Source organism: Nicotiana sylvestris, chromosome 3 (genome assembly GCF_000393655.2).
Source record: "Nicotiana sylvestris chromosome 3, ASM39365v2, whole genome shotgun sequence".
Classification (NCBI taxonomy): domain Eukaryota; kingdom Viridiplantae; phylum Streptophyta; class Magnoliopsida; order Solanales; family Solanaceae; genus Nicotiana; species Nicotiana sylvestris.
This window is the reverse complement of record NC_091059.1, coordinates 197,486,961-197,559,049: the sequence shown is the minus strand read 5'-3', so window position 1 is coordinate 197,559,049 and position 72,089 is coordinate 197,486,961. Positions and strand designations below refer to the sequence as shown.

At 42.0% G+C, this 72,089-nt stretch overlaps 1 protein-coding gene across 1 annotated transcript; it reads right to left on the bottom strand.

The window, feature by feature from the left end:
• Positions 1–16,125: 16,125 nt before the first annotated feature.
• On the bottom strand, positions 16,126–43,977 carry LOC104236583 (ruvB-like protein 1). The gene is given in 8 exon segments (XM_070170434.1): positions 16,126–16,242; positions 16,351–16,581; positions 16,936–17,169; positions 31,097–31,248; positions 31,521–31,670; positions 42,714–42,849; positions 43,170–43,358; positions 43,897–43,977. Coding segments are annotated over 8 exon segments (1,290 nt in total).
• Positions 43,978–72,089: the final 28,112 nt, after the last annotated feature.

Below are 72,089 nucleotides of genomic sequence, written 5' to 3'. Positions count from 1 at the left end.
TAGCCATAGTTCACGCATTGAAGATTTGGAGGCATTACTTGTATGGTGTATCTTGTGAGGTGTTCACTGATCGTCGCAATCTTCAGCATTTGTTCAAGAAAAAGGATCTTAATTTGAGGTAGCAGAGATGGTTGGAGTTGCTTAAGGATTATGATATCACTATATTGTACCATCCGGGAAAGGCCAATGTGGTGGCCGATGCTTTAAGCCGAAAGGCAGTGAGTATGGGGAGTTTGGCGTATATTCTAGTTGGACAAAGACCTCTTGCAGTTGATGTTCAGGCCTTGGCCAATCAGTTTGTGAGATTAGACATTTTAGAGCCCAGTCGGGTATTGGCTTGTGTGGTATCTCAGTCTTCCTTATATGATCGCATTAGAGAGCGCCAGTACGATGATCCGCATTTACTAGTCCTTGAGGACAGAGTTCAGCATGATGATGCCAGAGATGTGACCATCGGCGATGATGGGGTATTGAGGATGCAGAGCCGGATTTATGTGCCCAATGTGGAGGGGCTTCGGGAGTTGATTCTGGAGGAGGCCCATAGCTCGCGGTATTCCATTCATCCGGGTGCTACGAAGATGTATCAGGAGTTAAGGCAGCACTATTGGTGGATAAGAATGAAGAAAGATATTGTGGGATTTGTAGCTCGGTATCTCAATTGTCAGCAGGTGAAATATGAGCATCAGAGACCGGGTGGCTTGCTACAACAGATGGATATTCCTGAGTGAAAGTGGGAGAGAATCACTATGGACTTTGTTGTTGGACTTCCACGGACTTTGAGGAAGTTTCATGCTATTTGGGTGATTGTGGATCGACTGACCAAGTCTGCGCACTTCATTCTTGTGCGTACTACCTATTCTTCAGAGCGGTTGGAGGGGATTTATATCCGAGAGATTGTTCGGTTGTATGGTGTTTCGGTTTCCATCATTTCAGATAGAAGTACGCAGTTTACTTCATAGTTTTGGAGAGCCGTGCAGATAGAGTTGGGTATTCAGGTTTAGTTGAGCATAACTTTTCATCCTCAGACGGACGGGCAGTCCGAGCGTACTATTCAAATATTGGAGGACATGTTGCGTGCTTGTGTCATTGATTTCGGAGGATCATGGGATGAGTTTCTACCGCTTGCAGAGTTTGCTTATAACAACAACTACCAATCGAGTAATCAGATGGCTCCATATGAGGCTTTTTATGAGAGGCGGTGTAGATCTCCAGTTGGTTGGTTCGAGCCCGGCGAGGCTAGGCTATTGGGGACTGATTTGGTGCAGGATGCATTGGAGAAGTTGAAGGTGATTCAGGAGAGGCTTCATACAGTGCAGTCGAGACAAAAGAGTTATGCTGATAGAAAGGTTCGAGATGTGTCCTATATGGTTGGCGAGAAGGTTCTATTGAAGGTTTAACCCATGAAGGGTGTTATGAGATTTGGGAAGAAAGGGAAATTGAGTCCTTAGTTCATTGGGCCTTTTGAGGTGCTTCGGAGGATTGGGGAGGTGGCTTACGAGCTTGCTTTACCACCCAGCTTGTCGAGTGTGCATCCAGTATTTCATGTTTCTATGCTTTAGAAGTATATTGGGGACCCGTCTTATATTTTGGATTTCAGCACGGTTTAGTTGGATGATGATTTGACCTATGATGTGGAGCCAGTAGCTATTTTGGGTCGTCAGGTTCGAAAGTTGAGGTCAAAGGATATAGCTTCAGTGAAAGTGCGGGGGAGAGGTCGGCCTGTGGAGGACGCTACCTGGGAGACCGATCAGGAGATGCGGAGCAAATATCCTCACCTATTTGAGGCTTCCGGTATTTTTGTTGACTCGTTCGAGGACGAACGTTTGTTTAAGTTGGGGAGGATGTGACGACCCGGCCACTCGTCTCATGATTTATTGCTCCATTACCCCATTTCTGCTTCTTTAAGCTTGGTTATCCGTGTTTTATGTGATCGGGTTGATTATTTTGAGTTCGGAGAGGATTTGGTAAGAAATGAGACACTTGGTCTTTTTTAAGAAGGTTTAAGTTGGAAAAGTCAACTGGATGTTGACTTATGTGTTAGAGGACTTGGATGTCAGTTCCGATGGTTCGGTTAGCTTCAGGAGGTGATTTATGACTTGGGAGTATGATCAGAATTGGTTTTGGAGGTTCGGAGTAGAATTAGGCTTGAATTGGCGAAGTTGATATTTTTGGCGATTTCCGGTTGTTTGGCGAGATTTTGATATAGGGGTTGGAGTGGAATTCCGAGAGTTGTAGTAGCTTCGTTATGTCATTTGGGATGTTTGTGCAATTTTAGGTCATTCAGACGTGGTTTGGTTGGGTTTTTGATCAAAAGTGTATTTCGGAAGATTTTAGAAACTTAGGCTTGAATCCAATGTATTTTGGGTGATTTTATGTTGTTTGAGGTGTTCTGATGATTGTAACAAGTTTGAATAAGGTTTTAGGATATGTTGGCGCTTTTGGTTGAGGTCCCGGGGGCCTCGGGGTGATTTCGGATGGCTAACGGAAGAGTTGGAAGGTTGTTACAGCTGCTGAAGATTTGCTGCTTCTGGTGTTTTCGCACCTGCGGTTTGGGGACCGCAGGTGCATTGGGGAAGTCGCAGAAGCGAGAAAGGCTGAGGGAGCAATAATCGCAAAAGCGGAGTGTTGGACCGCATCTGCGAAAATGCAGATGCAGAAGGGAGACCGCAGGAGCAATTTTGGGATGGTTAAGTGAGTTCCGCAGAAGCGGACGTGTGACCGCAAATGCAGTACCGCAGAAGCGGTTGGTGAGTCGCAGATGCGGGAAGGCCTGGGCAGTATGTTTTTTAGTCGTCTTGTCCGCGATTTTGGGTCTATTTTCACCCATAGCTGCTCATTTTTGGAGGTTCTTGAAGGAGATTAAAGAAGGACTCAAGGGAAATCGATTGGAGGTAAGAATTTCGGACTTAAAACTCGATTCTATTGTGAAATCCACCTAGAAAATTATGGAAACTTAAGCTAAAAATGGAAGAACTAGGGCTTGGAATTTTGGACTTTTGATTGGGGATTTGGAGGACCATTTGAGGTCGGATTTGAGAACTTTTGATATGTATGAACTCATGGCGAGATAAAGAACCTGTTGATGTGAAAATTTCTGAGTTTTGAGAAGTGATCTCGAGGCTCGGGTTTTGCTAATTTCGGGATTTTTGGTATTTTCGATTTTTTTCGCTTGGGCTTTGTCCCCTTAGCATATTGTGATGTATTCATTCTGATTTTGGATAGATTCGACGCGCGTGGAGGCCGATTCGAGAGGCAAAGGCGTCGCGAGCTAGAGATTTAGCTAGTTCGAGGTGAGTAATGATTGTAAATGATGCTCTGAGGGTTTGAAACCCAGGATTGCATATCATAGTGTTATATTGAGGTGAGACACACGCTTGATGGCGAGCGTGGGGTCGTGCACTATTGGGGATTGTGACTTGGTCCGTCCCGATTGATGATTTTGTCGTGTATTTGATTGAAACTTATTTGCTGTCATCATGATTTGGGCTGATTGCCATATTTGGGCTTCGTGCCAACTACTTGACCCCTTCGGGGATTTTTATTACTATTTCCTCACTATTTTGACCTATTACTTGAACTTAGACATGTTATTTTCCAATGTTTTACTACTCATCCATTTTTACTCAGTTTTGAGATTTAAATGATATTTTAAATGATGATTTGGGCTGAGAAAGACTATTTTACTATTGCCTGAGGGGCTTGTGATGATTTTCGGACTGAGTAAGGCTGAGGGCCTAGTTGTGAGGATACACTGGTATCGATATGAGGCCGAGGGCCTTAGATACATATATACGCCACGAGGTGGTTCGATTGATATGAGGCTGAGGGCCTAGATTTGATGCCATGAGATGGCTTGATATTGCGCTTGGGCCGTAAGGGGCCCCTCCCGGAGTCTGTACACCCCCAGTGAGCGCGGGTACCCATTGTGATGTGAGATTGAGCTCGAGGGGCTAGTATTGTTGTGAGGTTTGAGCCATAGGGGTTGGTACTGTTCTGAGATGTTGCTCGAGGGGAGGATTTGTTGATACTATGCCCGAGGGGCAAATTTCTGTTTGTTTACTTACCTGTCAATTACTTGTTTTACTTGTTGAGAAAGGGATTTTCACTGTTTTACTATTTTAAGTGATTTTTCTGCTTCAGTATGGAATGCCTTATGTTTTACGTGATTTCTTACTTTCAGTCATTATTTATATTTGTTAATCACTGAGTTGGAGTACTCACTTTACTCCCTGTACCCTATGTGCAGATTCAAGCGTAGCTAGTACCACTCCTGAGTGCTGATTCCTCCAGTTCCAGGTGGTTTTGAGAGACTACGAGGTAGCTGTTAATGTCCGCAGCCTCGTGTCTCCACTTCTCTATCATTTCTATTTCCTTTCAAACACTTGTATTAGTTTATGACTTTAGCAGTCTAGTATTATAGTTTAGAGATGCTCGTGACTCGTGACACCCCAGTTAGGGTTGTGTCGGGTTGGACTTTCCACATTGTTATCGATATTTCCGCTATTTAGTATTGTTTAAATCATGTTTAGACTATTTTTATGTTGATTAACTGCCTTAAAAATTGAGTTGGGTTGAACTGGCTGGCTTTGTCTTCACGAGAGGCGCCATCACGATCGGGTTCGGGGTTAGGGTCGTGACAAGTTGGTATCAGAGCCTAGGTTACATAGGTCTCATGAGTCATGAGTAGGTTTAGTAGAGTCTCGCGGATCAGTACAAAGACGTTTGTATTTATACTTGAGAGGCTGCAGAACCTTTAGGAAAAACTTCATATTCTTGAAATTCTTGTCGTGTGAACTTGTTGGTTCGAGTACTAAACTTCTATTATTCTATTCTCTCACAGATGGTGAGAATATGAGCTACTGGACGAGGTGGATGACCACCAGTGCCACCAGCCGAGACCACCAGAGGCCATGGACATGGTCGTGGCAGAGGCAGAGCAACGAGGGAAGCACCTATAGATCCACCAGCTGCCCTAGCTCAGGATCAAACTCTAGCTATGGATGCTATAACAACACCAGTTCAGGCACCAGCTGTGCCCATCGTGATCCCGGGTCTTCAGGAGGCCTTGGCGCAGATCTTATCAGTTTGCACTAGCCTGGCTCAGGCAGCTTTAGCCACTATATCCACAACTACTTCATAGGCTGGGGGAGGCAATCAGACAGTACCGCTCGCACGCTGAGCAGGTTATGCAGGGACTTCAGACACCGGGGGCACCTCCAGCCCAGCCGGTTGCACCAGCTCAAGAGTTTGTAGTACCAGTTATGCCGGATGATGAGTAGCGTTGACTTGAGAGGTTTGGTAGACTCCAGCCTCCAACATTCAGTGGTGCGGAGGGCGAGGATGCCTAGGGTTTCTTAGATAAGTGCCAGCAGATGCTTCGTACAGCAGGGATTCTTGAGACTAGTGGTGTGGCATTTACTACCTTTCAGTTTTCTGAGGTTGCCTTCACTTGGTGGGAGGCATATGAGAGGCGTAGGCCTGTTGGTTCAGCGCCCCTTACTTGGCAGTAGTTCTTTGTTCTCTTCCTGGAAAAGTATGTGCCATAGTCCCGCAGAGAAGAGTTGCGTAGACAATTTGAGTGGTTGCGACAGGGGGATATGGCTGTGTCACAGTATGAGTTGAGGTTTTCGGTGTTGGCTCGTCATGCCATCTGGATGGTTCCGACGGATCGGGAGAGGATCGGGAGATTTGTTGATGGTCTTACTTATCATCTCCGTATTCTTATGACCAGAGAGAGGGTGACTGGAGCTACTGATCACTCCCTACTCCGGACTACTAAAGAGTAGGAAGCGAGGGTCGCAAAAGCTTTTACCCGATTTGTGGGTCGAGATCGATTTCCACAGAGACCTAGGAATGGAGTCGAGTATCTATTTAGGTTGGAATTGCGTAATTGTTCCAAATATCACTTCTAATCATTTTTGGGTTTTCTTTATATTCTACTATTATCAAACTACAAATTACAATTGCTACTAGATTAACTACGAGTAAATAGCTAAAAGTTGTATCTAATAGTTTAAAAGGCACTAGGGTAGTGACATCCTCCTAGGTGGCCAATTTACGGGTAATTGAACCTAAGGCATGATTGACATGATTGGGGAATATGTTATAACCATTGCAAAATTTTACCCACTCTCACACCTCTCGGTAAAGAGAGTGATTTTGCCCAATTGGCTTCCTCAAGGCCAATAGGGTAGGCAAATTTGCTCAAGCAATTGGGGTTCAAGTCGGGTATTACTCTCTCGATGTTTAACCCTTTAATTGGGACTATCAATTCTCTTGAGTCTATCCCAATTCCTTGTTGGGTCAATTTCGGAGACTTAGGTTCTCTTTCTCAAGAAAAACCCAAGTCAACTTAGCATAAACTAGTGTTTGCAACCACTAATTCATAGATTAAACCAAGAGATTGACCTAAATAACAAACACCCATAGTCAATCTAACCTTAAATCACAACACCCATCAATTACCCACACCAGGGTTGAGCCACAATCCTAGCTAATGGGTCTAACTACTCATACTTGAAGATAAAAATAGAGAAGTAAATGAAGATAAATACATATTAATTAATTGCTAAGGTAAATACAAAGATTAAATGATAAAAACTAAGTAAAAATGCCCAAAATGGCTTAAAGAAGCCTTCTCACGAGCGCAGCTAACGTCTGATAATATCTGATACCCTAAAAATGGAAAAAGGTTCTATTTATACTAAGCTAGAAAAACTAGACAAAAATGCCCCTGCGGGGTCAGTGCAGACTGCACAAAATGGTGTGTGGCCACACTAGGCTCTTGACTCTGCAAATTCAACTCTCTGAACCTAGGCTCCGCGGACTGCACATAATGGACTGCGGCCGCAGAGGCATCTAGTGCGGTCCGCACAAACATGACTGCGGACTGCACAAGCTTTATCTTCAGAACTTGGCATCTCTCTGAACTTTGGTTTTGCGGACCGCACAGATTGGTAGTGCAGCCACGATGCCTTCAGTGTGGGTCTCACTATATCTACTGCGGCCGCAGTGCTTTAATGATTGAAAAACCAACTCTCTGAATCTCCTTAGTATGGACTGCACAAAGTGTAGTGCGGCCGCATTAGGCCTGTTTCTCCTGAGTTTTGTCTTGTCTTTGGTACTTGTTCCAGTTTCACTCTTTTTGAGCCGATCTTTGACATCTCGTCACTTTGTTGATCAAACCTGCAATCAAGAACAACTTATGAGCCTTTTGGGACTATTTTGTATGAATTTATAATCAAAGCGTATGCAAGAACGAGCATAAAATGCGTCAAAATCCCTAGTTATCAACTCCCCCAAACTTAAGCTTTTGCTTGTCCTCAAGCAAACAAAATAAGACCCACCCCTTAAGGGAAAATTCAAGAAATTTTCAGCTGTCCTAAAGCAACCTCAGCTATCATCAATTGGGACTAACAATTGCCCTCAATACAAATGAATCATTAACATCATTTAACCTTTGAAAAACCATAGATCAAGTGCGACACAAGAGCATAGAGAGTTGACTCAACACATCAAAGAACTCTTTAAATTACTTTGGTCATTGTGGAACCCAAACTCACATATCCTCAACTCTCCCTAAGCAAACCTCACCTTTTAGAATATTGGCACACAAGCCGAGGTTTATGAAAATTCACTCATCTCTCTCAAGAAAAAGTCGCAAGTCCGGCTCTAAGTACCATATGCTTTCCCCTTATGTAAGTATCCACTAATGTAAGCTTCATTCAACTCAAGATCCTATAGGGCTTTTGTGGAGTCATTGTGAAGGCTTTTGGTTCAGGGTAGGAAATGTTTTGATCTAAGTGAGTTCCATCTTCCTTTAAACACTTCTTTTGATTCATTTGGAACACATTTTCTTGACTCTTTGAGTCATCTCACTTCTTTCTAAGGGGTTAGAGAGACACGTTGTCACTCTTTCTTATGCAATTCAAACCGTTTCTCCTTTTTCACCTTCCACACCTTTCATTCTTTTGCTTTTCTTGAATCCCTTTTTATTTTTTTTTCACATTGAGCATTCTTTTTGTCTTTTGCTTTTCTTTTTTTTCATTGCCTTTCCTTTTCTTCATTTTTGTGCCTTTTACCATTTTGTTGCCATCCTCATCTCTCCCCCCAAACTTATACTTTTTCCATGTGCTCAAGGAAAGATTGGGTGCCAAGAGAGGGTATCTTTTAGAACGGGTATGGGCTTGTATCATGGTTCTTGAAAGAAAATGGTCTAAGGCTCAAAAGGGTAAACTAGGGATCATATCATTGGTAGGCTATGGAATTTGTTCAAACTATCATTTGGATCAAGGAGAGCCTATAATCACGTCTCAAGTCAAAATTCACTTAGGATTTCGCATCAACAAATATTCGGGGCAAGTTCTAGACCAATGGCTCGTGACTTGGATTTGCAATTCAATTTCTTACCACATAAGCTAAAGGATCGCTAAAAACATAGAGTCGGGAGCCCACAACAACCTTATATACGATTTGAGCACACAATGGTCCCGAAAAACCACTTGATGATTATCGGTCAACACAATAGTCTCAAGGTCACGACTTTCACCATCCTAAACATAACATTTTGTCTTTGACCATGGGATCAAGGCAAATGTGCTAGTCCCAAGTAGAGCTTTGCTTGAGGTGTCCTTAGCTACAAACTACTAAAAAAAAAAATCAAAAACGGACTCAAACATTTAAGAAGGTTTTCACGCCATCCATCATTGGGAAGAGCCACCCGGTTCACACAACACTCCACCTTTAAAAAGAATCGTGGCATTAAGAAAACCAAATGCTTATTAAAAATGTCCAAAACAAAACAAAAAGCTACGAACATAAATAAGAAGCTAAAAATGATTTTTTTTTTGCGGAAAATAGAATGAATATATACAATAGGGAGTTTGAATATACAACGGGGGATGGATATACACAATATGATGTAACTTTATATACAGACCCAAGGAAAGATAAAAAATGCGATAAAAGTAACTAAATATAAAATTATATACAGACCAAATGAAAAATTTAGAAAGCATAAAGATATCAATATATAAAGTCACCCATAAATGTGTAGGGCTCACCCCCTCAAATAAAAGCTGGCATTGTCCCCAATGCCAACTAGTCTAAATAAGCACCAAAAACAATAGAAAAATTATATAGAAGACTCCCTAAGCCGTGTCTGTCTGCATAGGATCATGGGTGGTCCTTGGGTCTTCTTGTGTGCTCGGGAACCTTAGACTGGTTCCGGTGGTCTGGTCTACTGCTACTGGGACCTAGGCCTGGACCTCGACAGGCTGTGGAACTGGTACATCCTGTGGCTTACTGGAGGAAGCGCCTGGTGGGTCCACCAACTGGATGATGGCATCATCTGCTCTAGGAATCTTCCTCCTCTTCGGAGGCCTCTAGGTCTACTCCGGCTGTGGATGAGCTGTAGGGACTGGATCATCAAATAACAGGTCCAAAGGCAGCTGGTCTGCCTTTATTCTATCTACATCTGCCCGCAGCTCCTTCCTGGACTCCTTAGAGGCCCGTGTCTTTCTAAGCTTCTTGTGCTCCCAAGCAAGCTCCTCGAGAGCTTTGCTGTGTGAATCAACTGCCTTGGTCAGTGTCGCCTGAGTAGTGAGGATTTTCTTCTAGTTCTCAAGTATCTCTTTCAAAGCATCCTCTATTGACTAGGGCACCTAAGTTGGCTGAGGTGCCGACTACCTCTACAGTAGTAGTCAATGTGGACAACTTGGATGAGGAAGTCTGCATCTAGTTATTTATACTCAGCAGGGCCTGACTCAACCGGTAGGCAGTAATGGGATAGGCCTAGGTAGATGGGATCTCCGGACCTGCTGATGTGGAAGGGCTAGGAGGAATGGCAGAAGATATGGAAGGTCTGGGAGGCATGTCAGCAGAAATGGAGGTAGGCTCGGCAGGGACCTCTACCACAACTGGCTCTTCAGACTGGCCAGTTGGGGCAAAAACATGGGCTTTGTAGTTCTTATCCTTGGGGTTGTCATTCCCCTTCAAGCTGTACCAGGAAAATGGGGTTGTCGCCTTGACCTTGATGTCATATGGCCTCGGCTCCACCTCTAGATCTGTGAAGTAATCAGTGAGGAAGCTGGGGAAAGGGTAGTTCCGTTCATACTCTGCTCCCACAATAGTGATAAATCTGGACATCACATTCCCTACGTTGATGGGGTACCCCGCCATAATAGAAGCAACCAAAACAACCCGGTGGAGAGGAAGGGTCTGGTCATGAGTGGTCGGATCCAACCGGCTGCAAACAAAGGTCTCCCAACCCCTCATCTCAAAGTTTAGGGTCCTTCGTAATATTCTGACCCCAATTGTCAACCAATCAGGAACTGTACCTGGGATTGCCAGGTACTGAGCTAGCCATGGACAGACTTCCTCGCCCATTCGCCATATATAGAGTCTCATCCTTCTTATCGAAGCCCAGATATTCATTAATTGACTTCCATCGAACAAGACTTTCAAATTACTAACTTTGGTCACTTTGGAGCCCTTTTTTATGTGGGCTACATTACAGTAAAACTCTTTGACCAAATGCTCGTTGGCGTCCACACAGTTATCTAAGAAGTTCTCCCAACCTACTCTAGTTCTGAACTGTTTCTGCAAGTTGGGGTTGTGGGGTAGTAGATCTGTGTCAATAAAACTCCGCTCCGATATCAACTTTCTCACCGGCCACCACTGTCGATATTTGTGGTATGCCACCTCTCTCACGAACCTATCCTCCCAGATATCAGGTTTTCTTGTTCTGGCAATACCTCCCAGCTGAGGCTCACCACCTACAGCTGCCTCCTCATCTCCCTGTACCTTCTCCTCATCTCCGCCTGCACCCTCCCTGGATAATGAAGGTGTGGGGGAGGTGGAGTATTCACCACAGTTGGCTGCTAATCCCTCAGACGGCTCATTAGAAACATGCCCTGGTGCTTGGGCAGTGGGTGATGAGGGAGGGGTGTCTCTATGCTTGGCCCTCTCTGGATACGGGATGTATTCTGGGACTGAGTCCGAAGAAATCTCCCGAAATGGCTCATACTCATTCCCCGACATGTCAATGGCTCTGTTAGCCGCTTTTATGGCCTTCCTCATGTTCTTGATGTTTTGCCGAGCCTGGGAAGTGAGTTTAACCAGCTTCTGCTTCCCTCCCCCGGTGGTATCACCTCCTCCGGGTTGTTTTGGCCCCTTGCCTCGTTGTTTAACCATTATCTGCAAATACAATCATCTAACATTGTTAGTTTCAACAGAAGCAGTGGGAACATTGGTGCAGAAAGAATTGCAGAATAGACTTTAAATGTTGTAGACATGTTGCAGGAATTGCCTAGTGTGGTCCGCATAAAAACTACTGCGGTCTGCACTAGGATGGGGATTAGACTACCCATCCTCTGAATCTGACCAGTGTGGCCCGCACAAAAAGGTACCATGGCCGCACTGGGCCAGTGTGGACCACACAAAGCGTAGTGTGGCCGCACTACCCAAGAGTTATCTTTTAGAGGTTCATCAGTGCGATCCACACAAAATGGCACTGCGGACCGCATCGAAACGACCGTGGTCCGCACTATGTGCCTAGACTTGGCACTGAGTTAGGGTTCATCAAATTTTGCTTTTAAGTCCAAATTTGTCCCTAATTTATGTCCCTACATGTTTACCCAGTCCAGTACACTAACTAAGTAGATAAGAACAAAAAATCTAACTAACCTAACCTAACATATTAAGACATTACGGGAGAAGGAAGAAATAAAAACTAAGAAAAAATGAAAATTAAATGCAAGTGACAAAATTAAACAAGTAAAGAGGAAGATTAAAGTACCAGATTGTGAGGTGAATTGAATCAAATGAGTTTCAACAAGTAATTACATGCAAGTGAGAAGATGAATAGTGTTTAATTTCTCAAAGGTTTCAAATTTGCGAAAAGGGTAACAGGGGGTCCTCAGGGTCTATTTATAGAAAAGCCCCTGGGACCCAGCCTCACCTACCAGTGCGGACCGAACAAAATAGACCGCGGTCTGCACTGCCTTGTTTAGCACAAGTTTGAGAAGGCAACCTTCTGCGGTCCGCACAAAACAGATTGCGGCCGCAGAGGTCCACTGCGGACCGCACAAAATGTAGTGCGACTGCGGTGGCAAACTTTGGAGAAGCTTCATTTACCCACACCAGTGCAGTCCGCACAGAATGTACTGCGACCGCACTGGAAATTTCAGAGACCTATGCATTTTTTTCATCATGCCTTACACTACATCAACATAATCCTGCAACATCTAAAAATCAATTAGCCCAAAAATCAATCCTATACTACAAAGGAAATTAAAAAAACGACAAGAAGAAAAAGACATGGGTTACCTCCCAAGAAGCGCCTGATTTAACGTCGTGGCACGACACATGTTACCACCACATCACTTGAGATGAAGGAGCGTCACCACATGGCTGTCATCAAACTTTCCAAGATAATGCTTGACCCAATGCCCATTAACTCTAAAGACTTCACCATTTTTTTTTTCATATCAAGAGCACCAAAAGGGGGTCACAAACACAACTTCAAACGGTCCACTCCATTTGGATTTGAGCTTTCCAGGAAACAGACGTAACCGGGAGTTGAACAAGAGAACCAAATCACCTATGTTGAATTCCTTTTCCACGAACATATTTGTCATGAAGGTACTTTATCTTGTCTTTATACAAGGACGAACTGGAGTAGGCATGGAATCTAAATTCATCGAGTTTATTGAGTTGTTCAATACGAAGATTAGCTGCAACATCCCATTCAAGATTCAACTTCCTCAAAGCCCACATGGCCTTGTGCTCTAACTCAACTGGAAGATGGCATGCTTTCCCAAACCCCAACTGATACGGAGACATCCCAATCGGAGTTTTGTAAGCCGTCCGATAAGCCCATAGAGCGTCATCCAACTTCTTCGACCAATCGGTCCTATTTGCATTGACCGTCTTTGACAAGATACTCTTGATTTCCCTGTTGGAGACTTCCACTTGACCACTAGCTTGAGGATGATAAGGGGTCGAAACCTTATGATTGACATCGTAATTGGAAAGCAACGTGTCGAAAGCTTTATTGCAAAAGTTAGACCCCCATCACTGATAGTCGCACGAGGAGTGCCAAACCTTGTGAAAATGCTCTTTTTAAGAAATGCAACAACACTCCGGGCTTCATTGTTAGGCAAAGCCACGGCTTCAACCCATTTTGAGACATAGTCAACCGCCACGAGAATGTAAGTATTCCTACAAGAGCTACCAAATGGACCCATGAAATTGTTGCCCCAAACATCAAAGATATCCACTTCAAGAATGGTATTGAGAGGCATCTTATCCCTTTTTGAAATTCCACCCACTCTTTGGCAATCGTCACACCTCTTCACAAAATCACCCGCATCTTTGAACAAGGTTCGCCAATAGAATCCACAACTAAGAACTTTTGAGGCGGTCCTCACCCCACCGTGATGGCCATCATAGGGTGAAAAGTGTCAAGCCTCTAAGATACTCAATTGTTCTTCCTCCGAGACACATCTACGAATCACACCATCCGTGCAAATCTTGAACAAGTATGGGTCATCCCAATAGAAATCCAAACTATCCTGCTTGAGCTTCTTCCTTTGGTTAGAAGAGAGCTCACACGGGATTACTCCAGTCACAAGGTAATTGGCAACATCGGCAAACCATGGCATATCATTCATTGACACCGCAAGGAGTTGTTCGTCGGGAAATGAATCATTGATCTCAAGGCCATCACAAGGCCTCCCCTCCTCCTCCAAACGGGACAAGTGGTCCGCCACTTGGTTCTCACTACCTTTTCGGTCCATAATTTCTAGATCAAACTCTTGAACCCATATCATCAATCTTGCCTTGTATTTTTTCTTTGTCATCAAATACCTAAGGACGGCATGATCGGTGTGCATTATAACCTTGGCCCCCATAAGATATGGCCAAAATTTTTCTATTGCAAAAACTATACCCAACAACTCTTTCTCGGTGACTATATAGTTCTTTTGAGCCTCATTCATGGTCTTGCTTGCATAGTACACCGGATGAGACATCTTATTAACCCTTTGACCCAAAACAGCCCCAACCGCAACATCACTTGCGTCGCACATGAGCTCGAAAGGCAAGCTCCAATTTGGTGCGATAATGATAAGGGTAGTGGTTAACTTAAGCTTGAGAAGCTCGAATGCTTGCATACATCCCTCATAGAACACAAAACTTTGCACACTTTTCTAGCAACTTGCACAAGGGGTTTACCACTTTTGAAAAATCTTTTATAAACCTCCGATAAAAACCCGCGTGCCCAAGAAAACTCCTCATCCCTTTGACAGAAGTAGGGGGAGGAAACCTTGAAATCACCTCTATCTTGATTTTGTCAACTTCAATCCCTCGCTTTGAAATCTTGTGACCCAACACTATACCCTCTTCAACCATGAAATAGCATTTTTCCCAATTGAGTATGAGGTTTGTGTCTTCACATCGGGCCAATACTCTACCCAAATTTCTCAGAAATTCTTCAAAGGAATCACCAACTACACTGAAATCATCCATGAAGACCTCCAATATATCTTCCACCATGTCGGTGAAAATAGCCATCATGCATCTTTTTAATATCGCCGGAGCATTATACAATCTGAACAGCATCCTAGAGAAAGAAAAAGTGCCATATAGACAAGTGAATATGGTCTTTTCATGATCTTCCGGAGCAATCAAGATTTGATTATACCACGAGTATCCATTCAAAAAGCAATAAAAAGCACGCCCTGCAAGACGATCAAGCATTTGGTCAAGGAATGGCAATGGGAAATGGTCCTTTCGGGTCACCTTGTTTAGCTTCGGGTAGTCTATGCAAACCCTCCAACCCGTGACTGTCCGAGTAGGAATAAGTTCATTGTTGTCATTGGTCACCACAGTCATACCACCCTTCTTCGGTACACATTGCACCGGAGAAGTCCATGAGCTATCAGAAATAAGGTACACAACCCCAACATCCAACCATTTGATCACTTCTTTCTTCACCACTTCTTGAATAGCCTCGTTCAATATTCTTTGATGCTCCAAGGAAAGCTTTGCATCATCCTCCAAGATAATTTTGTGCATACAAAATACGGGGCTTATTCCCTGAATGTCAGCTAGAGTCCATACAATTGCCCTTTTCCGATTTTGAAGCACCGCCAAAGTTGCCTCAACCTGAATGTTAGTAAGGCAAGAAGAAAGAATAACTGGTAAAGTAGAGTTTGAGCCCAAGAATTCATACCTGAGCTGTGGAGGAAATGGTTTCAACTCCAACACCGGTGGCTCCTCTATTGATGGTTTTGTTGGTGGAGTTTTCCAGTTTTCAAGATCCAAAGACAATTTTCTAGGCTCATAAGAATAAGAGCCTATCCCATGTAAGGCATTCACACACTCCACTCTACTTGCATCCTCATTGACATAAAGATTTAATAGCACGGCCTCAAGAGGATCCTCCACATTGATCATAACACTGGTATCATCCACAATCACGGCTGTGACAAAGTTACAAATGAGCACACCTCGGTGCTATTGGGTTGCTTCATAGACTTGCAAATAGGGAAAATGACCTTTTCATCTTCCACGCGGAAAGTAAGCTCACCCGCTTCAACATCAACCAATGCCTTCCCCATTGCAAGGAAAGGCCTTCCCAAGAAAATAGGAATCTCATAGTCCACCTCACAATCCAAAATCACAAAGTCGGCCGTCAATATAAATTTGTCCACTCGGATGAGCACGTCATCAATAATGCCCAAAGGTTGCTTCATCGATCGATCCGCCATTTGTAGTCTCGTTGAGGTTGGCCTAGGTTGCCCGATACCCAAAGTTTTGAAAATCGAGTAGGGCATTAAATTGATACTAGCTCCCAAGTCACATAGAGCCTTGGCAAAATCCGCACTCCCAATGGTGCAGGGAATGGTAAAAACACCGGGATCTTCAAGCTTCAGAGCCATTGAATGCACTATAGCACTAACTTGGTGAGTCATCTTTATAGTTTCACAATCCATAGAATGCTTCTTTGTAACCAAGTCTTTCATGAATTTTGCATAACCCGGCATTTGTTCAAGTGCCTCCACCAAAGGCACATTAATAGATAAGCTCTTCATCATGTCAATGAAGTTTTTAAACTGATTATCATTCTTCTGCTTCGCGAGGTGGCCTTGGTAAATGAGCCTTGGCTTTTGGCACAACCGGCTCCGGCATGTCAATTATATGTTCTTTAGACGGGTTCACATCATTTTGGGTTTCCACCTAGACTTATTGAATATCAATCCTCATTTCATTGTTCACATTTTCATCAACCACATCTTCAACTACCAAAGGGACTTTGTCATCTTGCAACTCAACATCATCATCCACGACTTGATTTTGCTTAGAGGCATTCACATCACCGCCTCTCCCACTTCTTGTTGTGACCGCCATAACATGATTATTCCCACTCTTTGGGTTCACTACCGTATCACTTGGTATAGCACCCTTTGGGCAAGTATTCAATGACTGAGAGATTTGGCCTAATTGCACCTCCAAGTTTCGGATAGAGGTGTTGTGAGAAGCTAACTGTGCATCAGAATCTGCATTCCTCTTCATCATCTGCTTGAACATCATTTCAATTCTACCCATATCATTACGAGAAGAACTGGGACTTTGAGAAGGGAAAGGGGGTGGATTGTTCGGTTGTTGGTACATTGAGGGCCTTTGAAAGCCTTGCCCCTGGTTGCCTTGGTTTCTATTGTTGTTCCACCCACCTTGATTGTTATTGTTGCCCCAATTGTTGTTATTTCCATTCCAATTGCCTTGGTTGTTGTTTTGATTACCCCAATTGTTGTTTTGGTTGTTGTTCCAATTACCACCACCTTGTTGTTGATTGCCCCAATTTCCTTGGGGTCGCCATTGTTGGTTTGAAGAGTTGCTTCTATTGCCTTTATAGTTGTTGACATATTGTACCTCTTCACTTTTATCATCATAACCATAATTTTGAAACCCATCACATGTATCATCATATTGCTCAGAATTCCCTTGATTTTGTTGCCTCCTTTGCTTTCTATTGTTGACAAGCATACTAACACCCTCCATGGCATTCACTTGATGATGATTCTGAACTTGTTGCAATTGCTCCTTAGCCAATTTGTTCATAGTAAAAGTAAGCTCAACTATCGCTTGCCCGTGATCATGTAATTCCTTGTGCAAATGGATAACCGTAGGGTCACATAAAGGCACATATGCTCTACTCTACCATGGTGAAGAAGTGTCTGCTATTTCATCAAGTACATCACATGCCTCATCATAATAAAACTTCATAAAATTTCCCTCGAACAATTGGTTAATAATGCATTGATTTGTAGTATTTATGCCCTGGTAGAAGGTTTGTTGTATCATAGCCTCGGTCATATCATTATTTGGGCACTCCTTCACCATCATTTTGTACCGCTCCCAAATCTCATGCAAAGGTTCCGTTGGCTCTTGCTTGAAGGCTAATATTTCATCTCGAAGTGCTGCCATATGACTAGGAGAGAAGAATTTGGCGATAAACGTATCCGCCAGCTCATCCCAAGTTGTGATGGAATGGTTGGGGAGTCTCTCGAGCCAGTCTAATGCCTTCCCCCGAAGTGAGAACGGGAAAAGTCTCAATCTCAGTGCATCCTCGAATACATTCGTCTGCTTGCTCCCCCAACATGTATCTACGAACCCCTTCAGATGTTTGTAGGTATTTTGATTCGCAGCGCCCGTGAAGTACCCACGCTGCTCAAGCAAGGTTAACATCACATTGGTTATTTGAAAGTTGCCCGCCCGAATTCTGGATGGGACAATAGCACTTGCATAACCCTTGTTCGGAAGTACTCTGGGAGCTAGTCTTGGAAGTGGCGGAGGAGGGTCTGGAATATTGTCATTTGGATTCGCATTGGCATGCGGCCCCTACCTTGTCCTTGAGGTGCAAGAGGCACCTCATCTTGCTGAAGATCATCTACCTCCTCCCCCTCTATCACATTTCCAAGAGGGTCATTAGCGCTGTTTAAAGCCATGTTTGTACCTGAGTAGTGACACAAACAAGCAAGTAACAAAGAAGGAAAGAAGAACAATACACAAGACTAGCTAAATAGATAGCCAAAACCGTTATCTCCCCGACAACGGCGCCAAAAAGTGATAACTGCCTACTCCGCACTACTAAAGAGTAGGAAGAGACGGCCGCAATAGCTTTTAGCCGATTTGTGGGTCGAGATCGATTTCCACAAAGAGCTAAGAATGGAGTCGAGTATCTATTTAGGTTGGAATTGCGTATTTGTTCCAATCACTTCCAATCATTTTTTGGGTTTCTTTATATTCTACTATTATCAAACTACAAATTACAATTGCTACTAGATTAATTACGAGTAAATTGTTACAAGTTGTATCTAACAGTTTAAAAGCACTAGGGTAGTGACATCCTCCTAGGTGGCCAATTAACGGGTAATTGAACCTAAGGCACGATTGACATGATTGGGGAATATGCTATAACCGTTGCACAATTTTACCCACTCTCACACCTCTCGGTAGAGAGAGTGATTTTGCCCATTTGACTTCCTCAAAACCAATAGGGTAGGCAAATTTGCTCAAGCAACTGGGGTTCAAGTCAGGTTTTACTCTCTCAAGGTTTAACCCTTTAATTGGGACTATCAATTCTCTTGAGTCCATCCCAATTCCTTGTTGGGTCAATTTCGGAGACTTAGGCTCTTTTTCTCAAGAAGAATCTAAGTCAACTTAGCACAAACTAGTGTTTGCAACCACTAATTCATAGATTAAACCATGAGATTGACCCAAATAACAAGCACCCATAGTCAATCTAACCTTAAATCACAACACCCATCAATTACCCATACTAGGGTTGAGCCACAACCCTAGCTAATGAGTCTAGCTACTCATGCTTGAAGATAAAAATAGAGAAAGAGATGAAAATAAAGATATATTAATTAATTTCTAAAAGGTAAATACAAAGATTCAATGATAAAAACTAAGTAAAAATGCCCAAAATGGCTAAAAGAAGTCTTCTCATGAGCACAGCTAACATCTGATAATATCTAATACCCTAAAAATGGAAAAGGTTCTATTTATACTAAGCTAGAAAAACTGGACAAAAATGCCCCTACGGGCTCAGTGTGGACGCACTAGGCTCTTGACTATGCAAATTCAACTCTCTGAACCTAGGCTCCGCAGACCGCACCGAATGGACTGCGGCCGCGGAGGCATCTAGTGCGGTCCGCACAAACATGATCGCGGACCGCACAAGCTTGATCTTCAGAACTTGGCATCTCTCAGAACTTTGGTTCTGTGGACCGCACAGACTAGTAGTGTTGCCGCGGTGCCTTCAGTGCGAGTCGCACAATATCTACTGCGACCGCACTGCTTTAATGCTTGAAAAACCAACTCTCTGAATCTCCCTAGTGTGGACCGCACAAAGTGTAGTACGACCGCACTAGGCGTGTTTCTCTTGAGTTTTGTCTTGTCTTTGGTACTTGTGACGGTTTCACTCCTTTTGAGCCAATATTTGACATCTTATCACTTTGTTGATCAAAATTTCAATCAAGCACAACTTATGAGCCTTTTGGGACTATTTTGTATGAATTTATAATCAAAGCGTAAGCAAGAAGGAGCATAAAATACGTAAAAATCCCTAGTTATCAACTACCTTCGAGGAGGTTGTTGATATCGCCCATGAGATTGATACGGTTCGCCGTCAGGAGCGAGAGGAGAGGGAGGCCAAGAGGCCTTAAGGATTTGGAAGCTATAGTGGTGCTCCTTCGAGGGACCAGTTTTAGCACAGCAGAGGCCGTTCATTCAGGCCTGCACAGTCAGCTCGCTCAGGTTATCGTGGGGCATCTTCGGGTCATGGTTATCACGGTACTCAGTAATGCCAGTCATCACTGATTGCCTTTCTAGCTCAAAGTTCATCTCGTGCTCCATTAGTTCAGGGCTCTTCTATGCCGAGTGCATCTGCTAGTCACTTCGGTGCAAGGGGTTCCCTTCAGTCTCCTTCTCCAACACTTGGAAGTTGTTATGAGTATGGCGAGATGGGCCACATGTGGAGGCAGTGACCTCGTCGTGTTGCTAGTCCATCCCAGCAGAGGGGTTAGTCTTCGGCTTTAACGCCAGTTCCTTCACCACAATCCACTCAGCCAACTAGGGGTGGCGGTCAGTCAGCCAGGGGTCGCCCCAGAGGGGGAGGTCAATCAGGGGGGCAGTTAGGCCCGTTTCTATGCACTCCCAGGTAGACCTGATGCTATTGCTTCAGATGCTGTCATTACAGGTATTGTTTCAGTCAGTCACAGAGATGCCTCTGTATTATTTTATCCTAGTTCTACCTTTTCTTATGTATAATCATACTTTGCTCATTATTTGGGTATGCCCCGTGAGTTTCTTGCTTTACCTATTCATGTATATACCTCGGTAGGCAATATTGTTGTTGTAGATCGTGTGTACCGGTCGTGTATGGTGACTATTGGGGGCCTGGAGACTCGAGTGGATCTATTACTATTGAGCATGGTGGATTTTGATGTCATTTTGGGCATGGATTGGTTATCTCCGTGTTGTGCTATTCTGGATTGTCATGCTAAGACAGTCGCATTGGCTATGCCGGGTGTGCCACAGATCGAGTGGAGAGGGGTGACTGATTACGTTCCTAGTAGAGTGATCTCTTTCTTGAAGGCCCATCGTATGGTTGGGAAGGGTTGTCTTTCATATCTAGCATTTGTGAGGGATGTCAGAGCTGAGACTCCCGGTATTGATTCTGTTTCAGTTGTGAGGGATTTTCCCAATGTGTTTCTTGAAGATCTGTCGGGCATGCCACCAGACAGGGATATTGATTTTGGTATTGACCTGGTGCCGGGCACTCGACATATTTCTATTTTGCCTTATCGTATGGCACCAGCAAAGTTGAAGGAATTGAAAGAACAGCTTCAGAAACTCCTTGATAAAGGGTTCATTTGGCCTAGTGTATCACCTTGGGGTGTGCCGATTCTATTTGTGAAGAAGAAAGATGACACAATGAGAATGTGCATTGATTATAGGCAATCGGGTTATCACCAGTTGAAGATTCAGATATTCTTAAGACGACTTTCAGGACCCGATATGGTCATTATAAGTTCTTGGTGATGTCTTTTGGGCTGACCAATGCCCCAGAAGCGTTCATGTATTTGATGAACAGCGTGTTCCTGCCTTATCTCGATTTGTTTGTCATAGTCTTCATTGATGATATTTTGGTATATTCGCGTAGTCAAGAGGAGCACACAGAGCATTTGAGAGTTGTGTTGTAGAGATTGAGGGAGGAGAAAATTTATGAAAAATTCTCCAAGTGTGAGTTTTTGCTCAGTTCAGTGGCTTTCTTGGGGCATGTGGTGTCCAAAAAGGGTATTCAGGTTGATCTGAAGAAAATAAAGGCGGTTTAGAGTTGGCCCAGACCATCCTCAGCCACATAGATTCATAGCTTTCTTGGTTTGGCGGGTTATTATCGCCGGTTTGTTCAAGGATCTCATCTATCGCATCGCCCTTGACCAACTAACTCAGAAGGGTGCACCATTTGTATGGTCGGACGAGTGTGAGGAGAGCTTTCAGAAGCTCAAGATAGCTTTGACCACAACTTCAGTGTTGGTTTTGCCATCAGCTTTAGGTTCATATAACGTGTATTGTGATGCTTCGAGAGTTGGGATTGGTTGTGTGTTGATGTAGGAGGGTAGAGTTATTGATTATGCTTCTCTTCAGTTGAAGTCCCATGAGAAGAACTACCCCATGCATGATTTGGAGTTGGCAGTTATAGTTCACGCATTCAAGATTTGGAGGCATTACTTGTATGGTGTGTCTTGTGAGGTGTTCACTGATCATCGTAGTCTTCACCATTTATTCAAGCAAAAGGATCTTAATTTGAGGCAGTAGAGATGGTTGGAGTTACTTAAGGATTATGATATCACTATATTGTATCATCTGGGAAAGACCAATGTGGTGGCCGATTCTTTGAGCCGAAAGGCAGTGAGTATGGGGAGTTTTGCATATATTCTAGTTGGACAGAGACCTCTTGCAATTGATGTTCAGGTCTTGGCCAATCAGTTTGTGATATTAGACATTTCGGAGCCCAGTCGGATATAGGCTTGTGTGGTATCTCGGTATTCCTTATATGATCGCATCAGAGAGCGCCAGTACGATGATCCGCATTTGATAGTCCTTAAGGACAGAGTTCAGCATGATGATGCCAGAGATGTGACCATCGACGATGATGGGGTGTTAAGGATGCAGAGCTGGATTTGCGTGCCCAATGTGGATGGGCTTTGGGAGTTGATTTTGGAAGAGGCCCATAGCTCGAAGTATTCCATTCATCCGGGTGCCGAGAAGATGTATTAGGATTTGAGGCAGCACTAATTGGTGGAGAAGAATGAAGAAAGATATTGTGGGATTTGTAGCTCGATGTCTCAATTGTCAGCAGGTGAAATATGAGCATCAAAGACCGGGTGGCTTGCTACAACAGATGGATATTCCTGAGTGGAAGTGGGAGAGAATCATTATGGACTTTGTTGTTGGACTTCCATGGACTTTGAGTAAGTTTGATGCTATTTGGGTGATTGTGGATCGGCTGACCAAGTCCGCGCACTTCATTCTTATGCTTACTACCTATTCTTCAGAGTAGTTGTTAGGGATTTATATCCGAGAGATTGTTCGGTTGTATGGTATTCCAGTTTCCATCTTTTCAGATAGAGGTATGTAGTTTACTTCGCAATTTTGGAGAGCCGTACAGAGAGAGTTGGGTACTCAGGTAGAGTTGAGCACAACTTTTCATCCTCAAACAGACGGGCAGTCCGAGCGTACTATTCAGATATTGGAGGACATGTTGCGTGCTTGTGTCATTGATTTCGGAGGATCATGGGATGAGTTTCTACCGCTTACAGAGTTTGCTTATAACAACAGCTACCAGTCGAGTATTCAGATGGCTCCATATGAGGCTTTGTATGGGAGGTGGTGTAGATATCCAGTTGGTTGGTTCAAGCCCGGCGAGGCTAGGCTATTGGGGACTGATTTGGTGCCGGATTCCTTGGAGAAGTTGAAGGTGATTCAGGAGAGGCTTCGTACAGTGCAGTCGAGAGAAAAGAGTTATGCTGATAGGAAGGATCAAGATGTGTCCTATATGGTTGGCGACAAGGTTCTATTGAAGGTTTCACCCATGAAAGGTGTTATGAGATTTGGGAAGAAAGGGAAATTGAGTCCTCGGTTCATTGGCCTTTTGAGGTGTTTCGGAGGATTGGAGAGGTGGCTTACGAGCTTTTTTTGTCACCCAGATTGTCGAGTGTGCATATGGTATTTCATGTTTCCATGCTTCAGAAGTATTTTGGGGATCCGTCTCATATTTTGGATTTCAGCACGGTTTAGTTGGATGATGATCTGACATATGATGTGGAGCCAGTAGCTATTGGGGATTGTGACTTGGTCCATCCCGATTGATGATTTTACTGCGTATTTGACTGAAATTTATTTGCTATTATCATGATTTGGGCTGATTACCATATTTGGGCTTCGTGCCAACTGCTTGAACCCTTCGGGGATTTTTATTACTATTTCCTCACTGTTTTGACCTATTACTTGAACTCAGTCATGTTATTTTTTATTGTTTTACTACTCAGCCTTTTTTACTCAGTTTTGAGATTTAATGATATTTTAAATGATGTTTTGGGCTGAGATAGACTATTTTACTCATGCCCGAGGGGCTTGTGATGATTTTCGGACTGAGTAAGGAGGAGGGCCTAGTTGTGAGGATACACTGGTACCGATATAAGGCCGAGGGCTTGAGATACATATATACGCCACGAGGTGGCTTGATTGATATGAGGCCGAAGGCCTAGATTTGATGCCACGAAATGGCTTGATATTGCGCTTGGGCCGTAAGGGGCCCCTCCCAGAGTCTGTACACCCCTAGTGAGCGTGGGTACCCATTGTGATGTGAGATTGAGCCCGAGGGGATGGTATTGTTCTGAGGTTTGAGCCATAGGGGCTGGTACTATTTTGAGATGTTGCTCGAAGGGCGGATTTGTTGATACTGTACCCGAGGGGCAAATTTCTATTTGTTTACTTACCTATCAATTACTTGTTTTACTTGTTGAGAAAGGGATTTTCACTTGAATTTTTCACTGTTTTACTGTTTTAAGTGATTTTTCTACTTCATTATGAAATGCCTTGTGTTTTACATGGTTTCTTACTTTCAGTCATTATTTATATTTGTTACTCACTGAGTTGGAGTACTCAGTTTACTCCCAGCACCCTGTGTGCAGATTTAGGCGTAGCTGGTACTTCTCCTGAGTGCTGATTCCTCCAGTTCCAAGCGGTTTTTGGAGACTACGAGGTAGCTGTTAGTGTCCGCAGCCCCGTGTCTCTACTTCTATATCATTTATGTTTCCTTTCAAACACTTGTAGTAGTTTATGACTTTAGCAGGCTAGTATTATTGTTTAGAGATGCTTGTGACTTGTGACACCCCAGTTAGGGCTGTGTCGGGTTGGACTTTCCGCATTGTTATTGATATTTCCGCTATTTAGTATTGTTTAAATCTTGTTTAGACTATTTTTATGTTGATTAACTACTTTAAAGTTGAGTTGGGTTGAACTGGCTGGCCTTATCTTCACGAGAGGCTCCATCACGACCAGGTTCGGGGTTATGGTCTTGACACCTGCCTTGTCTTTTGAGGCTTTGCTGAGATTGGACAAGTTTACCAAGCTATTTCCAATCCGTTTCAGTGGTACACCTTCTGAGGACCCACATGATTTTCTCAACCGCTGCTATGAAGTATCGTAGAATATGAGAATAGTTAAAAGCAATGGAGGTTGATTTTACTGTGTTTTAGATGACGGATTTTGCAAAGAGGTGGTGGAAAGACTATGTTTTTACTAGACCCATTATGGTTCTGTCTAAAGATGCGGACGCATTGGGAAGATCACCCAGTGAATCTTGTAGGGGTGCAACAGACCTTGGCGTCTGGTTGATTTATATGAGTTACAAAGGTCAACATTATGGATTATTGGACGTTGTGACCCATGACATCGCGCCAAATGGGGATCTCTACTATCAATGAATGGATCGAATGGTCATATGTTATATCAGTCTTGACCTGAAATTTATATATATATATATATATATATATATATATATATATATATATATAGGTACATGAGTGTCTCCCCAATAATTTACATATATTTAAGACTTGAGACATATAGGGGATTAGGTTAGGACTTGCGATATGTCTACCTCCTTAATAATCCAATACTTCATTTTCGAAGGAGTTAGAAAAAAAAACTTTACATTTACAGAAGGTTTGCTCAGTGTGGAAGTCAAGGTTGCAAATTTTAGGGTGCTTCAGAGAAAGTACAGTGGTTGATGATCTTCTGGACTATGTAGTTCGTGCCAAGATTTATCTTGATGGAGCTATACTTTTGTAATTATTGTGCATAATTAGGGGAAAGAGTTACCGCAAAGAAGAATCGAAGAGTATAAGAATAAATAGGTTAGCTCAGCAGTGTTGAGTCAACATGGAAAAAGAAGAAATTAGCCGCCGGTGTTTGTGGCAAGCCTATGAAGATGGCAGACTAGCCAATGCAACACCACCTACTCGGCTCAGTTCTCATAAATATTTTTGAAGGAGTTTGTCTCCCGAATTATCTGTGATATGTGGTATATGTGGTCTGAACGGTTGTGTCAGGTCACCATGACAGTGTCAAAATATGTCATCAGGTTCAATAAGTTAGCGGTCATACTCCTACTTTGGTTCCTAAGCTAGAGAGCGAGTCCACAGACTCTTTAAAGGACTCAATTATGATATTGAGATTTTGTACAACTCGGGAAGCTACAAGCTGATGCTTCATCTCGGCTAGTGGTAGAAATTGCCAAAATGTTAGAATATGTTCTGGATGAGGAAAAGAGGAAGCTAAGGAGACCAATAGGTCTCGAGGTTTTAAAGGATTTAGCAGATTCTACTCTACAACTACAAATCATTATGACAGGGGCTTGGGTAGCCGGCTAGCCCAGTCAATATATCTGATTACTCAAGTTGCTCCAGTAAGTTCTTTTAATGCACTACCGACTTGAGCTTCGTATAATGGTTATTCCAGTTATCTAGCATAGACTCAGTATGAGCAGTTGAACCCTCAAAGGGATTGTTATGAATGTGGTAGTACTAGGCACATCATGGGAAAATTGTCCTAGACTTGGGAGAAACATATTTTTATAAAAGCACTCAGGCTACGTACCCCATTGCAGTTACTACTCCACTTAAATGACAAGCCAGAGGTAGGGGTCAGTATGTTTGAGGTGGAGGTGAGACTCCTAGAGGTGGAGACCCAACCCGTTGATATATTTTCCATGGTATGGCTAAGGTCGCAATACCAGATGGTGTCATTACATGTACGGTCTTGAATTATTATAAAGCAACAATTTTCTTAACTTGATTTAGTTTTGAGTATCGAGGCAAGTCCTCTTATTGTTCTCCACTTATGAGTGAACTTCGTAATTCTGAAATCTACTTATATGAATACTCATGTTGGGGGATTTGATAGAGATAGCTATGTCTATCATTATGTATTGTGATTTTGTTAAACGGAAAATTATTCAAAAGAAGAAAATGGAATGTTCCAATTTGGCACAATGTGCATATTACTTGTGGTACAGAGTTGAGGATGAGATCCTTGTGTTTTATATAATGTGAAATATTTAAACTGGACTACAAGTTGTGGTAGATGTTATATAAGGACGAGGTCCTTGTGGTAAAAAAAAAGTATGTGTTTAAATGACCCCTTTGTGAAATTAAAAAATTGTACTATAGTACTTATAGGAAGTCATGCCTATTAGACTTATTTGAAAAAAAAAAATTCTTGTATGAATATCTTTGTGCATAATTTGCCAGATTTGTATTGTAATTATTGAGTTTTAGACTACGAGGCGAGTGCCCGGGGGATGTAAATTGTTACTCGTTAATTCGGGTAACTAATTATGAGATCTTCATGCCTCGTTGTTAGTAAACTGGAGGTTTGAAACGAGATTTTGTTAACATGAGGTTAATTGGTGATGCTGTAATCTTTTATGAACAACTATTAAGACCAGATATATGGTTATGGTCATACATATGATGTGTTTCATGTCAAGATATCATTGTAATAATGTCGTGCTTGTAATGCAGAGATTAGTGTTATTAATATATACTTTGTGGTGCTTTGTTGGGTTGTAGACATGTTGTTAGGAGTTGTTTTGGTGTTACTCTGGTAGGTGGATAGGCCCAATTATAGGGGAGACTCTGCCGAAATTTCTAAAAAATTTGGGAGTTAGAAAAATTTGGGATATTGAGATGTGCAAAGAAAGAGATAAGTTACATTATGTGTTTAAGGACATGCTCTACTTCTCATTTGAGGACGAATGACCCTAAGTTTGGGAGAATGTAATACCCTATATTTGATGGGTGCATAGGCACGGGTTGCTATAACCAGTCGAGACTAATATCGTGTGTTGACGTGAAAATCGGACCTTTCTGGAAATGATTGGAGTGTAAGAAATTTGGTCTTCAAGTTTACAAATATGGATAAAGGAAATAATCTCAATTGAAATGGTGTTGTCGGACTTATGTCGAATGCGGTAATGTGGGATCAATCGCTAATATTTGTGTAGAAGTAAAATCAACAATTTGGTAACCTGAGAATAATTCTTAGTGCGTTCTAAGACGAACGGTTGTTTTAGAGGTGGAGAACGTGATGACCCAACATGTCATCTTAAAATTAAATAATCATCTTGGTATTTTAAGACCTTGAAAAGTAGTATCAATAATTCCTCGACTCGCGTGCACAGTTCGTATAATTTTTCGGAAGGTTTTTATGTGAAAAATGGATTAAATTGTGAACTAGAACTTTAAAACTCAACTGAGTTGACTTCGGTCAATATTTTGAGCAAACGAACCCGGATAAAAGTTTTGACCATTCCGGTAGTTCCGTATTGTGATTTGAAACTTGGTCATATACCCGAAATCGAATTCGGAGGTCCCTAGATCAAATTATCGAATCTAGAAATCTAAGGCTAAAGATTTCTTAAGTTTGACCGGAGATTTGACTTTTGAGAATAAGACCCCGGAATAGAATTTTGATGATTCCAATAGTTTCGTATGGTGATTTTGGACTTAGGCACATATTCGGAGTTGTATTTGGACGTCTGTAGGATAATTCGGCGCATTTTGGCGAAAGTTAGAAAATAGACGATTTTTTGAAAGTTTGACCGAGGGTTGACTTTTTGATATCGGGGTTGGAATCTAGTTTTGAAAATTTTCATAGCTTCGTTATGTAATTTATGACTTGTATGCAAAATTTGAAGTCATTCAGACTTGATTTGATAGGTTTTTGCATCGAATATAGAAGTTGGACGTTCTTAGACTCATTAGGCTTGAATTGGGGTGTCATGCACAGTTTTAGCATTTTATGATGTGATTTGAGGTTTTGACTAAGTTCATATGATATTTTAGGACTTTTTGGTAAATTTTGTTGAGGTGCCGAGGGCCTCGGGTGGATTTCGAAAGGTTAATGGATCAATTCGGACTTGTATTTATCTACTGAAATTTTCTGGGCAGTTTCTGCATTTTTAGCACGTGTGAACAGTGATCGCACCTACATGAACAGTATCTGTGTACAATAGTCGTGTACAGTAGCGTGTACAGTATCTGTGAACACTAACACGAAAATTCTGGACAGTGTAAAGGATGGGCAACCCGGTTTTCCTCATTTGTTTGGACTTCCAAGCTTGGATTTTGGGCAATTTTGAGCGAGAAGTTACGGAATTTCTTGGGGTAAGTGTTTTTGACTCTCTTGTGATTATATTCCATGAATAAATCTTCAGTTTTTGCTTTAAATTATTGATATTTGAAGAGAAATGGAGGAGTTTTCTAAAATTTCATAAAAATAATTTTTCAAGCTTTGAACATCGATTCAGAGTCAGATTTGAGTAAAATTAGTATGGTTGGACTCATAATTAAATGGGTTGTTGTATTTTGTGACTTTTATCGTATTCCGAGACACGGGCCCCACTGGCGATTTTTGGGTTAATTTTGGATTTTGTTGAAAAATTAGTATTTTTATATTGAATTAATTCCTAAAATATGCATTGAATGAATTGAGTTAATTGTGACTAGATTCGGGACATTTAGAGGCCGATTTGAGTAGAAAAGGCATTGTGGAGTAAGATTTTGCTCGGATTGAGGTAAGTAACGGTTATAAATTTGGTTCTGATGGTATGAAACCCCGAACATTGTGTCGTATGACTATTTTGGAGGTGACTCACATGATAGGTGACGGGCGTGTGGGCGTGCACCGTAGGGATTGTGACTTGGTCCGTCCCGCGAGACTGTGGAATTAATTTGCCTACTATTTAATACATGTTCCATATGTTTTCATAGATATTGACTGTACTTCATGTTAGAAATCATGTTTAGGCCCTATGTGATCACTGTTGAGACCTGCGAGGTCGTGTACTTACTAAATTAGTTGCTAATTGTTGTTTTGTACTTGGTCGTAGCTTTTATTGCTTATTATGCCTCCGTCTCATGCTGTTCATTATTGATACATGACATTACCTCTGCCTGGGCTGTTTATATGATTTTTGAGAGCCCGAGAGACTAGAGATATTGATGACTAAGTGAGGCTGAGGGCCTGATCTGTGAGGATTTTTATGGGATCGGGCTGCACACCGCAGCATGTTGTTACTGATTTATGATTGAGTAAGGCCAAGGGCCTGAGTGATTTATGCCATGAGGTGGCTTGTTATAGTGCTTGGGTTGAAAGAGCCCCTCCGGAGTCTGTACACACCCCCAGTGAGCGCAGGTACCTATTAAGTGCCGAGTGCTGATTGACTGGGAGGAATGAGTGAATGTGAGGAATGAGTGATTGTGAGGTTGGAGTGAATGGGAGGACAGAGTGATTGTTATTCTGAGAAAATACATTACTTCATTATTGTTGCATCGCAGATGTCATATCACTATTTTGACAATTATTGGAAGATATTATTTACTACTCAGTCAAATTTGATATTTGGTTTATTGAGTACGTATTGATGTGACTTAAACTATTAAATTGAAAGTAAAATTACTCTTATTTGAAAGTTATTGAGATAACTGTATTTGCATAGCTCGTCACTACTTCTCAATTCCTTATTTATTTCTGTTACTTACTGAGTTAGTGTACTCATGTTACCCCCTGTACCTCGTGTACAGATCCAGATACTTCTAGTCACGGCGGTTGTTGATTGAGGAGTCAGACTTAGGAGACTATTGAGGTAGCTGCATGGCATTCGCTGACCTTGACTCTCCTTTCCTTTCATGTTGTATTGTTCTATATTTTCACACAATGTTTTATCAGTCGGATGTTGTTATCATTTAGATGTTCATGCACTCAGTGACACCGGGTTTTGGGGATGGATTGTTTAGAAATTTTGGAGTTATATTCTATTCTAAAAGGTTTTATGTAATATTAACTCCTTCCGCCTTTATTTAAAAGTTCTACTGTGTTGAGATGTTGAGTTGAGGCTTGTCTTGTACCACAATAGGCGCCATCACAACGGGTGAGATTTTGGGCCGTGACAATATAGCATTTCCTTTACAGTGCATGTCATCACCCATTGAACACCAAAAAGGTTCAGGATCACCCTCCAGATAGTCGAGGACACAGGGCAATGCAACAAAAGATGATCAACTTCTTCCCCTGAGATTTTACACATATAGCACAAACTAACAAGTGTAATGCCCCTCATTTGCAGATTCTCTGCAGTCAAAATTACTCCCCTTGCCGCTGGCCATGCAAAAAAGTACACCTTCATGGGTGCCTTAGGAATCCAGTATCTATCTAAGGTATCTATTTCCTCACTCCTCCAAATGATATACAGAATTTCACACACCCTTCAAGTGTTCAAGTGAGTTTGTTAAGACAAACTATGATCTTTGGTAATCCATAGTTAAGCTATAGAAAATATTGAACATGTGGAAAAGAAGCACAGAAATCAGCTACATGCATACAATGCCAGGGTAATCTTCTATTTGCGCCATAGCAAAATAAGAAATGCGACTGCATGGGAAATGAGACAAACCTGTACTATCTCCTTCTTTTTATGAACCTCTCCTTTAGGAAGTGGAACAAACTCCTCTGCCTTAGGATCAAATTTTGTGGCAAAAGCATCACTTCTGCCCACTCTTTTAACCGCTCCACTGTTTGATTCAATGTAAATGACATCACCAACAACTACTTGCACATATATCATGGAGACATGAGATATCAACAGAGAAGATTAGGCTCCCTTGCAAAATAAGTGTATATGGGACATAAGCAAATTAAAGACAAATATAGTTCTTGCAATGCCTTCTGAGAACATGATTCAATAAGAATGACATGGAAGTTAATGAATTTACTCAAGAGTAAATATGCTTCAATCTAGATTCAAATGTTGGATGTTAATATAAATTTCATCATTATCCTATTTATTGAACATATTAACAAATTGATACTTCACTAACTTACATTCTCTTTAATTAAGGCATCATATATTGTAGGGTCAAGCTTCAATTGTTTGGTACCTTTGACAGTTTTCAACCCAATTATTACATGGCTAATACTTTTACCATATCCACCTGTCATGCTCTCACTGTGACGACCCGACCCGTCGTCTCATGAGTTACCGCTCCATTTTCTCCATTTCTGCTTCTTTATGCCTCGTTATCCGTGTTTTATGTGATCGAGTTGATTAGTTTGCGTTCGGGGTGGATTTGGTAAGAAATGAGACACTTAGTCTCTTTTAAGAAGGTTTAAGTTGGAAAACGTCAACCGAATGTTGACTTATGTGTTAGAAAACTCAGATGTGGATTCCGATGGTTCGGTTAGCTTCGAGAGGTGAATTAGGACTTAGGAGTGTGATCGGAATTGGTTTTGGAGGTCCGATGCAGAATTAGGCTTGAATTGGCAAAGTTAGTATTTTGGCGATTTCCGGTTGATAGGCGAGATATTGATCCGAGGGTCGGAATGGAATTACGAGAGTTGATGTAGTTGTGTTATGTCATTTGTGATGTGTGTGCAAAATTTCAGGTCATTAGGACGTTGTTTGATTGAGTTTTTGATCGAAAGCGTATTTCGAAAGTTTTTTAGAAAACTTAGGCTTTAATTCGATGAGAATTGATGGTTTTGGTGTTGTTTGAGGTGTTTTGATGATTGGAACAAGTTTGAATGAGGTTTTAGGACGTTTTGGTGCTCTTGGTTGAGGTCCCGGGGGCCTCGGATGAGTTTCGGGTGGTCAATCGAACCATTTTCTAAGTTGAAAAGTTGCATATTTTGGGAGTTCAGGTGTTGCAGAAAATAACCCTTCGCGTTCGCGAGGGGTATGTCGCATTCGCGTAGAAGGATTTGAGGAAGACCATAATTAAGCCTTCGCGTTCGCGAGAGGTGCCTCGCGTTCGCGAAAGGATGGGAAGCAGTGCATTGCGTTCGCGAGAAGGCACTTGCGATCGCGTAGAGCAAATTTGGGTCCAAGGCATATTTTTTCATTGCGTTCGTGTAAGGTTGTCGCGTTCGTGAAGGTGTAGGAGGCAGAAGCATCGCATTCATGATTGGTGTGACGCATTCGCATAGGGAAAAAATTGTTCAACATAAGTTTGTGCTTCGTGAACGCGAGGCGTTGACCACGTTGGCGATGAAGGAATATCAGAACTGGGCAGAAAGTTTATAAGACATTTCCTCCTCGATTTTGAGCCATTTTTCTACCATAGTTGATCATTTTGAGAGCTCTTTGAGGGAGAATGAAGAGGGATTCAAGGAGAATTGATTGGAGGTATGTTTTATGAACCAAAAACATGAATCTATTGTGAAATTAACCTAGAAATTCATGGAATTTAAGCTAACAATGGAAGAACTAGGGCTTGGAATTTTGAACTTTTGAAATTGGGATTTGAAGGAACATTTGAGGTCGGATTGGATGACTTTTGATATGTCTGAACTCGTGGGGTGATAAGGAATCTAATGATGTGAAAATTTCTGAGTTTCGAGAAGTGGGTCCGGGGCTCGGGTTTTGCAAATTTTGGGATTTTTGATTTTTTCCGATTCTTTCGATTGGGTATTGTTCCCTTAGCCTATTGTGATGTATTCGTTGTGGGTTTTGTCAGATTCGACGCACGAGGAGGCCGATTTGAGAGGCAAGGGCATAGCGAGCTAGAGTTTTGGCCGGCTTGAGGTGAGTAATGATAGTAAATGATGTCCTGAGGGTTTGAAACCACGGATTGCACATCGTAGTGCTATATTGAGGTAAGACACACGCTGGATGATGAGCTTGGGGTCTTTTACTACTGAGGATTGTGACCTGGTCCGTCCCGATTGACGATTTTACCGCGTATTAGACTGAAATTTATTTGTTATCATCATGATTTGGGCTGATTGCCATATTTGGGCTTCGTGCCAACTATTTGGACCCTTCAGGGATTTTAATCACTATCACCTCACTGTTTGACTTATTATTTGAACTCAGTCCTATTGATATCTACTATTTTACACACTCAGCCACTTTTACTCGTATTTGAAACTTAAATGATATTTCTAAAAGATGTTTTGGGCTGAGAACTACTATTTTACTAATGCCCGAGGGGCTTGTGATGAATTTCAGACTGAGTAAGGTCGATGGTTATATGTGAGGATATGCTGAGTGATATGAGGCCGAGGGCCTGAGATACATTATATGCCACGAGGTGGGTTGAGTGATGTGAGGCCGAGTGCCGAGTGATGATGCCACGAGGTGGCTTGATATAGTGCTTGGGCCGTAAGGGTCCCCTCCGGAGTCTGCACACCCACAGTGAGCGCAGGTACCCATTATGATCTGAGAGTGAGTCCGAGGGGTTGATACTACTCTGAGTGATCGATACTGAGCCCGAGAGGCTGATACTATACTAAGAGTGAGCTCGAGGGGCTAATACTGTTCTGAGCGATTGATACTCTGCCCGTGGGGCGGATTTCTACTTGTTATTTACCTGTTAAATTACCTGTTTTACTTGTTTTTAAAAAGGAATATCATTTGATTTCTTCTCTGATTTACTACTTTAAGTGATTTTACTACTTGATATAGAATTGCTTTGTGCCTTTACGTGTTTTCATACTTTCAACCACTATTTATAATTATTACTCACTGAGTCAAAGTACTCACAATACTCCCTACACCATGTGTGCAGATTCAGGCATCTCAGAGTCCACTCCTGAGTGCTGATTCTCCCAGTTCAGGTAGTGATTCAGAGACTACGAGGTAGTTGTTGGCGTTCGTAGCCCCGTGCCTCCCTTATCTTGTCATCTTCATGTTTGTAGAACTATTGTATCGGATTTAGTGTTCAGTAGACTTGTATTCGGACTTCATAGTTGCTCATGACTTGTGACACCCCGGTTTGGGCTGTGTCGGGATGGTTTCAACTGTTGTTATCATTAATTTCACAATTTATGGATATTATATCATGCTTTAGAACTATTTATGATATTTAACTGTTTAAAAGAGGTGTTTTGTTCGGTCTGGCAAGCCTTGTCTTAGTGAGAGGCGCCATCACGACCAGGTTTGGGAATTGGGTCGTGACAAGTTGGTATCAGAGCCTAGGTTACTTAGGTCTCACGAGTCATGAGCAGGTTTAGTAGAGTCTCGCGGATCGGTACGAAGACGTCTGTATTTATCCTCGAGAGGCTACAGAACCTTTGGGAAAAACTTAATATTCTTGAAACTCTTGACGTGCGAACTCGTTTGTTCGAGAACTAAACTTCTGTATTCTATTCCCTCGTAGATGGCGAGGACTCGTGCTAACAGATGAGGCAGACGACCACAAGTACCACCCACTGAGGCCACTAGAGGCCGTGGACGCGGTCGTGATCGTGGTAGAGGCAGAGGAGTGAGGGCAGCACATGTTGATCCACTAGCTGCCCCAGCTCAGGACTAGGCTCTAGCTATGGATGCTCCAGCAGCACCAGTTCAGGCACCAGCTGTTCCCATCGTGATTCCAGGTCTTTAGGAGGCCCTGACCCAGATCATATCGGTTTGCACTAGCTTGGCTCAGGCAGTTTCAGCTACCACAACAACTACTACTTCACAGGCTGGGGGAGGCAATCAGACCTCCACTGCTCGCACACCTGAGCAGGCAGTGCAGGGATTGCAGATGCCGGGAGCACCTCCAGCTCAACCGGTTGCACCAGTTCAGGACTTTGTGGTTCCAGGTATGCCAGATGATGAGCAACGTCGTCTTGGCAGGTCTGGTAGGCTCCAGACTCCTTCATTTAGTGGTGCTGAGGGCGAGGATGCCTAGGGTTTTCTCGACAAGTGTCAGAGGATGCTCCGTATGACATGGATTCTTGAGTCTAGCAGTGTGTCATTTACCACCTTTCAGTTCACTGGGGTTGCTTTCACTTGGTGGGAGGCGTATAAGAGGCGTAGGCCGGCAGGTGCAGCGCCTTTGACTTGGCAGAAGTTCTCCAATCTCTTCTTGGAGAAGTATGTACCGCAGTCCTGCAAGGAGGAGCTGCATAGGTAGTTTGAGTGGCTTCGGCAGGGTGATATGATTGTGTCTCAGTATGAGTTGAGGTTTTCTGAGTTGGCTCGTCATGCCACCTAGATGGTCCCGACAGATCGTGAGAGGATCAAGAGGTTTGTGGATGGCCTTAACTATCATCTCTGTATTCTGATGACTAGAGATAGAGTTTTGGGTATTTCATTTGAGGAGGTGGTTGATATCGCTCATGAGATTGAGACGGCTCGCCGGCAGGATAGAGAGTAGAAGGAGGCCAAGAGGCCCCGAGGTTCTGGTAGTTTCAGTGGTGCTCCGTCTAGGGGCCAGTTCCAGCACGGTAGAGGTTGTTCTTTCAGGCTCGCTCAGCCGACCCGTCCCGAGTATCGTGGGGCATCTTCAGGTATTGGTTATCATGGCTCTTAGCAGGGTCAGCCTTCGCTCAGCACCCTTCCAGCTCAGAGTTCATCTCGTGCCCCATCTGTTCAGGGTTCTTCTATGCCAAGTGCATCAGCTAGTCACTCCGGTGTGAGGGGTTCCCTTCAGTCCCATTCTCCAGCACCTGGGAGTTGTTTTGAGTGTGGGGAGTTTGGGCATGTGTGGAGGCAGTGTCCTTGTTGTATTGCTAGTTCTTCTCAGCAGAGGGGTCAGCCCTTGTCTTCTGCTCTAGTTACTTTACCACCTGCCCAGCCAGTAAGGGGTGGAGGTCAGGCAGCCAGGAGTCGCCCTAGAGGTGGAGGCCGATCAGGCAGTGGCCAGGCCCGTTTTTATGCTATTCCAGGCAGGACCAATGCTATTGCTTCTGATGCTGTCATTACAGGTATTATTTCAGTCTGCCACAGAGATACCTCTGTCTTATTTGATCTCGGTTCCACCTATTCTTATGTGTCCTCATATTTTTCTCATCATTGGGTACGTCCCGAGGGTGTCTTGCTTTACCTGTCCACGTATCTACTCTAGTGGGCGATACTATTGTTGTAGACCATGTGTACCGGTCATGTGTTGTGACTATTGGGGGTCTGGAGACCCGAGTTGATCTATTGCTATTGTGCATGATGGACTTTGATGTTATTTTAGGCATGGATTGGTTATCTCCGTGTCATGATATTCTAGACTATCATGCCAAGACAGTCACTTTGGCTATGCCGGGTGTACCGAGGATCGAGTGGCGTGGCATGGCATGGCGTGACTGATTATGTCCCTAGTAGAGTGATTTTTTTCTTAAAGGCCCAGCGTATGGTTGTGAAGGGTTGTCTGTCATATTTGGTGTTTGTGTGGGATGTTGGAGTTGAGACTCCTAGCATTGATTCTATCCCAGTTGTGAGGGAGTTTCCCGATGTATTTCCTGCAGACCTGTCGGGCATGCCACCGAACAGGGATATTGATTTCGGTATTAACCTGGTGCCGGGCACTCAGCCCATTTCCATTCTGCCATATCGTATGGCACCAGTAGAGTTGAAAGAGTTGAAGGATCAGCTTCAGGAACTCCTAAATAAGGGGTTCATTCAGCCTAGTGTGCCACCGTGGGGTGCACCGATTTTGTTTGAGAAGAAGAGGGATGGCACGATGAGAATGTGCATTGATTATAGGAAATTGAACAAAGTAACAATTAAGAACAAGTATCTTTTGCCTCGTATTGATGATTTATTCGACCAACTTTAGGGAGCGAGGGTGTTCTCCAAGATTGATCTCCGTTCGGGTTATCACCAGTTGAATATCAGGGATTCAGATATTCTTAAGACTGCTTTCAGGACTAGATATGGTCACTATGAGTTTTTTGTTATGTCTTTCGGGCTGACCAATGCCCCAGCAGCGTTTATGCATTTGATGAACATTGTATTTCGACCCTATCTGGATTCGTTCATTATTGTATTCATTGATGATATTCTGGTGTACTCACATAGTCAGGAGGAGCACGCGGAGCATTTGAGAGTTGTATTGCAGAGATTGAGGGAGGAGAAGCTTTATGCAAAATTCTCCAAGTGTGAGTTTTGGCTCAGTTCAGTGGCTTTCTTGGGACATGTGGTGTCCAGCGAGGGTATTCAGGTTGATCCGAAGAAGATAGAGGCGGTTTAGAGTTGGCCTAGACCGTCCTCAGCCATAGAGATTCGTAGCTTTCTTGGGTTGGCAGGCTATTATCGTCGGTTCGTTCAGGGATTCTCATCTATCGCATCACCTTTGACCAAGTTGACCCAGAAGGGTATTTCATTTGTATGGTCGGATGAGCGTGAAGAGAGCTTTCAAAAGCTCAAGACATCTTTGACCACAGCTTCAATATTGGTTTTGCCATCAGTTTCTGGTTCGTATACCGAATATTGTGATGCCTCGAGAGTTGGGATTGGTTGTGTATTGATGCAGGAGGGTAGAGTTATTGCTTATGCTTCTCGTCAGTTGAAGCCCCATGAGAAGAATTACCCTGTTCATGATTTGGAGTTGGCTGCCATAGTTCATGCATTGAAGATTTGGAGGCATTATTTGTATGGCGTATATTGTGAGGTATTCACTGATCATCGCAGTCTTCAGCATTTATTCAAGCAAAAAGATCTTAATTTGGGGAAGCGAAGGTGGTTAGAGTTGCTTAAGGATTATGATATCACCACATTGTATCATCCGGATAAGGCCAATGTAGTGGCCGATGCGTTGAGCCGAAAGGCATTGAGCATGCGGAGTTTGGCATATATTCCAGTTGGGGAGAGACCCCTTGCAGTTGATGTTCAAGCTTTGGCCAATCGGTTTGTGAGATTAGATATTTCGGAGCCTAGCCGAGTGTTGGCTTGTGTGGTTTCTCAATCTTCCTTGTATGATCGCATCAGAGAGCGCGAGTATGATGATCCGCATTTGCTTGTCCTTAAGGACAGAGTTCAGCATGATGATGCCAGAGATGTGACCATCTGTGATGATGGTGTGTTGAGGATGCAGGGCCGGATCTGTGTGCCGAATGGGGATGGGCTTCGGGAGTTGATTCTAGAGGAGGACCATAGCTCGCAGTATTCTATTCATCTGGGTGCCACGAAGATGTATCAGGATTTGAGGCAGCACTATTGGTGGAGAAGAATGAAGAAAGATATTGTGGGATTTGTAGCTCGGTGTCTCATTTGTCAGCAGGTAAAATATGAGCATCAGAGACCGGGTGGCTTGCTTCAGCAGATGGTTATTCCCGAGTGGAAGTGGGAGAGGGTCACTATGGACTTTGTTGTTGGACTTCCACGGACTTTGAAGAAGTTTGATGCTATTTGGGTGATTGTGGATCGGCTGACCAAGTCCGCACACTTCATTCCTGTGAGTACTACCTATTCTTTAGAGCAGTTGGCAGAGATTTATATCCGGTAGATTGTTCGGCTGGATGGTATTCCAGTTTCCATCATCTCAGATAGAGGTACTCAGTTTACTTCGTAGTTTTGGAGAGCCGTACAGAGGGAGTTGGGTACTCAGGTAGAGTTGAGCGCAGCGTTTCATGCTCAGGCGGACGGACAATCCGAGCGTTCTATTCAGATATTGGAGGACATGTTTCTTGCTTGTGTCACTAATTTTGGAGGTTCATGGGATGAGTTTTTGCCGCTTTCAGAGTTTGCCTACAACAATAGCTACCAGTCGAGTATTCAGATGGCTTCAAGAGAGGCTTCGTACAGCGCAGTCGCGTTAGAAGAGTTATGTAGACCGGAAAGTTCGAGATGTATCCTACATGGTTGGTGAGAAGGTCTTGCTGAAGGTTTCGCCCATGAAGGGTGTTATGAGATTTGGAAAGAAAGGGAAGTTGAGTCTGCAGTTCATTAGGCCTTTCGAGGTACTTAGGAGGACTGAGGGGGTGGCTTATATGCTTGCTTTGCCACCCAGCTTGTCGAGTGTGCATCCGGTATTCCATGTTTCTATGATCCGGAAATATGTTGGGGACCCGTCTCATGTTTTGGATTTCACCACAGTTCAGTTGGATGATGATTTGACCTATGATGTGGAGCCAATGGCTATTTTGGGTCGTCAGGTTCGGAAATTGAGATCAAAGGATATAGCATCGGTGAAAGTGCAATGGAGAGGTCGGCCCATGGAGGAGGCTACCTGGGAGACCGAGCAGGAGATGCAGAGCAGATATCCTCACCTGTTTGAGGCTTCAGGTATGTTTCTTGACTCGCTCAAGGACGAGCGTTTGTTTAAGTTGGAGAGGATGTGACGACCCGACCCAACATCTCATGAGTTACCGCTCTATTTTCCCCATTTCTGCTTCTTTATGCCTCATTATCCATGTTTTATGTGATCGAGTTGATTAGTTTGCGTTCAGGGTGAATTTGGTAAGAAATGAGACACTTAGTCTCTTTTAAGAAGGTTTAAGTTGGAAAAAGTCAACCGGATATTGACTTATATGTTAGAGGGCTCGGATGTGGATTCTGATGGTTCGGTTAGCTTCGGGAGGTGAATTATGACTTAGGAGTGTGATCGGAATTGGTTTTGGAGGTCCGGTGTAGAATTAGGCTTGAATTGACGAAGTTAGTATTTTGGCGATTTCTGGTTGAAAGGCGATATTTGGATCTGAGCGTCAGAATGGAATTCTGAGAGTTTTTGTAGCTTCGTTATGTCATTTATGATGTGTGTGCTAAATTTCAGGTCATTCGGACGTGGTTTGATTGGGTTTTTGATCGAAAGCATATTGCGGAAGTTTTTTAGAAAACTTAGGCTTGAATTCGATGAGAATTGATGGTTTGTTGTTGTTTGAGGTGTTTTGATGAATGGAACAAGTTTGAATGAGGTTTTAGGATGTGTTGGTGCTCTTGGTTGAGTTCCTGGGGGCCTCGGATGACTTTCGGGTGGTCAATCGGACCATTTTCTAAGTTGAAAAGTTGCAGATTTTGGGAGTTCAGGTGTTGCAGAAAATAACCCTTCGCGTTCGCGAGGGGTATTTCGCGTTCGCATAGAAAGATTTGAGGAAGACCAGAATTAAGCCTTCGCGTTCGCGAAAGGATCGGAAGCAGTGCATCGCGTTCGCGAGAAGGCACTCGCGATCGCGTAGAGCAAATTGGGGTCCAAGGCATTTTGTTCATCGTGTTCGCGTAAGGTTGTCGCGTTCGCGAAGGTGTAGGAGGCATAAGCATCGCGTTCGCGATTGATGTGACGCGTTCACGTAGGGCAAAAATTGGTCAACGTAAGTTTGTGCTTCGCGAACGCGAGACGTTGACCGCGTTCACGAAGAAGGAATATCAGAACTGGGCAGAAAGTTTATAAAACATTTCCTCCGCAATTTTGAGCCATTTTTCCACCATAGTTGATCATTTTGAGAGCTATTTGAGGGAGATTGAAGAGGGATTCAAGGAGAATTGATTGGAGATAAGTTTTATGAACCAAAAACGTGATTCTATTGTGAAATTAACCTAGAAATTCATGGAATTTAAGCTAAAAATGGAAGAACTAGGGCTTGGGATTTTGAACTTTTGAAATTGGGATTTGAAGGACCATTTGAGGTCGGATTGGAGGACTTTTGATATGTATGAACTCGTGGGGTGATAAGGAATCTAATGATGTTAAAATTTTTGAGTTTCGAGAAGTGGGCCCGGGCCTCGGGTTTTGCCAATTTCGGGATTTTTGATTTTTTTCGATTGTTTTCGATTGGGTATTGTTCCCTTAGCCTATTGTGACGTATTCGTTGTGGTTTTGGTCAGATTCGATGCACGAGGAGGCCGATTTGAGAAGCAAGGGCATAGCGAGCTAGAGTTTTGGCCGGTTTGAGGTGAGTAATGATCGTAAATGATGTCATGAGGGTTTGAAGCCCCGGATTGCACATCGTTGTGCTATATTGAGGTAAGACACACGCTGGATGATGAGTGTGGGATCTTTTACTACTGGGGATTGTGACCTGGTCCGTCCCGATTGACGATTTTACCACGTATTTGACTGAAACTTATTTGTTATCATCATGATTTAGGCTGATTGCCATATTTGGGCTTTGTGCCAAATATTTGGGCCCTTCGGGGATTTTTATCACTGTCTCTTCACTGTTTGAATTAGTATTTGAACTCACTCCTGTTGATATCTACTATTTTACACACTCAACCACTTTTACTCGTATTCTAAACTTAAATGATATTTCTAAAACATGTTTTGGGTTAAGAACTACTATTTTACTAATGCCCGAGGGGCTTGTGATGATTTTCGGACTGAGTGAGGTCGAGGGCCATATGTGAGGATATGCTGAGTGATATGAGGTCGAGGGCCTGAGATACTTTATATGCCACGAGGTGGATTGAGTGATGTGAGGCCGGGTGATGTGAGACCGAGTGCCAAGTGATGTGAGGTCGAGTGCTGAGTGATGATGCCACGAGGTGGCTTGATATAGCGCTTGGGCCCTAAGGGGCCCCTCCAGAGTCTGCACACCCATAGTGAGCGCGGGTATACATTATGATCTGAGAGTGAGCCCGAGGGGCTGATACTATTCTGAGTGATTGATACTATGCCCGAAGGGCGGATTTCTACTTGTTATTTACCTGTTAAATTACCTGTTTTACTTGTTTTTAAAAAAGGAATATCATTTGATTTCTTCACTGATTTACTACTTTAAGTGATTTTACTGCTTGATATAGAATTGCTTTGTGCCTTTACGTGTTTTCATACTTTCAGCCATTATTTATAATTATTACTCACTGAGTTAGAGTACTCACATTATTCCATGCACCATGTGTGCAGATTCAGGCATCGCAGAGTCCGCTCCTGAGTGTTGATTCTCCTAGTTCAGGTAGTGATTCGGAGACTACGAGGTAGTTGTTGGCGTTCGCAGCACCGTGCCTCCCTTATCTTGTCATCTTCATGTTTGTGGAACTATTGTATTGGATTTAGTGTTCAATAGACTTGTATCCGGACTTCATAGTTTCTCATGACTTGTGATACCCCGGTTTGGGCTGTGTCGGGATGGTTTTCACTGTTGTTATCATTAATTCTGCAATTTATGGATATTATATCATGCTTTAGAACTATCTATGATATTTAACTGTTTAAAAGAGGTGTTCTATTTCGTCTGGCTAGCCTTGTTTTCGTGAGAGGCACCATCATGACCGGGTTTGAGAATTAGGTCGTGACACTCACTCTCTTCTGAAGATAGTCCAGTCACCTACATTAAGAATTGTTTAAAAATGAGATCAACTTCACAACGCATCAACATCGCAGAATTACAGTGCCAAGGACCAGACACAAATGAAACGAGAAATGGGATGGAGTATCGACTTGCCTCTCCTTCATAAACTTCCTTATTTTCCTTGATACGAAGACCAATAGCTCAATGCAAATTTTCCATTAAAACCTAAGTTTTCTTCACTTCTGATGAATACACTTCAGATCCAACCATCGGGCAAAATGGAACCTGCAACATCGAAGTCAATGCTACCGATCACATACAAGCTATATTTTGGATTGCCAATCCTAATAAAGTAAATTTTCATAACAAACGAAGAAGATTTACAATGCCCATTCAATTCAAACATTATCAATATTCAATCAATCAATTACCCTCAACCCTTAATCATTTGGGCTCGGCTATTTTGAATCATTGAATCCTTTATATGAATTCTACTCTGCTTGATCCCATTTCATTCCAATACTGGTAAATAAAGCTCAAAACATTATAAATATGATAAAAGAGAAGCATTAAATCCATAATCAAAAAGAGTAAAAAGAATGCACCTTGCTTCCAAGTTCTTGTGATGTACCAAGAGCAAGAGTTGTCTTCCACGTACCAGGCGGACCAGCAAGTAGTAAAGCCTGACCCGCCATCTTATTTTGGCATATCATATCAACCACAAGCCTTGCAGCTTCTCTAGCTACTGTCTGAACCACAAATCCAGCTGCCAGTGGTATTGGCATCCCATTGGGCTACAATATAATACAATGTAGTCACATTCAAGCAACTATATGTTGGCAATTTCAGTATAAACATACATAAGAATTAAACATCAAATGCAAGAAACCTCTTGGTAACTAAAGAACCAGCAATAACATACCAGCTCTACAAAAAAGTATTACCAAAGGCCAAAAACCCTAAAACCTAAAAAACATTAACCCAAAAATTTGTCTAAAAGATAAAAAGGGTACAAAGAGTAGACTGAGACAAACAGGGGGTTGGTTAGACCCAACAAAAGATTGAATCTTTACACAAACTTAATACCAAAGGTCTAAAACCCAAAACCCCAAAAAATACATTAACACAAAAGTTTGCTTAAACAGTAAAACAAATAGGGGGCGGTTAGAGCCAGCACAAGTTTGAAGCTTTACACAAATTAAACACCAAAAGTTAAAATCCAAAAAAACACAGAAAAATAATTAACTCAAAAAAAAAATTGGTTAAATGGTAAAAAAGCGTATAAATAGTGTACAAATACGAGAGGAGGTTGGTGTAAAAAGACGAAGTTACCTCAAGGCCAAGGCATTTATTATGAGTATGAGTGGTGATTCTCTGCTTCTTAGTGGTCGATTGAACCTCTTCTATCTTCATATTTTTCTTCTTTAATATATCTCTTTAGCCTTCTTTTTCTTCTTCTTTGTTTGGTGTTTAAGAGTAGCTTCTCTAATGGAGGCGGAGGGGTTTTTGAAGGGGTAGAATTTTTAATGCGCCATAAACCCCAGCATGTTCATATTATTTGAAATAAACCCTCGAAATTTTTAAAAAGTGTCACTTAAGTCCTTTTTGGCTCCTTCATTATTGTTTTTCTTTCTTACTTATTTTTTTCCTTTTTTACCTTAAGGCCAATTGTACTTTCTTGTTAAGACAAACGAGAATTCTCATTTTCACTCTCTAAATAATATAAAGCATTTCAACTTTTAAGTATGAGGATCAAAACATCTAATTTACATTGTGAAATTGGATGTCTAGCCTTTTCTTTGGATTAAAATTTACCTATTCAAGAACTACAAGAAAAACACAAGAAGAGTTAGTGACATATTTTTTTTATAATTAAAGCTATGGAAAATGTTTGAAAAAGTCCTAGCTAGAGAAAGCATTTGACTTCTCAAATGATAATGATAATACATAAAATGAGATGAAAAAACTACGTAGTATTTTGTCTAATATGCCCTTCTTCAATTGACAAAGTCGTACACAGTTTGACACCATTTTTTCTTCTTTTTTTTTTTGTTTCCCACCCGGTATTCGGTACCCGCACTGGAGCCCGACTATATTCGGATTCGCGCCGTGTAGGGTCCCATTCGGGGGAAGCGTTCCCTACCAAGTATTTTCCATACCCAGAGCTCGAACCCGTGACCTCTGGTTAAAGGAAGAGCAGTCCCGTCCACTGTACCACATCCTTTGGTGGTTCCATAATTTTTTCTAATTTGTGTCTATCTTTTCTTTCTCTTTTTCTTTCTTTTTATTCTCTCTCTCCATTACACTAAATTCTGTAAGAAAAAGCAGGAAGTCAAGCAAGCCACGAGGCAGATGATCTGTCACAGCGTAACATTGTATATCATGAACATCGCCAACACAAATCGCCAAAGGACTTGTATGCTTACGTCCTTTGATCTCATAAATATGATTCACTGCCTCAGCATAACCACATCAATGCACCATACAAAATAAAACCAGACTTCCCATAATATGACTTAGAGAAATAAACAACAAATTAAATTGTCTCCTTGATTGCTAGGTCAAATGAATAAACAGTGAACGACAAGAATGTTTCTTTTTTCTGAAAGTTAAATCAATTTGGAGTCCCAATAAATTTTTCAATGGGAAGTATATTATCTTCTGTTTTCTAACAACCTAGGTTCAAAAGATTCATTTCTATTTCACAGAACTAATCAACACTTGCAAGTTTTGAGCGTATCAAGTTTTGGCAGTAATCTTCATTCAATTTCCGTACCAGGCTCTGTTGCTAGCTCATTCAAAGGCAACTTAGCGACAGCCATTCGTTGGTCTTGACCAATGTCATTATGAAGACCTCCAAGATGAGAGATTGGGTCTCTTTGTGTTCTGCAATTAACTCAAACTTCTGATTCTAAACGGAATTTAGGTTCTTCTCAATGATTTTGCTTAACCTTGAAAAGTGGATGAATGTATACAATCACAAATAGATCAGATTTTCCTAACATTTCATGGTTCTTTAAGCCATTAGCCTTTACTATAGTTACTATGTGCTTCCCTGTGGCTTAAGCTCCAAATTTCTATTATCGATAGACATGCCATCAATCGAAACAACAATTTTCGCGGGGCCCTCAAAATATTATCAATTTTAGTGTTTGGCTTAGAAAGTATGCTATAATAACAGCAGAAACAAGAAATTTCCTAGCTAGTTGAAACATGACAACTAAATTAATGATGTTGAAGATTTTAGAACTGAATGGGTATAAAAGTAGCCATTACAGCTTCAATACCTAAGACAATATTCAGATCACCACCCTATCGGAGGACAATGTCATTTTTTTGGGATAACAGGAGGTGTCCCAGCTTGGCGCACTTTGACTATTCAACAGGATACCAATTACTTATGGGTTCAATCTCTAAGTTATTTAGCATTGAACTCATTATATTTTTAAAGTTATGGGTTCATATCTACTATTTGTTGCAACAATGACAACAACAACCCAGTATAATCCCATAAGTAGGGGATGGGGAGGGTAGTGTGTACGTAGACCTTACCTCTACCTTAGGGTGGAGAGGCTGTTTTTTGATAAGGTAAATTGTATTAATCAAAAGGGAGAGAACTCCCGTATACAAGAAGTATACCAAAAAGTAGAGAATTTACATCAGAACATGATTCTCTACAAAATACGCCCAATCTTCTATACAAATGAGGGCTATATGAGTGCACCAAAAAGAGATCAAAGATAAAAGATTATTCTTAAGATGTGAAAAAGAAGACTCAATCCCCTCAAAAGATCTCCTGTTTCTCTCCCCCCAAACTATCCACATGAGAGCTAACAGGGCGAACTTCCACGCCTTTTGCTTTCTTCTTTTACGAAAATCGGCCCAGCTATATAGCATTTCCTTTACAGTGCTTGGCATCACCCATTGAACACCAAAAAGGTTCAGGATCGCCCTCCACAAAGCTGAGGACATAGGGCAATGAAACAAAAGATGATCAACTTTTTCCCATGAGCTTTTACACATATAGCACCAACTAACAAATATAATTCCCCTCATTCGCAGATTCTCAGCAGTCAAAATCACTCCCCTTGCTGCTAGCCATGCAAAAAAGAACACCTTCGTAAGCGCCTTAGGAATCCAGTATCTATCTAAGGGATCTGTTTCCTCACTTCTCCAAATGATATACAGAATTTCACACACCCTTCAAGTGTTCGAGTAAGTTTGTTAAGACAAACTATGATCTTTGGTATTCCATAGCTAAGCTATAGAAAATATTGACCATGTGGAAAAGAAGCATATAAATCAGCTACATGCGTACAATGCCAGGGTAATCTTCTATTTGCGCCATATCAAAATAAGAAATGTGACTTCATGGGAAATGAGACAAACCTGGACTATCTACTTCTTTTTGTGAACCTCTCCTTTAGGAAGTGGAACATACTCCTCTGCCTCAAGATCAAATTCTGTGGCAAAAGCATCACTTCTACCCACTCTTTTAACCGCTCCACTGTTTGATTCAATGTAAATGACATTACCAACAGCTATCTACACATATATCATGGAGACAAGAGATATCAACAAAGAAGATTAAGCTCCCTTGCAAAATAAGTGTATATGGGACAGAAGTAAATTAAATACAAATATAATTCTCGTAATGCCTTCTGAGAACATGATTCAATAAGAATGACATTAAAGTTAATGAATTTATTCAAGAGAAAATATGCTTCAATCCAGATTCAAATTTTGGATGTTAAAATAAATTTCATCATTATCCTATTTATTGAACATATTAACAATTTGATACTTCACTAGCTTACCTTCTCTTCATGGGGTTGTACTTCCGCATTCTTATGATATTACCTGCTACTTAGTATTATTAAATCATGTTTTAGACTGTTTTCTTGTACTTTAGCTGTTTAAAATCGAATTGGGAATAGTTGGCTAGCCTTGTCTTCACGAGAGGCACCATCACGACCAGGTCCAGGTTTAGGTTTGTGACAAGTTGGTATCAGAGCCTAGGTTACATAGTTCTCACAAGTCATGAGCAGGTTTAGTAGAGTATCGCAGATCGGTACAGAGACGTTTGTATTTATCCTCGAGTGGCTACAGAACCTTTAGGAAAAAAACTTCATCTTCTTGAAATTCTTGTCGTGCAAATTTGTTGATTCGAGTACTAAACTTCTTTTATTCTATTATCTCATAGATGGTGAGGACATGCACTATCGGTCCGGATGGACGACCACCAGTACCACCAGCTGTGGCCACTAGAGGCCGAGGACGCGGTCGTGGTAGGGGCAGAGCATCTAGGGCAGTACCTGCAGATCTACCAGTTGCCCCAATTTAGGATCAGGTCCCGGTTTTGGATGCTCCAGCAGCACCAGCTCAGGCACAAGTTGTGCCTATTGTGATTTCGGGTCTTCAGGAGGCCTTGTCTCAGATCTTATTAGTTTGCATTAGCCTAGCTCAGGTGGTTTCAGCCACTACAGCCGCAACTACTTCTCAGGTCGGGGGAGGCAATTAGACTCCCGCCGATCGTACACCTGAGCAGGTCGTGCAGGGACTTCAGACGCTGGGGGCACATCCAGCCTAGCCGGTTGCAGCTGCTCAGAACTATGTAGTTCTTGTCATGCCAGAGTATGAGCAGCGCAGGTTGGAGAGATTTGGTAGACTTCAGCCGCCGAATTTCAGTGGTGCTAAGGGAGAGGATGCCCAGGGTTTCTTAGACAAGTGTTAGAGAATGCTTCATACAACGAGCATTTTGGAGACCAACGGGGTCGCTTTCACGACTTATCAGTTTTTTGGAGTATCCTTCACTTGGTGGGAGGATTTTGCGAGGCATAGGCCTGTTGGTGCATCACCCCTTACTTGGCAGCAGTTCTCCGCTCTCTTTTTGGAGAAGTATGTGCCGCAGTATCGCAGAGAGGAGCTACGCAGAGGTAGTTCTAGTGGTTGAGTTAAGGAGATATGACCATGTCGCAGTATGAGTTGAGGTTCTCTGAGTTAGCTTGTCATGCCATTTGGCTGGTTCTAACAGATAGAGGATTAAGAGGTTTGTTAATGTCCTCACTTATCAGCTTCGTATTCTCATGATTAGGGAGAGAGTGTCTGGTGCTACTTACGAGGAGATTGTGGATATTGCCCGTGAGATTGAGTCTGTTCATCGCTAGGAGGGAGAGGAGAGGGAGTCCAAGAGGCCTTGATGTTCAGGTAGCTGCAGTGGTACTCCTTCGAGAGGTCAGTTTCAGCACGATAGAGGCTATCCATTTAGGCCTGCTCAGCCAGCTCGCCCAGGTTATCGTGGAGCGCCATCAGGTCATGGTTTTCACAGTTCTCATCAGGGCCAGTCATCACTTAGTGCCCTTCCAGCTCAGAGTTCATCCCGTGCTCCATTAGTTCAGGGCTCTTATATGCCAGGTGCATCTGCTAGTCACTCCAGTGTGAGGGGTTCCCTTCAGTCCCTTTCTCTAGCACCTGGGAGTTGTTTTGAGTGTGGATACATGGGTCATATGTGGAGATAGTGTCCTTGTCATTTTGCTAGTTCATCTCAGCAGAGGGGTCAGTCATCGGCTTCAGCGCCAGTCACTTCACCACCACCCGCTCAGCCAGCTAGGGGTGGAGGTCAGTTAGCCAGAGGCCATCCCAGAGGAGGAGGTCGATCAGGTGGCGGTCATGCCTGTTTCTATGCACTTCCACCTAGACCCGATGCTATTGCTTCAGATGCTGTCATTACAGGTATTGTTTCAGTTTGCCACAGAGATGCCTATGTATTATTTGATTCTGGTTCCACCTTTTCTTATGTGGCATCATACTTTGCTCATTATTTGGGTACGCCATGTGAGTCTCTTGCTTCACATGTTCATGTATCTAGCCCGGTGGGCGATACTGTTATTGTAGACCGTATCTACCGGTCATGTATGGTGACTATTGGGGGTCTAGAGACCCGTGTGGATCTATTATTATTGTGTATGGTGGATTTTGATGTCATTTTAGGCATGGATTGGCTATCTCCGTGTCGTTCTATTCTGGATTGTCATGCCAAGATAGTCACATTGGCTATATCGGATGTGCCACGGATTGAGTGGTGAGGTGTGACTGATTACATTCCTAGTAGAGTGATTTCATTCTTGAATGCCCAGCGTATGTTTAGGAAGGGGTGTCTTTCATATCTAGTCTTTGTGAGGGATGTCGGGCTGAGACTTCCAATATTAATTCTGTTCCAATTGTGAGAGATTTTCCCGATGTGTTTCCTGCAGACCTGTTGGGTATGCCACCGGAGAACGATATTGATTTTGGTATTGACCTGGTGCCGGGCACTCAGCCCATTACTATTTTGCCGTATCATATGGCACTAGCGCAGTTGAAGGGGCAGCTTCAGGAAATGCTTGAAAAGGGGTTCATTAGGTCTAGTGTGTCACCTTCGGGTGCGCCGATTCTATTTGTGAAAAAGAAGGATGGCACGATGAGAATGTGCATTGATTATAGGCAATTGAACAAGGTAACAGTGAAGAACAAGTATCCTTTGCCTCGCATTGATGATTTATTCGACCATCTTCAGGGAACGAGAGTGTTTTACAAGATTGATCTCCATTCGGGTTATCACCAGTTGAAGATCAGGGACTCGGATATTCTCAAGACAACCTTCAGGACTAAATATGATCATTATGAGTTCCTTCTTATGTTTTTCGGGCTGACTAATGCCCCAGCAGCGTTCATGCATCTTATGAACAACGTGTTTCAGCCTTATCTTGATTCGTTCATGATTGTCTTCATTGACGATATTCTGGTGTACTCGTGTAGTCAGGAGGAGCACGCCGGGCATTCGAGAGTTGTGTTGCAGGGATTGAGGGAGGAGAAGCTTTATGCAAAGTTCTCCAAATGTGAGTTCTGGCTCAGTTCAGTGGCTTTATTGGGGCACGTGGTGTCCAGCGAGGGTATTCAGCTTGATTTGAAAAAGATAGAGGCGGTTCAGAGTTGGCCCAGACCGTCCCTAGCCATACAGATTTGTAGCTTTCTTGGTTTGGTGGGCTATTATCGCCGGTTTTTTCAGGGATTCATCTATTGCATCGCCCTTAACCAAGTTGACTCAGAAGGGTGCTCCATTTGTATGGTCGGACGAATGTGAGGAGATCTTTCAGAAGCTCAAAATAGCTTTGACCACAGCTCCAGTGTTGGTTTTGCCATCAGCTTCAGGTCATATACCGTGTATTGTGATGCTTCGAGAGTTGGTATTGGTTGTATATTGATGCATGAGGGTAGAGTTATTGCTTATGATTCCCGTCAGTTGAAGCCCCATGAGAAGAACTACCCCGTTCATGATTTGGAGTTGGCTGACATAGTTCACGTGTTGAAGATTTGGAGGCATTACTTGTATGGTGTGTCTTGTGAGGTGTTTACTGATCATCGTAGCCTCCAGCACTTATTCAAACAGAAGGATCTCAATTTGAGGCAGCGGAGATGGTTGAAGTTTCTTAAGGATTATGATATTACTATATTGTACCATCCAAGAAAGGCCAATGTGGTGGCCGATGCTTTGAGCCAAAAGGTGGTGAGAATGGGGAGTTTGCTGTATTTTCCAGTTGGGGAGAGACCCCTTGCAATTGATGTTTAGGCCTTGGCCAATCGGTTCGTGAGGTTAGATATTTTGGAGCCCAGTCGGGTATTGGCCTGCGTGGTTTCTTGGTCTTCCTTATATGATCGCATCAGAGAGCACCAGTATGATGATCCACATTTTCTTGTCCTCAAGGATAGAGTTTAGCATGATGATGCAAGAGATGTGACTATTAGTGATGATGGGGTGTTGAGGACGCATGACCGGATTTGTGTGCCCAATATGGATGGGCTTCGGGAGTTGATTCTGGAGGAGGCCCATAGCTCGCAGTATTCCATGCATTCGGGCGTCACGAAGATGTATCAGGATTTGAGGCAGCACTATTGGTGGAGAAGAATGAAGAAAAATATTGTGGGATTTGTAGCTCGGTATCTCAATTGTCAGCATATGAAATATAAACATCAAAGACCGGGTGGCTTGCTTCAGCAGATGGATATTCCATAGCGGAAGTGTGAGAGAGTCACTATGGATTTTGTAGTTGGACTTCCTCGAACTTTGAAGAAGTTTGATGCTATTTGGGTGATTGTGGATCGGCTGACCAAGTCTGCGCACTTCATTCATGTGTGTACTACTTATTCTTCAGAGCGATTGGCAGAGATATATATCTGAGAGATTGTTCGTTTGCATAGTGTTCTGGTTTCCATAATTTTAGATAGATGTACTCAGTTTACTTCACAGTTTTGAGGGCTGTGCAGCGAGAGTTGGGTACTCAGGTTGAGTTGAGCACAAATTTTCATCCTCAGACGGACGGGCAGTCCGAACGTACTTTTCAGATATTGGAGGACATGTTGCGTGCTTGTGTCATTGACTTCGGAGGGTCATGGGATGAGTTTCTACCGCTTGCAGAGTTTGCTTACAACAATAGCTACCAGTCGAGTATTCAGATGGCTCCATATGAGGTTTTGTATGGGAGGCGGTGTAGATCTCCAGTTGGTTGGTTCGAGCCCGGTGAGACTAGGCTATTGGGGACTGACTTGGTGCAGGATGCTTTAGATAAAGTGAAGGTGATTCAGGAGAGGATTCGTACATTGCAGTCGCGGAAAAAGAGTTATGCCGACTGGAAGGTTCGGGATGTGTCCTATATGGTCGGTGAGAAGGTCCTGTTGAAGGTTTTTCCTATGAAGGGTGTTATGAGATTTGGGAAGAAAGGGAAATTGCGATTCATTGGGCATTTTGAGGTGCTTCGGAGGATTGGGGAGGTGTCTTATGAGCTTGCTTAGCCACCCAGCTTGTCGAGTGTGCACCGAGTATTTCATGTTTCTATGCTTCAGAAGTATACTGGGGATCCGTCTCATGTTCTAGATTTTCGCACGGTTAAGTTAGATGATGATTTGACCTATGATGTGGAGCTAGTAGCTATTTTGGGTCGTTAGATTCAGAAGTTAAGATCAAAAGAAATAGTTTCAGTGAAAGTGCAATGGAGAGGTCGGCCCGTGGAGGAGGCTACCTAGGAGACCGAGCGGGAGATGCAGAGCAGATATCCTCACTTGTTTGAGTCTTCAGGTATGTTTCTTGACTCATTCGAGGACAAACATTTGTTTAAGTTAGGGAGGATGTGATGACCCGGCCAGTCGTCTCATGAATTACTGCTCCGTTTCCCCCATTTTTGCTTCTAATTGCTATGTATTATGGTTCTATATGTGATCGGGTTGTTTGGTTAGGGTTGGGAAAGGATTTGGTAAGAATTGAGACAATTAGTCTCTTTAGAGTGAGTTTAAGTTGGAAAAGTTAACTGGATATTGACTTGCGTGTTAGAAGGCTCGGATAGCTTCGGGAGGTGATTTGGGACTTAGGAGCGTGATCAGAATGGGTTTTAGAGGTTTAGAGAAGATTTAGGCTTGAATTGGCGAAGCTGTTATTTTGGCGATTTCTGGTTGGCAGGAGAGATTTTGATATAGGGGCCGGAATGGAATTCCAAGAGTTGCAAGAAGTTCTGTTGTGTCATTTGGGATGTGTGTACAAAATTTTAGGTCATTCAGATGTGGTTTGTGTGGGTTTTTGATCAAAAGCATAATTTTGAAGATTTTGGAATTCTTAGGCTTGAATCCGATGCGATTCGGTGTTTCGATGTTGTTTTGAGCATTCCGAAGGTTGATACAAGTTTGAATAAGGTTTTAGGATATGTTGGTGCCTTTGTTTGAGGTCCCGGGGGACTCGGTGAGTTTTGGATGGTCAATCGTACCATTTCATGCCTTAGAGAAGTTGTAGAATTGCAGGTTCAACTGTTGCAGAGATTCCTTCTCTGCGATCGCGTAGAGGTTCCTGCGATCGCATAGAAGCCTTTGAGGGGCAGTCCAGTTTGGTCTTTTTATTCGCAAAGGAGGAGCTGCGATCGCATTGAGGTGGTGGAGTTGTTGATCGCGAACTCGGGGAGGTGGTCGCGTTCGCATAGGGTTGAGTGGACCAGGGGTCTTGGATGGAGGTTGTTCATTGCGAATGCGGTAGCTAGCTTGCGATTGCATAGAGTTAGGAGCTTGACCATTGCCTTCACATAGGCTTGTTCGCGTTTACATAGAGTAAGTTTTGGGAGTTGAGAATTTGTGCTTCGCGATCGCGAAGGTTGTTCCACAATCGCAATGAAGGAAAATAGGCATGGGCAAAAGGTTTTTAAGGTCGTCTTGTCCGCGAATGTGGGGTTTATTTCCTCCATAGTTGGTCATGTTTGGAGCTTTTTGAAGGAGATTGAAGAGGGATTCAAGGGGAATCACTTGGAGGTAATATTCTTGGACTTAAAACTCAATTCTATTGTGAAATCTACCAAATAAATCATGAAATCTAAGCCTAAAATTGAAGATTAGGGCTTGAGATTTAGAGACTTAAAATGAGGATTTGAGGGGTCATTTGGACTCCGATTTCAGTGTTCTTGGTATGTATGAACTCGTGGGGAGATAAGGAATCCGTTGATGTAAAAATTTTTGAATTTCGAGACGTGGGCTCGGGGGTCGGGTCTTGGGAATTTTGGGAATTGTGTCGTATTTTGATTATTTTTGTTTGGGCTTTGTTCCCTTAGCATATTTTAACGCCCTTGTTCTGATTTTGGATAGATTCGACGCGAGTGGAGGCCGTTTCGAGGGGCAAAGGCATCGAGGGTTAGATATTTGACCGGTTCAAGGTGAGTAATGATTGTAAATGATGCTCTGAGGGTTTGAAACCCCAGATTGCACATCGTAGTGCTATATTGAGGTGAGGCACTTTCTTGATGATGAGTATGGGGCCGTGCACTATTGGGGATTGTGGCTTAGTCCGTCCCGATTGACTATTTTACCGCGTATTTGACTAAAATCTATTTGCTATCATCATGATTTGGGCTAAATGCCATATTTGGGCCTTGTGCAAACTATTTGAACCCTTCGGGGATTTATATTGATATTTCTTCATCGTTTTGAATATTCACTTGAACTTAGTCATGTTATTTTCCACTGTTTCCATACTCAACCATGTTTTACTCAGTTTTAATACTTAAATGATATTTCAAACAATGTTTGGGCTGAGAAACACTGTTTAATTACTGCCCGAGCGGCTTGTGAGGATTTGTGACTGAGTAAGGCCGATGGCCTATGTTGTGAGGAAACACTGATATTGATTTGAGGTCGAGGTCCTAAGATATGTACGCCACGAGGTAGCTTGATATTGATATGAGGCTGAGAGCCTGTTTATGATGCCACGAGATGGCTTGATATTGCGCTTGGGCCATAAGGGGCCCGTCCCGGAGTCTGCACACCCCTAGTGAGCGCGGTGTGATGATCCAAAATGTCATCTTTAAATTAAATAATCATCTCGCTATTTTAAAACCTTGAAAAGCTGTATCAATAATTCCTCGACTTGCGTGCGCCGTCCATATAAATTTTCAGAAGGTTTTTATGTGAAAAATGGATTAAATTGTGAATTAGAGCTTAAAAACTCAACTACGTTCACTTTGGTCAACATTTTGAGCAAACAAACCCGGATACAAGTTTTGACCATTCCGATAGTTCCGTATCGTGATTTGGGACTTGGTCATATGCCTAAAATCGAATTTGGAGGTCCCTAGATAAAATTATCGCCATTTAGCGGAATCTAAAAATCTAAGGGTAAAGATTTTTTAAGTTTGATCGGAGATTTGACTTTTGAGAAAACGACCCCAGATTAGATTTTTGATGATTACAATAGCTTCGTATGGTGATTTTGGATTTAGGCGCATGTTCGGATTTGGATTTGGAAGTCTGTAGGATAATTTAGCGCATTTTGGCAAAAGTTTGAAAATAAAAGATTTTTGGAAAGTTTGATCAAGGGTTGACTTTTTTATATCGGGGTCGAAATCTAGTTCTGAAAATTTTCATAGCTTCGTTATGTTATTTATGACTTGTGTGCAAAAGTTGAAGTCAATCAGACTTGATTTGATAGGTTTTTGCATCGAATATAGAAGTTGCACGATCTTAGTTTCATTAGGCTTGAATTGGGGTGTGATTCGTGGTTTTAGCATTATTTGATGTGATTTGAGGTTTCAACTAAGTTCGTATGATATTTTAGGACTTGTTGGTGTATTTTGTTGAGGTCCCGAGGGTCTCGGGTGGATTTCAGAAGGTTAATGGATCAATTCGGACTTGAATTTAGTTGCTGAAATTTTCTGGGCAACTTCTGCATTTTTCGCACGTGTGAACAGTGACCACACATGCGTGAATAGTACCATATATAGTATCCATATATAGTATCAGTGAACAATATCAGTGAACAGTATCCATGAACAATATCCGTGAACAGTATCCGTGAACAGTAAACACGAAAATTCTGGACAGAATGTTAAGTTCTGATTTTCCATTTTTACCAAATTGGACCTCGGGGAGAGGCAATTTTTGGGATATTTTCAGAGAAAACAATGGGGTAAGTGTTCTTAACTTAATTTTGGTTAGATTACCCGAATCTATTACTAGTTTTGGCATTAAATCTGTGAATTTAAATGGAAGAGTTTGAAAATAAAATTTGACGATTTGGAGGCCGAATTGTTGTCGGATTTTAGTAAAATTTGTATGGTTGGACTCAAGGTTGGATGGGGGTTCATATTCCTTAAATTTTGTCGAGTTCCGAGACGTGGGCCCCGCGGGCAAATTTTAGTGCAATTTCGGATTTTTAATGGAAAATGTAGAATTTCATATGGAATTAATTCCTATATTTTGTATTGACTGAATTGAATTATTGTGGCTAGATTCGAGGCATTTGGAGATTGATTTGAGAGGCAAGTAATTGCGGAGTAGGATTTTGCTCGGATTGAGGTAAGTAACGGTTAAAAATCTGGTCCTGAGGGTATGAAACCCCTGACATTGTGTCGTATGACTATTTTTGAGGTGACACACATGCTAGGTGATGGGCGTGTGGCCATGCACCATAGGGATTGCGACTTGGTCCATCCCGTGAGACTGTGGAATCAATTGGCCTACTGTTTAATATATGTTTCCTCTGTTTTTCATGGAAATTGACTGCACTTCATGTTAGAAATCATGTTTAGGCCTTATGGGATCATTGTTGAGACTCGCGAGGTCGTGTACTTGCTGAATTAGATGCTAAATTGTTGTTTTGTACTCAGTCATAGCTTTTCATGCTTTTTATGCCTTTGTCTCTTACTGTTCATTGTTGATATATGATATTACTTATGTTTGGGCCATTTATATGATTTCTGAGAGCCCGAGAGACTGGAGAGATTGATGACTGAGTAAGGCCGAGGGCCTAGTTGTGAGATATTGATACTATAGCACGTGAATTGTCCGTGCAGATCCAGATATTGATACTATAGCACATGAGTTGTCCGTGCGGATCTAGATATTGATACTATAGCACGTGAATTGTCCGTGCAGCATGTGAGTTGTTTGTGCGGATCCAGATATTGATACTATAGCACATGAGTTATCCATGCACCACGTGAGTTGTCCATGCAGTTCATAGCGCTTGGGTTGAAGGAGCCCCTCCAGAGTCTGTACAACCCCAGTGAGCGCAGGTACCTATTGAGTATGATTATTGAGGGCTGAGAGCCAAGTGATTGAGCTATTGAGATGAGCTGAGTGACTGTTGCCTTGAGAGGCCATATTTGTTTTCAGGTATTTGCTACACTTAGTTGCTATTTGTCCTTATCGTACATATTTCTGGAATATTTGATATCTGGTTTATTTGAGTACGCACTGATGAGATTTAAACTGTTAAACTGAAAGTAAGACTACTCTTATTTGAAAGTTATTGAGATAACTGTATTTGCATATCTCGTCACTAATTCTCAGTTCCTTATTTATTTTTGTTACTTACTTAGTTGGTGTACTCATGTTACCCCATGTACCTCGTGTACAGATCAAGACACTTCTGGTCACGGCGGTTGCTGATTGAAGAGTCAGACTCAGGAGACTATTGAGGTAGCTGCATGGCGTTCGCTGACCTTGACTCTCCTTTCCTTTCATGTTGTATTGTTCTATATTTTCAGACAATGTTTTATCAGTCGGATGTTGTTATCATTTAGATGCTCATGCACTCAGTGACACCAGGTTTTGGTTATGGATTGTTTAGTACTTTTGGAGTTATATTCTGTTCAAAAAGGTTTTATTTAATATTAACTCCTTCGGCCTTTATTTAAAAGTTCTACTGTGTTGAGATGTTGAGTTGAGGCTTGCCTTGTACCACGATAGGCGCCATCACGACTGGTGAAATTTTTGGTCGTGACAAGTTGGTATTAGAGCACTAGGTTACATAGGTTTCACGAGTCATGAGCAGGTATAGTAGAGTCTTGCGGAACGGTACAGAGACATCTGTACTTATCTTCGAGAGGTTGCATAACCCTTTAGGAAATTCCACATTCTTGAATTCTTATCGTGCGACATTGATTAAACTTGAAGCGTAATTCCTTGAATTCCTTCAATGCATTCGTGTGCACACATGAGCGCTCGGTATCTGCTGTGCATCGATAGCTTGTGATTCCCTAGATGAGGTGCGAGATGTGATTTTTGTGTGTGATGCTTGGCCAACCTGGAGGACTTGAGGTCAGGTTTTGTCTGTGGCTTGAGTACTGAGATTTTGATTGTGTGAGCACGTGCATTTGGGACTTATATTTCCGTTTGTGTCCTTATTGGTGGGATTTGTGACTGGATGACTAGGGGTGAGTATGATTTGATTGCGAGATGTGTTCAAATTGTTCAAATGTGACGGGAAGAGTTTGTTGAGGATGTAGCAAGGATTATTAGGTGTTTGACTTCTATCTTGAGTTGGCATATGGCCTTGAGCTATGGGTGTGTTGAAGGACCTTTCGTGTAGTTTAGTAGTAGAGCAGAGTAAATCTTCATATGGTGTTATGAGTTCGGACTCGGAGGGGGGTTTAGTGATTGTGTAATAGTTATGATTATGGAAGAGTATAGAGAGATACCAGTTTTAGGCTAAGCAAGTGAATTATCTTCTGCGAGATGTTCTGAAGTTTGTGTGATCCTTATGTTGTTGGTTGGCAGTCCTCTATTACCAGTGAAATATACGTGTTGCAATTTGAGGTTTGGATCGCTTATAAGAGTGGGATTGACTGTTACGAGGGTGAATGCGAGATTTGCAAATGGTTTGAGGAATTAGATGGGTTGTGTTGCATTAGCTTATGAAGGATTTAGCTTAATCTCATCCAGTTGGGGCAGCTCAACCAGTTATTGCGACACGGGCCGATGACAGACCTGCCTTGTCTTTTGAGGCTTTGGTAAGATTGGACAAGTTTACCAAGCTATATCCAGTCCATTTCAGTGGTACACCTTCTGAGGACCCACATGATTTTCTCAACTGCTGCTATGAAATATCATAGAACATGGGAATAGTTGAAAGCAATGGGGGTTGATTTTACTATGTTTTAGATGACAGGTCCGCCAAGAGGTAGTTGAAAGATTTCGTATTTACTAGACCCATTATGGTTCTGTCTGAAGATGCGAATGCATTGAGAATATCATGCAGTGAATCATGTAGGGGTACAACGGACCTTGGCATCTGGTTGATTTATTTGAGTTACAAAGGTCAACATTGTGGATTATTGGACGTTGTGACCCATGACATCGCGCCAAATGGGGATGTCTACTATCAATGAATGGATCGAATGGCCATATTTATATCAGTCTTGACCTGAATTGTATATATATATGGTACTGAAAGGCTCCCCAAAAATTTACACATATTTAAGGCTTGAGACATGCATGGGATAAGGTTAAGACTTGAGGTATGTCTGCCTCCTTAATAATCCAATACTTCAGTTTCAAAGGAGTTATAAAAAAACAACTTTACATTTACAGAAGGTTTGCTCAGTGTGGAAGTCAAGGTTGCAGATTTTGGGGTGCTTCAGAGAAAGTACAGTGGTTGACGATCTTCTGGACTATGTAGTTCGTGCCAAGATTTATCTTGATGGAGCTATACTTTTGTGATTATTGTGCATAATTAGGGGAAAGAGTTACCCCAAAGAAGAATCGAATAGTATTTAAATAAATAGGTTAGCTAAGCAGTGTTGAGTCAACATAGCAAAAGATGAAATTAGCCGTCAGTGTTTGTGGCAAGCCTATGAAGAGGGCAGACTAGCTAATGCAACACCACTTACTCGGCTCAGTTCTCAAAAATGTTTTTGAATGAGTTGTCTCCCGGATTCTCTGTAATATGTGGTATATGTGGTCTTAACGGTTGTGTCAGATCACCATGACAGTATCAGAATATGTCATCAAGTTCAATAAGTTAGCCGTCATACTCCTACTTTGGTTCCTAAGCTAAAGAGCGAGTCCACAGACTCATTAAATGACTCAATTATGATCTTGAAATTTAGTAAAACCCGGGAAGCTACAGGTTGATGCTTCATTTTGGCTAGTGGTAGAAATTGCCAAAATGTTAGAATGTGTTCTGGATGAGGAAAAGAGGAAGCTAAGAAGACCAAGAGGTCTCGAGGTTTTAAAGGATTCAACGGATTCTACTCTACAAATACAAATCATTATGATAGGGGCTCGGGCAGACGGCCATCCCAATCAATATATCTGATTACTCGGGGTGCTCTAGAACGTTCTTTTAATGCACCACCGCCACGAGGTTCGTATAATGGTTATTACAGTTATCTAGCATAGACTCAGTATGAGCAGCCGAACCCTCAAAGGGATTGTTATGAATGTGGTAGTACTAGGCACATCATGGGAAAATTGTCCTAGACTTGGGAGAAACATATTTTGTAAAAGAGCTCAGGATACATGCCCCATTATAGTTACTATTCCACTTACATGAACAACTAGAGGTAGGGGTCAGGATGTTAGAGGTGGAGGTGAGACTCCTAAAGGTGGAGACCGAGCCGTTGATATATTTTCTATGTTATGGCTGAGGTCACAGCACTAGATGGTGTCGTTACAAGTACAATCTCGAATTATTATAAAGTAATAATTTTGTTAACATGATTCGGTTATGAGTATCGAGGCAAGTCCTCCTATTGTGCTCCACTTATGAGTGAACTTCGTAATTCTGAAATCTACTTATGTGAATACTCCTGTTGGGAGATTCGATGGAGATAGCTATGTCTATCATTATGTGTTGTGATTTGGTTAAACGGAAAATTATTCAAAAAAAATGGAATATTCCAATTTGGTATGATGTGCATATTACTTGTGGTACAGAGTTGAGGATGAGATCCATGTGTTTTATATAATGTGAAATATTTAAACTGGGCTACAAGCTGCGATAGACGTTAGATAATAATGAGGTCCTTGTGGCGAAAAAAAATTGTGTTTAAATACTCTCTTTGTGAAATTAAAATTTGTACTATAGTACTTATAGGGAGTCATGCCTATTAGACTTATCTGCAGAAAAAAAATCTTGTATAAATATCTTTGTGCATAATTTGCCAGGTTTGTGTTGTAATTATTGAGTTTTAGACTACGAGGTGAGTGCCCGGGGATGTAAATTGTTACTCGTTAATTCGGGTAAGTAATTAAGAGATCTTCATGCCTTGTTGTTAGTAAACTAGAGGTTTAAAATGAGATTTTGTTAACATGAGGTTAATTGGCGATGTTGTAATCTAAACAACAATTAAGACCAGAGATGTGGTTATGGTCATACATATGATGCGTTTTATGTCAAGATATCATTGTGATAATGTCGTGCTTGTAATGCGGAGGTTAGTGTTATTGATATATACCTTGTGGTTCTTTGCTGGGTTGCGGACATGTTGTTAGGAGTTGTTTTGGTGTTACTCTGACAGGTGGATAGTCCCAATTATAGGGGAGACTCTGCCGAAATGTCTGAAAAATTTGGGAGTTAGAAAATTTTGGGATATTGAGATGTGCAAAGAAAGAGATAAGTTACATTATGTGTTTGAAGACGGACTCTACTTCTCATTTAAGGACGGATGACCCTAAGTGGGGGAGAATGTAACACCCTGTATTTGATGGGTGCATAGGCACGAGTTGCTATAGCCAGTCGAGACTAATATCTGTGTTGATGTGAAAACCGGACCTTTCTGGAAATAATTGAAGTGTAAGAAATTTGGTCTTAAAGTTTACAAATATGGATAAAGGAAATAATCTTGATTGAAATAGTATTTTCAGACTTATGTTGAATGCGGTAATATGGGATCAACCGCGAATATTAATGTAAAAGTAAAATCATCAATGTGGTAACCTGAGAATAATTCTTAGTACATTCGAGGACGAACGTTTGTTTTAGAGATGGAGAATGTGATGGCCCATCTTTAAATTAAATAATCATCTCGGTATTTTAAAGCCTTGAAAACCGGCATCAATAATTCCTCTACTTGCGTGCGTAGTCCGTATAAATTTTCGAAAGGTTTTTATGTGAAAAATGGATTAAATTGTGAATTAGAGCTTTAAAACTCAACTGAGTTGACTTCGGTCAACATTTTGAGCAAACGAAACCGAATACAAGTTTTGACCATTCCGGTAGTTCTATATCGTGATTTGGGACTTGGTCATATACCCGAAATCAAATTTAGAGGTCCCTAGATCAAATTATCGCCATTCAGCGGAATCTAGAAATCTAAGGCTAAAGATTTTTTAAGTTTGACCGGAGATTTGACTTTTGAGCAAATAACTTCGAATTAGATTTTTAATGATTCCAATAGCTTTGTATGTTGATTTTTCACTTCGGCGCATGTTCGGATTTGGATTTGGAAGTCTGTAGGATAATTTGGCGCATTTTGGCAAAAGTTGGAAAATATAAGATTTTTGAAAAGTTTGACCGAGGTTTGACTTTTTGATATCGGGGTCGAAATCCAATTCTGAAAATTTTTATAGCTTTGTTATGTAATTTATGACTTGTGTGCAAAATTTGAAGTCAATCGGACTTGATTTGATAGGCTTTTGCATCGAATATAGAAGTTGGACAGTCTTAGTTTTATTAGGCTTGAATTGGGGTGTGATTCGCAGTTTTAGCATTATTTTATATGATTTGAGGTTTAGACTAAGTTCGTATGATATTTTAGGACTTGTTGGTGTATTTTCTTAAGGTCCTGAGGGCCTCGGGTGGATTTCAGAAGGTTAACGGATCAATTCGGACTTAAATTTAGCTGCTGAAATTTTCTGGGCAGCTTCTGCATTTTTCGGACGTATGAACAGTGACCGCACATGTGTGAACAATATCCGTATATAGTATTAGTGAACAGTATCCGTGAACATTAACACGAAAATTCTGGACAGAATGTTAAGTTCGTCCCATTTTCCATTTTTATCAAATTGGAGCTCGGGAAGAGGCGATTTTCAGGAGATTTTCAGAGAAAACAACGGGGTAAGTGTTCTTAACTTAATTTTGGTTAGATTACCCGAATCTATTACTAGTTTTGACATTAAATCTGTGAATTTAGTTGGAAGAGTTTGAAAATAAGATTTGATGATTTGGGGCTGAATTGTTGTCGGATTTTAGTAAAATTTGTATGGTTGGACTCGTGGTTGGATGGGGGTTCATATTCCATAATTTTGCCGAGTTCCGAGACGTGGTCCCTACGGGCGAATTTTAGTGCAATTTCGAATTTTAATGGAAAATGTAGAATTTCATATGGAATTAATTCCTATATTTTGTATTGACTGAATTGAATTATTGTGGCTAGATTCGAGGAATTTGGAGATTGATTTGAGAGGCAAGTAATTGCGGAGTAGGATTTTGCTCGGATTGAGGTAATTAACGGTTATAAATCTGGTCCTGAGGGTATGAAACCCCGGACATTGTGTCGTATGACTATTTTGGAGGTGATGCACATGCTAGGTGACGGGCATGTGGGCGTGCACCGTCGGGATTGTGACTTGGTCCATCCCGTGAGACTGTGGAATCAATTGGCCTACTGTTTAATATATGTTTCCTCTCCTTTTCATGGAAATTGATTGTACTTGATGTTAGAAATCATGTTTAGGCTTTATGCGATCATTGTTGAGACCTGCGAGGTCGTGTACTTGCTGAATTAGCTGCTAAATTGTTGTTTTGTACTTAGTCATAGCTTTTCTTGCTTATTATGCCTCTGTCTCTTACTATTCATTGTTGATATATGATATTACTTATGTTTGGGCCGTTTATATAATTTCTGAGAGCCCGAGAGACTGGAGAGATTGATAACTGAGTAAGGCCGAGCGCCTAGTTGTGAGATATTGATACTATAGCACGTGAGTTGTCCGTGCAGCACATGAGTTGTTCGTGCGGATTCAGATATTGATACTATAGCATGTGAATTATCCGTGCAACACGTAAGTTGTCCGTACGGATCCAGATATTGATACTATAGCACGTGAGTTGTCCGTGCAGCACGTGAGTTGTCCGTGCAGCACGTGAGTTATCCGTGCGGATCCAGATATTGATATTATAGCACGTGAGTTGTCCGTGCTGATCCATATATATTGATACTATAGCACGTGATTTGTCCGTGTGGATCCACATATTAGATTATAGCACGTGAGTTGTCCGTGCAACACGTGAGTTGTCCGTGCAGATTATAGCACTTGGGCTGAAGGAGTCTCTCCAGGAGTCTACACACCCCCAGTGAGCGCAGGTATATGATAGCACGTGAGTTGTCCGTGCAGTTCATAGTGCTTGGACTGAAGGAGCCCCTCTGGAGTCTGCACACCCCCAGTGAGCGCAGATACCTATTGAGTATGATTATTGAGGGCCGAGAGCCGAGTGATTGAGCTGTTGAGATGAGCTGAGTGACTGCTGCCTTGAGAGGCCATATTTGTTTTCAGTTATTTGCTACACTTAGTTGCTATTTGTCCCTATCGTACATATTTCTGGAATATTTGATATCTGGTTTATTTGAGTACGCACTGATGAGATTGAAACTGTTAAATTGAAAGTATGACTACTCTTATTTGAAAGTTATTGATATAACTGCATTTGCATAGCACGTCACTACTTCTCAGTTCCTTATTTATTTCTGTTATTTACTAAGTTGGTGTACTCACGTTACCCCCTATACCTCGTGTACAGATCTAGAGACTTCTGGTCACGAAGGTTGCTGATTGAGGAGTCAGACTCAGGAGACTATTAAGGTAGTTGCATGGCGTTCACTGACCTTGACTCTCCTTTCCTTTCATATTCTACTGTTCTATATTTTCAGATAGTGTTTTATCAGTCGGATGTTGTTATCATTTAGATGTTCATGCACTTAGTGACACCGAATTTTGGGGATGGATTGTATAGTAATTTTGTAGTTTTATTCTATTTTTTTAAAAGGATTTCTTTAATATTAACTGCTTCTACCTTTATTTAAAAGTTCTACTGTGTTGAGATGTCGAGTTGAGGCTTGCCTAGTTCCACGATAGGCGCCATCACGTAGGTGAGATTTTGGGTCGGGACACGCGGGTACCCATTGTGATGTGAGATTTAACTCGATGGGCTGGTATTGTTCTGAGTTGTTGCCCGAGGGGCGGATTTGTCGATACTGTGCCCGAGGGGCGAACTTCTATGTATTTATTTTTCCTGTCAATTATATGCTTACTTGTTGAGAAAGGATTTTACTTATCTTTTAACTGATCTACTGTTTTAAATGGTTTTTACCGCTTCATTATAAAATGCCTTGTGCCTTACGTGTTTTCTCACTTTCAGTCTTTATTTACATTTGTTACACACTGAGTCGGAGTACTCACTTTACTCCCTGCATCCCGTGTGCAGATTCAGGCGTAGCCGGTCCCGCTTCCGAGTGCTGATCTTTCCAGCTTTAGGCGAACATTCGAAGTTCACAAGGTATCTGCTTGGCGTCCGCAGACCCATGTTTCTCCTCCTTTATCACCTCTATCTTTTATTCAGACATTTGTAGTAGCTTATAGACTTAGCATACTTGTATTATGACTATTAGATGCTCATGACTAGTGACACCCCTGTTAGGCTGTGTTGGGTTGTACTTCCGCATTCTTATGATATTACCTGCTACTTAGTATTATTAAATCATGTTTTAGATTGTTTTCTTGTTGTTTAGCTGTTTAACATCAAATTGGGAATAGTTGGCTGGCCTTCTTTTCACGAGAGGCGCCATCACGACCGGGTCCGGGTTTAGGGTCGTGACAATAGTATAATACGATGAATATAATTTTGTATTATTCCTGAAATTTTAATTTAACTTTGGCATTTTGTTCCGTAGCTCCAATTTTAAGTATTATTCATTACTTAGTATTGCTATATTGTTGTGTGGCTTTTTTATTAGCTTATCACTCTACTTAATATCCTTATTTATTGCTCCACTTGTAGTATAATACGATGAATATATGTTTGTATTACTTCTGAAATTTAATTTAACTTTGTCCTTTGTTCTGTACCTCCAATTTTTTTGATTAAATTTATCAATAATATTTTTTTTCTTATTTAATTATTTTATTAAACAAATTTAAAGTTTAGATACCTTCACATTATTTCTATTCTTCTCTATATACATTATTTTCTATCATGTAGATATTTTAATTATATTTTCACATTTCGTGTGGTATCTATAATATAAAAATTATCGTATTATCTTTCTAATTCTTTTGAAAATAGACCAAAGTTTAAACGAAGAAGTTCTTTATTATTTGTCATAAATCTACTAATACTTTTAGTAATTATTATTTAGTATTACGTGCAATAAGCAATTAAACGTTTTTTCCGTTTGTTTTCCATATAGAGTTTTGACTTTAATTTTTTTTAACTTAACCACATGAAAGTTTTAATTATATCTTTATATTGTTAATTTGTTTATTGGAATTATTTTATTTTAAATATTTTAAATTTTACTTTTTCAATTATATTTTCAATTGCGTGATATTATTCATATAATATGTTTTTTCTCGTAATAATTCAAAAAACTTTCTCATATCAAATTTAGATGTTTAATCCTTCTATATATCTACAATTATATTATCCGTTTACAGAAAGAATTTCTTTATTTTCTGTTCTTTATCTATTGTTACTGTGTTACCCGTTACTTAATATGGTTATATTATTACGTAAATTTTTATTAGCTTGTCACCTACTTTATATCCTTATCTGCTACTTCTATTAAAATAGACTATAATGAATATTGACACGACCCCGGTTCTCCCTCCGTGAACCATCGTGACGGCACCTAGTCTCTACGACTAGGTAAACCTAATTTGCGGAAGGAAAACCAAAATTTGCGGAAGTAAACAATTTAAAACAGAAATAAAGTAGTAACGGTGTTTAAATGTGCCGCTCGGCATACACCATGTTTAACACTCAATACCAAACATAAATCCAAGACCTGGAAACCCATGAATCACAAGCTAAGATCAATACTACATAGCTCTAACTCCGGAATGTCTAATAAGAACAGGAAGGTACAGAATGGCTAAATACTAAAAGCAAGAATAAAAAAGGACTTCTCGGTCTTCGGACGCGGAAGATGTACCTCGAAATCTCTAGAGCGGTCGCCTCCCTTAAGGATAGTAGACCTGATCAGCGGTACCTGGATCTGCACATGAAAAACATGCACAAAAGAGGCATGAGTACACCACAACGGCACTCAGTAAGTGCCAAGCCTAACCTCGGTTCGGTAGTGACGAGGAAGGTCAGGGCCCTACTGAGATTAAATAAAACATAAAGATCAACAATATAGAACGAAACAGTATAAATGAGTACAACAGTAAAATAATACAGGGTGAGCAGAACAACAACAACTATACAGAACAAGGTAGTCATGGAAAGGAAATACAACTCAGCACCGATAGTAACAATCGGGGATTTCCCAGGATATCATCCTATAGTCCCATCTTTACATATCCAGTGAATCTCCCCGGATACTGTCCCGTAGCCCATAATATATACATATCCGAAGGATCTCCCAGGATACTGTCCCGTAGTCCAACTCATAGTGCACGGAGATCTACCCGAATCCCATTCCGTAGTCCTAAATATAAATACTCAGTACTAGGGGAATCTACCGGGCGCATTCCCGTAGCTCCATATAACTATGTAGGGGGATCTATCGGGAATCTAACCCGTAGTCCCAAAGTAAATGTGCAGGGGGATCTACCGGGAACCTAACCCATAGTCCCAAAGTAAACAGACAAGGGGGAGCTACCGGAAACCCACATCCGTAGTCTAGAAATAAATACACAACAACAGCAGGAAGATATACAGAAATGGCAAAATTTCGTATTAAGGCAACAAGTGATTCTAGCCTAGCATGCTGCACAGAATTCAAGTAAGGCAGGTTGAATCAAATAAAGCAAATTAAATCATTTAGACATGCTTTCCTAAGCTGACAACAGGCTTAGTAGTGCAAGAAATAGAAACAAGAAAGGCAAAATACTAGTAATTACTTAAGAAAACCGGATTTCCATCAATTAGCACAAGTACGCACTCGTCACCTCACGTACAAGGCATTTTAATTACCAAATATACCAATCCTAAGGGTAAGGTCCCCCATACAAGGTTAGACAAGCCACTTACCTCGAACCGGCTCAAAATTAACCCAACACCACGTCTTTGCCACGAGTACTCGACTCCAAATGGCAAAATCTATTCAATTCACTTGCATAATGTAAATAGCACTTCAAGTAACTGATTCTACAATTAAATTCTAAGCTAATACGTGAAATTATGTAAAATGACCAAAATGCCCCTCGGGCCCACATCTCGGAATCGGGTAAAATTTATATTTTCATAATCCTTATGCCCTCACGAGTTTAACCATACCAAAATTATCCAATTCTGATACCATTTGGTCCTTCAAATCATCATTTTACATTTTTGAAAGATTTCACAAGTTTTCTTCCCGAATTCCATCCCAAATCACGAATTCAATGATGGATTCATGTACTCTAGCCAATCACTTACCCCGATGAATTTCTTGAAAAACCTTCGAACAATTGCCAAAATTCGAGCTCTATAGGTCAAAATATGAAATAAAACCCAAAACCTCATATTTATAGGGCACCCACCGGATTTCCACCTATGCGGACCGCACAAAAATGACTGCGGTTCGCACAAAACCAGTGCGGTCCGCACAAAAACGACTACGGCCACACAGGTTTTGACTACAGTGACAGGCATTAGTATTTTGGCCATAACTTTCGCTACAGATGTCCAAATTGTGATTTCTTCACCTTTCTGGAAACTAGACATGAAGGGATACAACTTTTGTTGTTGAATCATCCCAAAATTCCTTATAGATCAAAAGATATGAGCTTCCGAAGTAGGACTAGTGAAATTTTCCTCACCGCGGACAACACTGCATTTTGTGCGGCCGCACAGCCCCCACCGCGGACGCACTGGACTTTGTGCGGACCGCACTGATGGGTTCCGAGGCTTGCAACTCTTCTGGACCTGCAACAGCTATGATTTTTGGCCTAAAACATCCCGGATCCTACCCGGAACTCACCCGAGCCCCCGGGACTTCAAACAAATTGTACCAAAACATCCCATGACATCGTTCAAACTTGTTCAAAACTTCGGAACGCTCACAACAACATCAAATCACAAATTTAACATAGGATTCAAGCCTAAAAACTCCAAGAGCTCTTAAATCAAAAAAATACCGGATGAACTCCTGCCAAGCTAGGAGGTAAGGCCAGCTCATAAGCAACCTACCCAACACGCCTCAATATTTCAAAAGGGCCAATAAATCTCGGAAGAACCCGCTCTCCAACCATATAGGAAACATCACGAACCTTCCGGTCCACGTAACTCTTCTGTCTGGACTGGGCTGTGCGAAGTCTATCTTGAATCACCTTAACTTTCTCCAAAGCATCTTGAACCAGGTCTGTGCCCAACAATCTGGCCTGACCTAGCTCAAACCAACCCACCGGAGATCTGCACTGCCTACCATATAAAGCCTCATATGGTGCCATCTGAATGTTGGACTGGTAGCTGTTGTTGTAACCAAACTCCGCCAATGGCAAAAACTGATCCCAAGACCCTCCAAACTCAATCACACACGCACGGAGCATATCCTCAAGAATTTGAATAGTGCACTCGGACTGTCCATCCATCTGAGGGTGAAATGTTGTACTCAGCCCTACTCGAGTACCTAACTTATGCTGAACGACTTTCCAGAATCGTGATGTGAACTGGGTACCTCTATCAGAAATGATGGAAACCGGAATACCATGTAGACAAACAATCTCCCAGATATAAATCTCTGCCAGCCGCTCCGAGAAATAAGTAGTACACACAGGAATGAAATGAGCGGTCTTGGTCAGCCGATCCACAATCATCCAAATAGAATCAAACTACCTCAACGTCCGTGGGAGCCCAACTACAAAGTCCATGGTGATCTGCTCCCACTTCCACTCTGGAATCTCTATCTGCTGAAGCAACCCACCCGGTCTCTGGTGCTCATACTTCACTTGCTGACAGTTGAGACACCAAGCTACGAATCCAACTGTATCTTTCTTCATTCGCCTCCACCAATAGTGCTGTCTCAATTCCTGATACATCTTCGTGGCACCCGGATGAATGGAATACCGCGAGCTATGGGCCTCCTCTAGAATTAACTCTCGAATCCCATCGACATTGGGTACACAAATCCGACCCTGCATCCTCATTACCCCATCATTACCAATAGTTACATCCCTAGCATCACCGTGCTGAACCTTGTCCTTGAGGACAAGCAAATGAGGGTCATCATACTGCCGCTCCCTGATACGATCAAATAAGTAAGACTGAGAAACCACGCAAGCTAGAACTCGACTGGGCTCTGAAAGATCCAATCTCACAAACTGGCTGGCTAAGGCCTGAACATCCATCGCCAGAGGCCTCTCCGATGCTGGTAAATAAGCCAAACTTTCCAAACTCTCTGCCCGGCGACTCAAAGCATCAGCCACCACATTGGTGTTGCCCGGATGATACAAAATAGTGATATCATAGTCCTTTAGCAACTTTAACCACCTCCTCTAGCGCAAATTTAGATCCTTTTGCTTGAACAAGTGCTGCAAGCTCTGATAGTCAATATAAATCTCACAGGGAACCCCGTATAAATAATGGCACCAAATCTTCAGGGCGTGAATAATGGCAGCTAACTTAAGGTCGGGAACATGGTAGTTCTTCTCATGTATCTTTAACTGTCTGGATGCGTAGGCAATCACCCTACCGTCCTACATCAACACAACTCTGAGGCCAACCCTCGAGGTATCACAATAGACCGTATAAGATCTCGAACCTGTAGGCAGTATCAAAATTGGGTTTGTGGTCAAAGCTGTCTTGAGCTTCTAAAAGCTTGTCTCACACTCCTCCGTCCACTGAAACAGAGCACCCTTCTGGGTCAACCTGGTCATAGGGGCTACAATCAGTGAAAACCCCTCCACAAAACGATGGTAGTAGCCAGCCAAACCAAGGAAATTGCGGATCTCGGTAGTTGAGGATGGTCTGGGCCAACTCTGCACGGCCTCTATCTTCTTCGAATCCACCTGAATGCCCTCACTCGATACCACGTGGCCTAAGAATGCCACTAAATCCAACCAAAACTCACATTTTGAGAATTTAGCATATAACTTCTTCTCTCTCAGAGTCTGAAGCACAGTCTTCAGGTGCTGCTCATGATCTTCCCGACTCCGGGAATAAACTAGAATATCATCAATAAAGATAATGACAAACGGGTCAAGATACGGCCGGAACACACTGTGCATCAAATGCATAAAGGCTGTTGGGGCATTGGTCAGCCCAAATGACATAACAAGGAACTCGCAATGACCATACTGAGTCCTGAAAGCAGTCTTCGGGATATCTAGCTCCCGAATCATCAACTGATGGTAACCTGAGAGCAAGTCAATCTTAGAATACACTCGTGCACCCGTGCACCCTGAAGCTGGTCAAACAGATCATCAATGCGAGGCAAAGGATAACGATTCTTCATTGTAACCTTGTTCAACTGGCAATAATCAATACACATACGCATAGAACCATCCTTTTTCTTCACAAACAAGATAGGAGCACCCCAAGGTGATACACTGGATCGTATAAAACCCTTATCAAGCAATTCCTGTAACTGATCCTTCAACTCCTTCAATTCAGAAGGAGCCATATGATACGGAGGAATATAAATAGGCTGAGTGCCCGACAACAGATCAATGCCAAAATTAATATCTCTATCAGGCTACATGCCTGGAGATTAGCTGGAAACACATCGTGAAAATCTCGTACTACTGGAACTGAATCAACTGAAGGGGTGTCAATACTGACATCTCTCACATAAACTAAATATGTGTCACACCCCTTCTCAACCATACACTAAGCTTTAAGAAAAGAAATAACTCTACTGGGAGTGTAATCTAAAGTACCTCTCCACTCAACACGTGGTACAACTGGCATAGCCAGCGTCACAGTTTTGGTGTGACAATCAAGAATAGCATGATGGGGCGACAACCAGTCCATGCCCATGATAATATCAAAGTTAACCATACTGAGTGACAATAAATCGGCTCTGGTCTCAAAACTACTAAGAGCAACCAAACATGACCGATAAACGCGGTCCACAACTAGAGAATCTCCCACA